The sequence below is a fragment of the Salvelinus alpinus genome, chromosome 18, assembly GCF_045679555.1.
Source record: "Salvelinus alpinus chromosome 18, SLU_Salpinus.1, whole genome shotgun sequence".
Lineage (NCBI taxonomy): Eukaryota > Metazoa > Chordata > Actinopteri > Salmoniformes > Salmonidae > Salvelinus > Salvelinus alpinus.
The window spans coordinates 38,812,408-38,884,496 of record NC_092103.1 but is presented as its reverse complement, the minus strand read 5'-3'; the positions used below and the strand labels follow the sequence as shown (position 1 = coordinate 38,884,496).

General features: G+C 43.0%; 3 protein-coding genes across 3 annotated transcripts in view; all 3 read right to left on the bottom strand.

Moving 5' to 3' along the window:
• crb2a (crumbs cell polarity complex component 2a) overlaps positions 1-8,605 on the bottom strand; it is a 31,682-nt gene extending 23,077 nt beyond the window's left edge. The window contains exon 1 of the mRNA XM_071351861.1: positions 8,378-8,605. Within this exon, the coding sequence (XP_071207962.1) occupies positions 8,378-8,444 (67 nt within the window). The 5' untranslated portion in view covers positions 8,445-8,605. The remainder of the gene's footprint in view (positions 1-8,377) is intronic.
• A 16,985-nt stretch (positions 8,606-25,590) lies between these two features.
• On the bottom strand, positions 25,591-30,504 carry cdk9 (cyclin-dependent kinase 9 (CDC2-related kinase)). Its single transcript, XM_071351256.1, has 8 exons — positions 29,487-30,504; positions 29,218-29,331; positions 28,782-28,863; positions 28,504-28,594; positions 28,153-28,319; positions 27,715-27,886; positions 27,155-27,303; positions 25,591-26,711 (listed from the first exon to the last, which is right to left on the bottom strand). Exons 1-8 carry the CDS (start codon positions 29,525-29,527, stop codon positions 26,346-26,348), a joined length of 1,182 nt encoding a protein of 393 aa, XP_071207357.1. The 5' UTR covers positions 29,528-30,504; the 3' UTR covers positions 25,591-26,345.
• Positions 30,505-36,070: 5,566 nt separating this feature from the next.
• crata (carnitine O-acetyltransferase a) lies at positions 36,071-69,932 on the bottom strand. The gene is made up of 13 exons (XM_071351860.1): positions 69,725-69,932; positions 57,168-57,455; positions 56,663-56,781; positions 52,197-52,250; positions 47,236-47,398; positions 46,704-46,878; positions 45,853-46,031; positions 45,464-45,564; positions 45,080-45,199; positions 42,956-43,078; positions 40,985-41,183; positions 37,992-38,129; positions 36,071-37,373 (listed from the first exon to the last, which is right to left on the bottom strand). The coding sequence occupies exons 1-13, from the start codon at positions 69,749-69,751 to the stop codon at positions 37,158-37,160; spliced, it is 1,902 nt and encodes a 633-aa protein (XP_071207961.1). The 5' UTR covers positions 69,752-69,932; the 3' UTR covers positions 36,071-37,157.
• Between the last annotated feature and the right edge of the window lie 2,157 nt (positions 69,933-72,089).

Below are 72,089 nucleotides of genomic sequence, written 5' to 3'. Positions count from 1 at the left end.
TTCCCTCCTCTACTCTCTCCTCTTCTCTCCTCTACTCTCACCTCTTCCCTCTCCTCTACTCTCTCCTCTTCTCTCCTCTACTCTCTCCTCTCCTCTTCTCTCCTCTACTCTCTCCTCTTCCCTCTCCTCTTTACTGTCTTCTCTTCCCTCTCCTCTTTACTCTCTCCTCTTCCCTCTCCTCTCTCCTCTTCCCTCCTCTACTCTCTCCTCTTCCCTCTCCTCTACTCTCTCCTCTTCTCTTCCCTCTCCTCTACTCTCTCCTCTTCTCTCCTCTACTCTCTCCTCTTCCCTCTCCTCTACTCTCTCCTCTTCTCTCCTCTCTCCTCTACTCTCTCCTCTACTCTCTCCTCTACTCTCTCCTCTTCTCTCTCCTCTCCCTCTCCTCTTTACTCTCTCCTCTTCCCTCTCCTCTACTCTCTCCTCTTCTCTCCCCTTTACTCTCTCCTCTTCTCTCCCCTTTACTCTCTCCTCTTCTCTCCCCTTTACTCTCTCCTCTTCCCTCCTCTACTCTCTCCTCTTCCCTCCTCTTTACTCTCTCCTCTTCCCTCCTCTACTCTCTCCTCTTCCCTCCTCTACTCTCTCCTCTTCCCTCCTCTACTCTCTCCTCTTCCCTCCTACTCTCTCCTCTTCCCTCTCCTCTACTCTCTCCTCTTCTCTCCCCTTTACTCTCTCCTCTTCTCTCCCCTTTACTCTCTCCTCTTCTCTCCCCTTTACTCTCTCCTCTTCCCTCCTCTACTCTCTCCTCTTCCCTCCTCTACTCTCTCCTCTTCTCTCCTCTACTCTCTCCTCTTCTCTCCTCTACTCTCTCCTCTTCTCTCCTCTACTCTCTCCTCTTCTCTCCTCTACTCTCTCCTCTTCTCTCCTCTACTCTCTCCTCTTCTCTCCTCTACTCTCTCTCTTCTCTCCTCTATCTCTCTCCTCTACTCTCTCCTCTTCCCTCTCCTCTACTCTCTCCTCTTCTCTCCTCTACTCTCTCCTCTTCCCTCCTCTACTCTCTCCTCTTCCCTCCTCTACTCTCTCCTCTTCCCTCTCCTCTACTCTCTCCTCTTCCCTCCTCTACTCTCTCCTCTTCCCTCTCCTCTACTCTCTCCTCTTCCCTCTCCTCTTTACTCTCTCCTCTTCCCTCTCCTCTTTACTCTCCTCTTCCCTCCCCTTCCCTCTCTCCTCTTCCCTCTCCTCTACTCTCTCCTCTTCCCTCCTCTACTCTCTCCTCTTCCCTCTCCTCTACTCTCTCCTCTTTACTCTCTCCTCTTCCCTCCTCTACTCTCTCCTCTACTCTCCTCTTCCATCTCCTCTACTCTCTCCTCTTCCCTCCTCTACTCTCTCCTCTTCCCTCCTCTACTCTCTCCTCTTCTCTCCTCTACTCTCTCCTCTTCCCTCCTCTACTCTCTCCTCTTCCCTCTCCTCTACTCTCTCCTCTTTACTCTCTCCTCTTTACTCTCTCCTCTTCCCTCCTCTACTCTCTCCTCTACTCTCCTCTTCCCTCTCATCTACTCTCTCCTCTTCCCTCCTCTACTCTCCTCTTCCCTCTCATCTACTCTCTCTTCTTCTCTCCTCTACTCTCTCCTCTTCCCTCTCCTCTACTCTCTCCACTTCCCTCTCCTCTACTCTCTCCTCTTCCCTCCCCTCTACTCTCTCCTCTTCCCTCTACTCTCTCCTCTTCCCTCCTCTACTCTCTCCTCTTCCCTCCTCTACTCTCCTCTTCCCTCTCATCTACTCTCTCCTCTTCTCTCCTCTACTCTCTCCTCTTCCCTCTCCTCTACTCTCTCCTCTCCCTCTCCTCTTTACTCTCTCCTCTTCCCTCTCCTCTTTACTCTCTCCTCTTCCCTCTCCTCTTTACTCTCTCCTCTTCCCTCTCCTCTTTACTCTCTCATCTTCCCTCCTCTACTCTCTCCTCTTCCCTCCCCTTCCCTCTCTCCTCTTCCCTCTCCTCTTCCCTCCTCTCCTCTCTCCTCTTCTCTCCCCTTTACTCTCTCCTCTTCTCTCCCCTTTACTCTCTCCTCTCTCTCCCCTTACTCTCTCCTCTTCCTCCTCTACTCTCTCCTCTCCTCCTCTACTCTCTCCTCTTCCCTCTCCTCTACTCTCTCCTCTTCTCTCCTCTACTCTCTCCTCTTCTCTCCTCTACTCTCTCCTCTTCTCTCCTCTACTCTCTCCTCTTCTCTCCTCTACTCTCTCCTCTTCTCTCCTCTACTCTCTCCTCTTCTCTCCTCTACTCTCTCCTCTTCCCTCCTCTACTCTCTCCTCTTCCCTCCCTCCTCTACTCTCTCCTCTTCCCTCTCCTCTACTCTCTCCTCTTCTCTCCTCTACTCTCTCCTCTTCCCTCCTCTACTCTCTCCTCTTCCCTCTCCTCCACTCTCTCCTCTTCCCTCTCCTCTACTCTCTCCTCTTCCCTCTCCTCTACTCTCTCCCCTTCCCTCTCCTCTACTCTCTCCTCTTCCCTCTCCTCTACTCTCTCCTCTTCCCTCCTCTACTCTCTCCTCTTCCCTCTCCTCTACTCTCTCCTCTTCCCTCTCCTCTTTACTCTCTCCTCTTCCCTCTCCTCTTTACTCTCTCCTCTTCCCTCTCCTATTTACTCTCCTCTTCCCTCCTCTTCCCTCTCTCCTCTTCCCTCTCCTCTTCCCTCCTCTACTCTCTCCTCTTCTCTCCTCTACTCTCTCCTCTTCCCTCCTCTACTCTCTCCTCTTCCCTCCTCTACTCTCTCCTCTACTCTCCTCTTCCCTCTCCTCTACTCTCTCCTCTTCCCTCTCCTCTACTCTCTCCCCTTCCCTCTCCTCTACTCTCTCCTCTTCCCTCTCCTCTACTCTCTCCTCTTCTCTCCTCTACTCTCTCCTCTCTCTCCTCACTCTCTCCTCTTCCCCTCCTCTACTCTCTCCTCTTCCCTCTCCTCTACTCTCTCCTCTTCCCTCTCCTCTACTCTCTCCCCTTCCCTCTCCTCTACTCTCTCCTCTTCCCTCTCCTCTACTCTCTCCTCTTCCCTCTCCTCTACTCTCTCCTCTTCCCTCGTCTACTCTCTCCTCTTCCCTCTCCTCTTTACTCTCTCCTCTTCCCTCTCCTCTTTACTCTCTCCTCTTCCCTCTCCTATTTACTCTCCTCTTCCCTCCTCTTCCCTCTCTCCTCTTCCCTCTCCTCTTCCCTCCTCTACTCTCTCCTCTTCTCTCCTCTACTCTCTCCTCTTCCCTCCTCTACTCTCTCCTCTTCCCTCCTCTACTCTCTCCTCTACTCTCCTCTTCCCTCTCATCTACTCTCTCCTCTTCCCTCCTCTACTCTTCCCTCTCATCTACTCTCTCCTCTTCTCTCCTCTACTCTCTCCTCTTCCCTCCCCTCTACTCTCTCCTCTTCCCTCCTTTACTCTCTCCTCTTCCCTCCTCTACTCTCCTCTTCCCTCTCATCTACTCTCTCCTCTTCCCTCCTCTACTCTCCTCTTCCCTCTCATCTACTCTCTCCTCTTCCCTACTCTACTCTCTCCTCTTCCCTCTACTCTACTCTCTCCTCTTCCCTCTCCTCTACTCTCTCCTCTTCTCTCATCTACTCTCTCCTCTTCCCTCCTCTTCCCTCCTCTACTCTCTCCTCTTCTCTCCTCTACTCTCTCCTCTTCTCTGCTCTACTCTCTCCTCTTCTCTGCTCTACTCTCTCCTCTTCTCTGCTCTACTCTCTCCTCTTCCCTCATCTACTCTCTCCTCTTCCCTCCTCTTCCCTCATCTACTCTCTCCTCTTCCCTCCTCTACTCTCTCCTCTTCTCTGCTCTACTCTCTCCTCTTCTCTGCTCTACTCTCTCCTCTTCTCTACTCTACTCTCTTCTCCTGTCCATTTCTCCCAACTCTCTACCCACTGGGCACAGATGTCAGTTCAACGTCTATTTTTTATTTTCATTTGGTTGAGTTGTCAACTAGCGTGAATTCAATGTGAAATCAACAAACAATTTCATCATTACAATGAATTTAGTTTACAAGTTCTGTGAAAAAAATGAAATTCCCTTAAGTTGGGGAATCCAATCAGTTTTCCACGTTGATTCAATAGCATGACATATAATTATTTTGTTTAAATGACGTAGAAACCACATTGATTCAACCATCTATTGTCCAGTGGGTCTCCTCACTTCAAACAGTTCAAACAGACAGTGGAGAAAGTCAACAGTGTCCAGAACAGCAGCCAGCTCTACCATGGATCTGAACCTGGCCCAGGGAGGTTGAGTGGGGGAAAGAAAGACAGGCTGTCACTGACATCTGACAGAACCCTTCCCCCTCTCTCTCTCCCTCTCCCCCTCTCTCTCTCCCTATCTCTCCCCCTCTCTCTCTCTCCCTACACCCTTTGCGTGATGTATTGTTGTCTCTACCTTCTTGCCCTTTGTGCTGTTGTCTGTGCCCAATCATGTTTGTACCATGTTTTGTGCTGCTACCATGTTGTCATGTGTTGCTGACTTGCTATGTTGTGTCTTAGGTCTCTCTTTATGTAGTGTTGTCTCTCTTTATGTAGTGTTGTCTCTCTTTATGTAGTGTTGTGTTGTCTCTCTTTATGTAGTGTTGTGTTGTCTCTCTTTATGTAGTGTAGTGGTGTCTCTCTTTATGTAGTGTAGTGGTGTCTCTCTTTATGTAGTGTTGTCTCTCTTTATGTAGTGTAGTGGTGTCTCTCTTTATGTAGTGTAGTGGTGTCTCTCTTTATGTAGTGTAGTGTTGTCTCTCTTTATGTAGTGTTGTCTCTCTTTATGTAGTGTTGTCTCTCTTTATGTAGTGTTGTCTCTCTTTATGTAGTGTTGTCTCTCTTTATGTAGTGTAGTGTTGTCTCTCTTTATGTAGTGTAGTGTTGTCTCTCTTTATGTAGTGTTGTCTCTCTTTATGTAGTGTTGTCTCTCTTTATGTAGTGTAGTGGTGTCTCTCTTTATGTAGTGTAGTGGTGTCTCTCTTTATGTAGTGTAGTGTTGTCTCTCTTTATGTAGTGTTGTCTCTCTTTATGTAGTGTTGTCTCTCTTTATGTAGTGTTGTCTCTCTTTATGTTGTGTTGTCTCTCTTTATGTTGTGTTGTCTCTCTTGTCATGATGTGTGTTTTGTCCTATATTTATATGTTTTATTTTTATTTTTATTTTTTATTTTATTCCAGCCCCCGTCCCCGCAGGAGGTGTTTTGCCTTTTGGTCGGCAGTCATTGTAAAGAAGAATTTGTTCTTAACTGACTTGCCTAGTTAAATAAAAAAAAACATAATAAATAACAATCGCTCTCTCTCCCCCTCTCTCTCTTTCCCCCTCTCTCTCTTTCCCCCTCTCTCTCTCCCCCTCTCTCTCTCCCTCTCTCTCTCCCCCTCTCTCTCTCCCTCTCTCCTCCTCTCTCTCTCTCTCCCTCTCTATCTCTCTCTCCCTCTCTCTCTCCCTCTCCCTCTCTCGCTCCCTCTCTCCCCCTCTCTCCCCCTCTCTCTCCCTCTCTATCTCTCTCTCCCTCTCCCTCTCTCGCTCCCTCTCTCCCCCTCTCTCTCCCTCTCTCTCTCTATCTCTCTCTCTCTCCCTCTCCCTCTCTCTCCCTCCTTCCGCCTCCCCCTGCTTATGTCTCTCTCCCTCTCGCTCTCTCTCTCCCTCTCTCTCTCTCCCTCTCCCTCCCTCCGTCTCCGTCTCCCCCTCCCTATCTCTATCTCCCTCTCTCTCCCTCCCTCTCCCTCCCTCCCCCTCTCCCTCTCCCTCCCTCCGTCTCCCCCTCCCTATCTCTCTCTCCCTCTCGCTCTCTCTCTTTGCGCTGGATTCAATCCGTATCGCGGAAGTACCACAGAAGATCTGTGTCAAAATGTAAAGATAATTTCCGATTGAGCCGACATATGCAGCGTTTACTGTGAATGTGGTCTCTGCAAATGCCAGAACATTTCAATTTGCCTTTAAATTTCAAACGAGCTATAACATGGATCTTCCGCAATACTTCTGCAATACGGATTGAATTCAGCCCATTCTCTCTCTCGCTGACTCTGTCTATGTTGTCACGAGCTAGGGGTCCGTGTGGGGGAGGAGCTAGGGGTCCATTTGGGGGAGGAGCTAGGGATCAGCATGGTTGAATGATTTTAAAGGGCCTGTGAGGTGATTTCTGACCACTGCCCTCTTTGTCTGGAACTGGGAATTAGAAATATCTCCTTCCACCCTCCAAAAAAAACAAACCCCCTTGGTACTGTTTACGTGAAGACGGATTTTGAGATGTGAGGTTGTTTGTTTTGTTACACCTTGACCCCTTTCCCTGGTTCCCTGTTCCCCATGAAACAAACCTATCTGAGGAGGAACCTCTGGGGCACGGAGAGATAGTAATCAGCCCGTGGACACGTGGCCTTGGCTAATTCGCAAGCGAAACACAAGGGGGTCCCACACTCTGGGTGAGTGGAACCGAGCTACAAGAGTTAGCACACTATGTAGCAACACGTTAAGCACTAACTACAATACTTTGGCAATTAATTCAGAGATTCATTCAAACGCATGATTTTGGGCTTTTCTTGAGATTGTTTGCGAACTCATATTGTGGCCATTAATTTGCTCGCCTCTCAATGGAATTTTTCATCAGTGAGCTCACTCTTGGTTAGCCTATCTCTGCATGCATGATTTGACATGGACCCTGCCTTCGTTTCTGAATTATAAACTGGTGAACTGTGAAACAGTGGACTAAACTCCCGTGCAGGTTTCAGTTTTCCTCAATTAAACTTATTTTCCTCAATGAAACTTGCAGTGCATTTCAGCATTTGTTTCAATGATACACTTTGATTTCATGGAAAGTCTTCACTCTAATCACTAATATCTTGAGCTTTGTGTCAATAATACAACGTTTTCATCAAGCGTCTGATTTTAATGAGCCCCAGATAAGATATTCATTCAACTGGGTCCCATATCATCAAAGCAAACAATGTTGCTCAAAGTGATTATCCTCAAATTCTAATATTTTTTTGAGGCCCTCCGATAATACCCTGGAAATTAGTCTGAGGGCCCGTTGTCATGGTTATGAGCAACAATGAACGCGTAGTCGCCTACCCACCCCCGCTCTTTCTGTTTCAGATTCCCTTTTCAGTTGGGGGTGTGTGGGGCAAAATTAGCATAAAGCAGCCAAGCCCCACCCTGAGAACCACTCCTGGGGTGAAATCATAAGTCTAAGCAGTTGCAAAATCAAACGTTTTGCAACTAAAATTAGAGTGTCTATTGGACAAATGCAGGTAGATCCCTCCCCGTTTCATTCCGTTTAAGAAACATTTTGGAACAGAATCGTCGTAATGAATAGACCCTGCCCCTGTACCATCGAGCAGCGTCTCTCAAAACAGGGAGACGAGGGGGAATTCTTCAGGCCACTTGTTGTAAAGAGTTGGAGGTACTAGCGTCAGTTGAAACCAAGGGAAAAAAGGGGAATTCTTTAGAACAATTATTTTGAAGAGTTAGCACTAGGGTTCCATGCAAACCAATGCCAAAGAGAGTCAAAAACCAAAGGCACGGTGGATTTGCGACAACAGGGGAACACAAAACTCAAGCGACAAGTTTAAAGACAAATCACTTTGCATCCTAAATAACTACTCAGCCACAATTTTGTTTTGATGCTCTCAAACACGGACAATGTTTGGAAACTGTAGGAAATATAATTTTGTGTTTCTTGTGATGTAGAATATCATTCATATTCGTGAAGAAATTAATTTAAAGTAGAATAGTAAAGCAACTGCATATGTCAAAACATATGAGACAAATATATTTAATTACTTTGCCATTTAGAAAATAATTAGTTAACTTTTTCTGTTGGTGCTTCTGTTTGAAATGACTTCAGAAATGTGTTGTGGGGCATTAAGATATTTACTCGCTTCCTTCAATAATCTTTCCACACAACCTGTTGCTTTCAGGAAAGGAGATTACAAGCCGCCCACAACAACTGGCAAGTGGCGCACTTGTTCCTCTAAGGGCTTACACCCCTGCCATACCTTCCCTTCACATTCAACATATTCTCCAACTTAGAGGCAATCTGTGATTGCTACCTCCATTTAAGTACTTTTAAATGAATAATATAGAACCATTGATTCTTAAAGAATAGAACTTATAAATGCCTCATGAGCTTAGTTCAATGGTGGTACCCGTTTAGAACCCAAAATATCAGCTTGTTTTACTCCAATGCTTGTAAACAATGTAAATGTAAACAAACACTGTATAGCCTCAAAACATGGTTGAGACTATCATTTTTACATCATGGATGTTCAGTCCCTGAATTCAGTTTAGTCTATGAATTTGTGAGTGGTTACATTTCTTCAGTCTCATTCCTCAGACTTCTTTGTCATTGTTTGAACTGCATATTGCCACTTTAAAGAAAGCGCTACAGGATGTCATTTTTGCACTATGATACATTTACACCCCGTCCCGTAGCGTCATGTCGATCACTTGCAATGAGAGACTTACCCCATTTGAACATCATCATGGTCAGCAGCACTGTTTTCAGATTCAAACTAATTTCCCCAAATTCCATGGTGAAACAAATGACCTGGGAGTTAAAGAAGCAAAACAATTATAAAATGTTTTCACTTTAATAGCACCCGTCTAGGTATTCTGGAGTTAGAAGAGTTAGTGAGTCTCTTGGTGTTGCCCTGCTCTGCTGTTGGCATGCTACTGACTACCCATGCTTTGTTGGTAATGAGAGCAACATTAGCCTGAAGAGACAGCCTGGTCAGAGTGAGAGAGTGTATTCAACCGGTAGGAGAGGGAGGGGGCAGGAAAACAAGGCACGGATCAGTAAACTTGGGGTGGATTCTTCTCGCACACCCCTCTTACCTCACCTTACCCCATCCCTCCTCATTATGAATAGCTACTGCGATTAACCCTATTTTTGGAAGGAGATATCAATTGCAACTGGTCATGATAACCAGTGTTAAAGTTTATTCTTTAATGTGTAACGTGATGGCACAGCTAATGCAATTTCAGTCCCTGACAGTTTTCAGTCATTGGGCATTACATTTGGAATTTAAAAAAAAGACCTAACAGACCCTTTCATTCATTCAATTCAAATTCCTAATTAACTGGAGAAGAAAAATACCACATACCAAATTGTTTAACTCCAACCTAGTCCTCGTCAGTGGTCACTCCAAATATATGAGTCTGCATGGCTAATACCATGTCACATTTCTTAATGGCCTGCGTACAATGGTACATCCAATCCAGGGGGATACATTTAGCATTTTTAGCCTGACTTGACCCTCTGGAGTTGTATTAGTAGGAGTGAATCCGGTCCAGGTTTTAGCCACTAGGTCATTCGCGGCCTCAGCAGCTTGATGGCTCCTTTGTGAACATTGGGCTTATCGCTCAGCCGTACAACACCTAGCGGGGACTACAGAGAGGAATGTTATGTGTGTAAGATTGTGACTAAATGTACATTAATATAGGTGCAATATGCAGAAATCGCAGATCCTGGTTGTTAAAATTCTAATAGTTTGCCTAATTTCAGTTTATGATGGTACAACGTAGAGAGTCATTGTACCGTCTGTGACATATCCTTTCAGTAACCAAAAATATGTTTTTTTCAGCTGTTTAAATCTGGTGTAAAAAAACCAAATCTTTTTGTACAGCAAACTGTTTCTGTGTGGTACAGCAAACTGTTTCTGTGTGGTACAGCAAACTGTTTCTGTGTGGTACAGCAATCTGTTTCTGTGTGGTACAGGAAACTGTTTCTGTGGGGTCTAGCAAACTGTTTCTGTGTGGTACAGCAATCTGTTTCTGTGTGGTACAGCAAACTGTTTCTGTGTGGTACAGCAAACTGTTTCTGTGTGGTACAGCAAACTGTTTCTGTGTGGTACAGCAAACTGTTTCTGTGTGGTACAGCAAACTGTTTCTGTGTGGTACAGCAAACTGTTTCTGTGTGGTACAGCAATCTGTTTCTGTGTGGTACAGCAATCTGTTTCTGTGTGGTACAGCAAACTGTTTCTGTGTGGTACAGGAATCTGTTTCTGTGTGGTACAGCAAACTGTTTCTGTGTGGTACAGCAAACTGTTTCTGTGTGGTACAGCAAACTGTTTCTGTGTGGTACAGCAAACTGTTTCTGTGTGGTACAGCAAACTGTTTCTGTGTGGTACAGCAAACTGTTTCTGTGTGGTACAGCAAACTGTTTCTGTGTGGTACAGCAAACTGTTTCTGTGTGGTACAGCAATCTGTTTCTGTGTGGTACAGCAAACTGTTTCTGTGGGGTACAGGAATCTGTTTCTGTGTGGTACAGCAAACTGTTTCTGTGTGTGAGTGCAGGTACTGTGTGTGAGTGCAGGCACTGTGTGTGAGTGCAGGCACTGTGTGTGAGTGCAGGTACTGTGTGTGAGTGCAGGCACTGTGTGTGAGTGCAGGTACTGTGTGTGAGTGCAGGCACTGTGTGTGAGTGCAGGCACTGTGTGTGAGTGCAGGCACTGTGTGTGAGTGCAGGTACTGTGTGTGAGTGCAGGCACTGTGTGTGAGTGCAGGCACTGTGTGTGAGTGCAGGTACTGTGTGTGAGTGCAGGCACTGTGTGTGAGTGCAGGCACTGTGTGTGAGTGCAGGCACTGTGTGTGAGTGCAGGTACTGTGTGTGAGTGCAGGTACTGTGTGTGAGTGCAGGCACTGTGTGTGAGTGCAGGTACTGTGTGTGAGTGCAGGTACTGTGTGTGAGTGCAGGTACTGTGTGTGAGTGCAGGTACTGTGTGTGAGTGCAGGCACTGTGTGTGAGTGCAGGTACTGTGTGTGAGTGCAGGCACTGTGTGTGAGTGCAGGCACTGTGTGTGAGTGCAGGCACTGTGTGTGAGTGTTTCTGTATATACTGTATGTACAGTACGCATGCGTACATGTTTGCGTGTCTGAGTGTGTGTTTGCATGTCATAGCAGAGGGCACAAGACAGACGGCAGCCAATCTTATCCAGAAAGCCTAAAGACACGGAAAAGGTCAGACTGCCCCCCTTCCTGACAGACAGACAGCCTCACATCCCTACTGTAGGCTATTTAAGGTGCTCTTCGATTTTTTTAAATTTTATTTGTACTTTTTATTTTTTCACCTTTATTTAACCAGGTAGGCCAGTTGAGAACAAATTCTCATTTACTGTGACTGTGACCTGACCAAGATAAAGCAAAGCAGTGCGACACAAACAACAACACAGAGTTACACATGGAATAAACAAACGTACAGTCAATAACATAACAGGAAAATAAATCTATATACAGTGTGTTCAAATGAGGTAAGATAAGGGAGGTAAAGCAATAAATAGGCCGTAGTGTCAAAGTAATTACAATTTAGCAATTAAACACCGAAGTGATAGATGTGCAGAAGATGAATGTGCAAGTAGAGATACTGGGGTGGAAAGGAGCAAAAAATAAATAAATAAATAACAATATGGGGATGCGGTAGTTGGATGGGCTATTTACAGATGGGCTATGTACAGATGCAGTGATCTGTGAGCTACTCTGACAGCTGATGCTTAAAGTTAGTGAGGGAGATATGAGTCTCCAGCTTCAGTGATTTTTGCAATTCGTTCTAGTCATTGGCAGCAGAGAACTGGAAGGAAAGGCGGCCAAAGGAGGAATAGGCTTTGGGGGTGATCAGTGAAATATACCTGCTGAAGCGCGTGCTACAGGTGGGTGCTGCTATGGTGACCAGTGAGCCGAGATAAGGCGGAGTTATACCTAGCAAAGACTTATAGATGACCTGGAGCAAGTGGGTTTGGCGACGAATATGAAGCGAGGGCCAGTCAACAAGAGCATACAGGTCGCAGTGGTGGGTAGTATATGGGGCTTTGGTGAAATCACTTAACATATGCTGAGGAATAGGGGGTACAGATATTGAGGAAGAGAGGGTATAGATATTGACTGAGCATACAACAGTGGTAACTTTGCTTTGGACTTGTATCTTTTAAGGGTTTTAGGTCAATTCCATCTCAACTGAAATTAGGAATTGAAAATTAATGGGAAAATGTCCTATTGTTGCAAGGGGGAGGCCTGTCTGTCTATTGCTCATCTCTTCAATCACGTACTTTATGTTATTTGATTGTTTACAATGTAATCTTTTCAGGATCCCTTTTTCGGCAGATTTCACGGGACGTCCTGGTGTTTTTCTGGATCTTGGAATGCAGCGTGTGCCGAAACATGATATGACACATGCCTGCAGCTCATCAGGGAGGAGGTTGTTTTTGGTTGTTTTCTTGAGGCATCCTTGAGAAGACAGTCTTTTATCGCAAACGGATAGCCAGGATGAATGTCTGACGGCTAAATCACAGGACCTTCGGTTACTTACTCACTCCTCCTGACCGAGATTGAAACCAAAGTGTGGTATCACTGTCAATTTAGCAAACTTCACCAACAACACGTGTGGACACACGCGCAAACTGCGATACAAAATAAGTGTCACCCTTATCACAAGAGGAATTTCCTCTTGGTCTAATGGTCAAGACGTTGGTTTGTCCCGTAGGAGACCTGGGTTTAGATCACACACAGGCCCACACAAAGGCCCACACAAAGGCCCACACACACTAGAGCTGAGCGATTACCTGAAATGTCTGTTATTTTTGGGGGGGTTTGTGAGCTCCATGGGTTTTCTGTGAGCTCAATGCACACATTGTGCAGTTTCTCTAGTGATAAATCAGATCAAGCCTGAACTGTGCGATGTAGTATTTTATTTGATTTAACCTTTATTTAACTAGGCAAGTCAGTTAAGAATAAAATCTTATTTACAATGACGGCTTACCAAATGGCAAAAGACCTCCTGCGGGGACGGGGGCTGGGATTTTTTTTTTAAACACAAAAAACCTCATAAATATAGGACAAAACACACACCACGACAAGAGAGACAAGACAACACTACTTAAAGAGAGACCTAAGACAACAACATAGCAAGGCAGCAACACATGACAACACAGCATGGTAGCAACACAACATGGTAGCAGCACACAACATGGTACAATCATTATTAAGCACAGACAACAGCACAGAGGGCAAGAAGGTAGTGACAACAATACATCACGCAAAGCAGCCACAACTGTCAGTAAGACGGTCCATGATTGAGTCGTAGGGAGTTGTAGTTTCCAACAGGCGAATATTCTACATAGTTAACCACCTAAAACTAGGTCATTAACTACAATGACCATAATCCATTGCATGCCTACTTGTCCAGTCTGTGTTTCTTTCACACCTGCTACATAAAAGAGACAGAAGAACACACAATTGAGAGAGATAGAGAGCAGTTGCTTTGTGAGGTACTGAAAATACATTATCTAAGTCAGGGTTTCCCGAACTCTGTCCTGCCCCCCTGTGTGTGTGTTTCATTTTTTCCCTAGTACTACACAGCTGATTCAAATGATCAACTCATCATCAAGCTTTGATTATTTTATTCAAATGTGTAGTGCGAGAGCAAATTTTTTTTACGTCACCCGGAGGGCAGGACAGAGTTTGGGAAACCCTGATCTAAGTGATAGTTAGTATTCAGAAGTCATAAAAGTATGCCTTATTTACTTTGAAGAACTACTAAAATAGTGATGTTGTCAGACAGCGTAGGCAGCAGCTCTATAGAGAAGAGATGATGACTGAATGAAATAATAAAGTCATCAAATTAAACCAATGTAATATACGCAACTGAAACATCCTATTAAAGTAATATGAATAAATGATGGTTAATAAGTGATACGCAGTAATGGACAGTCACTACCGTCATTTTATTAATTGTTTTATTCTGTGTTGTTACAGCATTCAACCCACATAATACATAGTGCCTTTAATGTAATTTATTTTAAATTGAAACCAAAATGTTGATAACTGATTCTTTTTTTCGAACCGACCTCAAAAAAGACAAATCGCTCACTTAGACACGCACACACTACATTCCTGTGTAGTTGAGCTGGGCGATTTTGACAAAAATTCCATATTGTGATGAATTGCCTGAATTGATGCGATAACGATAAATAGAACGATACGTTTATGACAATGTGTACCACAGTTATTTTTTATTACCCTTTAAAGTACTACTACTAGTTTGATTGTTGTAGCCACCAATTGTCGCTTTAACAATCACCCTTCACATTTCCCTAGATAATTTTTGGTTTTATCCCAGCTCTACTCTAGTATTTACACCACTACATTCATAGATAACACTCTAGGTTAAAACTGTTTATTCCATTTTTTATGAAACCTGAGAATATAAGAAGAAGATACCATGTGGCAATTTTAATCATACTGTCAAGCGCTCCCCTTTAAACTAATTTGTCCTCAGTACTTCATCAGATATGCCAAGTCAACAAGATAACAAATGGAAGAGCTATACAGAGAAGTCAAAGGGGAGTCACTCCCTCACTGTCCGGGAGTGATAACCTGAATGGTCAAAAATGGGAGGTGCCGGAATTTTATTTATTTTTATTTAACCTTTATTTAACTAGGCAAGTCAGATAAAGACAAATTCTTATTTACAATGACGGCCTACACCGGCCAAACCCGGACGACTCTGTAACAAGAGTCAATCAGGCCACAACAACATCAATACAGCTTAGGCTTCCTAGGAACAGTTCAAATCTGTTAGCCCTTTATGAAGCTTAAAGTCAAAGCCAAAAACATCTAAAGACAATGAGTCAGAGAGTCTCTTCCCCCAACAATCCCCGCATTTTTAAATAGTATGAGGGCAGATACAGTACACAAACAATGTCCTCGCCTGGATGTGACTGACTGGGTTCGAACCTGGGTCGCCTCAAGAATGTGTTTGCCCACTGAGTTAAAGCCTAGGGGTGACATATTCGTAGTGCAAAAGCAATCTGAAAAGTGAAAAATGCCGTAAACCTCATTTAAATCTCACAAAAATGTAATTAGGAGGCGATTACAGTTTACTGAGCGATACATAGTCGCCTCTTCATAACATACATTGTTGAACAATTTAGCATTTTGAAAATGTCGACCAATGCATTAGCTAGCTCAGGGAGCCAACAAAAGCCTCCAGGTTGCAAGTATTTTGGTTCAGCGAGCCGCCCCTGCTACAAAGACTCTGCAAAGGCACTTCTGAGTTCCTCTACTAATCTTGGGAGAGTAAATTAGACACTTCAAAAAATACATATCCAAACTCTTCACCTTGTTGGCTTGTGACCTTTTTGCCAGAAGAGTTTGGGGGAGAGCACTCAGAGCCGGGTAATTGGCCCGTCTTGCCAGAATGGAGAGGGGACATCTTTTATAGAGGGGAAGAGGTGGGGGTGAATTCTAGTTCAACAATTGATGAACATTATATGATGATATATATGAACTCAATGACTTGATACTCCTATTGTCTAGGAGCATTCCTAAAAAATAAACACATTTCATTCCCATTAATTAATAGTTCCTAAAAATGCAACTGGGATTGACCCAGTGATGTGTATATATAAATAATTGAATTGACTTCAACTCCGATTACCCCAACATGGTTGCCGTTCTTCCAGTGAGTTAACAGAACCATCCAGCCATCGTCTCAGTGACTGAAGTCCATACAATAGGTCACCTCAGGCGTTGTGTAATCATAAAACAGCACTTCCCTTACAGTACAGTAGAGCAGCGAGAGCTCCAAACGTTTTGGCCCAGATCTCACACCCTGGGAGCTGCCAGAACTGGGCTTTGCCTGTCTGACCACTAGGCTGTTTACGGGCTATTGACCGGCTTATGCTGATTTAATCAGAGGTGCAATAAAGCTATTCAACTGGCATCCATTTAGACGCTTTACTGGGGCCGTTAAAGGAACCGCTTCAATGAGAGCCCTCGGAGCCGTCATGGAGGAGTTGACAGACTGACGCACAGCAGTGAACATTGCGACTGTGGTATGGCTTGGTCCTGGGTGGTAACGGCAGGTTGCTATTGAATAAAGACTGTCAGAGCTCTGAAAAAGGGGTTGTTTCGTCTGTTTTATGGCATTACAGCAGTCACAAGTACGGTGGCCCCAAGGGGCTAAGTAGCTTTTCAAATTTAAAGACTGTACTCGCCCCACACGCAGAGCAAGTGCCTGATGTTTCTCTAAGCTTGATAATTCGCTTCTTCAACCTTTCTCCGAGCTTTATTGTCAGTGCTGGACATCATTGTTTCTCTGAAATGTGATTATTTTTGACAGTCAAAATCGTGTCTATGGCCGGGATTCAATCCGATCACGTATGGTAGCATGCTTGACACTACAAGGCAATTTCCGGTTGAGCCGACATTTGCAGCGTTTACTGTGAATGCGATCTCTGCGAACACGGGAACATTGCCTTTTTTAACAGGGCACTGTTGAAAAAACACGTGAGCGGATTGAATCCAGGCATACATCTTTCTGTTAATCTCTGAAGGCATCACATTTTCCGATAGGATTGCTATCACAGTGTTACTCATTGCTAAGATACAAATGGAAAACCCAGCGATGTAACAGGACAAACAGTTGTGGGAACAGTTGTTGGAACAGTTGTGGGAACAACTAGAATGTCTAGAATGTCTGCAAAGACATGCTGGAACATTTGAGAGCCCAGGCTGGCACAGACAACTCGAGTCATAGGAACTTTCTCAGAAAGATTAGCCTGGCTCCAATCTGTTTGTGCTTTGGCCAACTCCTCACTGCCTGTCGTGATCCCATTGTCATGACAATAATAGTTAGTTGAAGGCAAGCACATCCACATCTGGGACCAAGCTACTGAAGGATATCTTTAGATGGCCCTTAATCTGCATCAAATCATGACACCAATGAAGTTGTAATGGAGTGATTGAGTTGGGCCAGGGGAAACGTAGTTATATTGAGTCCGCCAGATCAGAGGCAGTAGGGATGACAACACGTTATATTGATAAGTGCGTAAATTGGACCATATTGGTGTCCTGCCTGAGCATTTAAATGTAACGAGCACTTTTGGGTGTCAGGGGAAATGTACGGGAGTTAAATTCATTAGGAATGTAGTGGAGTAAAAGTAAAAGTTGTAAAAAATATAAATTATAAAGTAAAGTACAGATATATATATATATACAAAAAGACTTAAGTAGTACATTCAAGTATTTTTAACTTAAGTACTTTACACCACTGATCCTTTTTTATGTTATCCATACCTATGTAATTCAGTGTCTATGACTGCAATGTGTGTTTTAAAAGGCTTGAACTTGAAACTTCACACTTCCTCTCTTCACTTCCTCTCTTCACTTCCTCTCTTCACTTCCTCTCTTCTCCTTCTTGCAGGCTGATTTACAGCATGCTTTATTCACTCCACTTTATAAGTGGTAAAGATGGGCTAGGTCAAGGCCAGGTCAGGGCCAGGTCAGGGCCAGGTCAAGGCCAGGTCAAGGCCACGTCACGGCCAGGTCAGGGCCAAGGCACGGCCAGGTCAGGGCCAGGTCAAGGCCACGTCACGGCCAGGTCAGGGCCACGGCACGGCCAGGTCAGGGCCAAGGCACGGCCAGGTCAGGGCCACGACACGGCCAGGTCAGGGCCAGGTCAAGGCCACGTCACGGCCAGGTCAGGGCCACGGCACGGCCAGGGCCAAGGCACGGCCAGGTCAGGGCCACGACACGGCCAGGTCAGGGCCAGGTCAAGGCCACGTCACGGCCAGGTCAGGGCCACGGCACGGCCAGGTCAGGGCCAAGGCACGGCCAGGTCTGGGCCACGACACGGCCAGGTCAGGGCCATGGTAGAGAGCACAGGGTATTAATAATATAAGACTAAGGCCTTACAAAGATCCTTCACGGTCAAAACGTTGCTAATAAAACTACAGGATAATTTAAATAGGTATTTTGGTAGCTATTAATTTCACACTTACCAGGTATTTGCTTAGAAAATTGTACCAAAGTCTTGTATTTCCGGTGGCATTTGTTGTACCCTGCAGCTGTGGACATTTGTTGGATAAACCTACAAAACCTTAGAACAACCATCATCCTAATGCGACTTGACAATATGGCTACTTATAAACCGATGTAGCCCTGTTATTATGCAATAATAGGTACAACGTTTTATTCCAATGTTTGTCGTTGCCAAATGTCGAGACCGTGAAGTCAGTTGTCATGTGTATGGTTAGCTGCCATTGCATTACACGTTGTTCATTGTGTTGTTCTTTCTGTGGACTTCATGTCAGTCTTAGTAGAGTTCTGTTGACTTCCCGCTTCTGAGAGACAATGCATTCCAAGATCACAGTATCTCTCTTTATTTGTGTGATCTCTCGGCTTGTGTCAGGCCTTCTTGACATACCAGCATCGCTCACACTCATTGGTAGGCCAAAGGCAGTTGAACTTTCTCACATCTGCCACAGCAACTTATCTGCCACAGCAACTCATACCAATAGGTCAAGGACAGGTCACCGGTAGGTGAAGGACAGCAAACCACAATATCCAGAATTAATAGCAATGTCAGGACGTAGTATCACCCCTGTCGAGGTGGATCCAGTTGAGAATGGCTGTCAACAGGTAGCTAACGTTACTCACTGGACCAGACACTTATTCATAGAACATAAGCTTGCGAATAACTATTTATTTGTAGTTTTGTGCAGACAACAAATGTAAAGTTTAGTCATGGTGTGGTGCTCAGTACCTGGGTATGCAAACTACAAGCAAGGGTAACATTTCATTGGTTGCTTTACTAAGAAGTCGAGCATAGGTAATGTAGCTAACTTAACTAGCTAGCAAACTACATTTGTTTATCTAAACCAAAATCTAGCTAGCCTTCATAATATGCTGGCTAGACATTCCAAAGCAAATAATTGTAATTAGCCAGCTGCTATCTGGCGAAGTGATTTGTAACTTTGCAAGCTAACGTTATGGTAGCTACAGCCTACAGGACTGTATCTAACTGTTAGCTAGCTAACTAACTACCACAGAGGCTAATGTTACTGGCCTATGTGTTCTATTTACAGAGTCTGATCCCATAAAGATCTGCAGTGGCATCAAGCTCAGCACCAGGAACTAGTAGTGATGGGGGAAAAATCGATAGTTACATATGGAGATATTATTTTTCATGATATGTCATATCGTTTTGACAATATCGCAATATTATTTTTGCGCTTGTTGGCTGTACCTGCACCAAAACGTTTTCCTTCATAGCTTGTTCTCCATCTTCTTTTTAAATAGGGAGCCAATTTGTTTTCAGCGTTTGAATTTCCATGACTGATCAGAACTTGTTTTCTCTGGCTCTCTGTTGTCCCTCTGCTGCAGATGTAACAGTATAACTTTAGACCGTCCCCTCGCCCCGACACGGGCGCGAACCAGGGACCCTCTGCACACATCAACAACTGACACCCACGAAGCATCGTTACCCATCGCTCCACAAAAGCCACGGCTCTTGCAGAGCAAGGGGAACCACTACTTCAAGGTCTCAAAGCGAGTGACGTAGCCGATTGAAACGCTATTAACGCGCACTACCGCTAACTAGCTAGCCATTTCACATCCGTTACACTCACCCCCCTTTCGACCTCCTCCTTTTCCGCAGCAACCAGTGATCCGGGTCAACAGCATCAATGTTACAGTATAACTTTAGACCGTCCCCTCGCCCCGACAAGGGCGCGAACCAGGGACCCTCTGCACACATCAACAACTGACACCCACGAAGCATCGTTACCCATCGCTCCACAAAAGCCGCGGCTCTTGCAGAGGAAGGGGAACCACTACTTCAAGGTCTCAAAGCGAGTGACGTAACCGATTGAAACGCTATTAGCACGCACCACCGCTAACTAGCTAGCCATTTCACATCCGTTACACAGACATATGGTGAGCAATATGTTTGGAACATCAAATCAATACAGAATCGTCAGAATCGCAATAAATATCGTATTGACACCTAAGTATTGTGATAATATCATATTGTGATGTCCCTGGCTATTTCCAGTCCTAGGTGCTAGTGTGTCATCTTTTCTAAATCTTTCCATGACTCCATAATGAGCAAATAAATATACTGGAGCTAGGCATAAACATGGTCTGTGTCTTGTTGTCATAGCTGGTGTGTTTACAAGTAGTCTAGCTACAACTTCTACTTTAGTTGTCTCTGTATTATGGAAGCCAAGTTGATCCTGTCTCAGCCTCCAATAATTATGCTGCAATAGTTTATGTGTCGGGGGGCTAGGGTCAGTCTGTTATATCTGGAATATTTATCCTGTCTTATCTGGTGTCGTGTGAATTTAAGTGTGCTCTCTCTAATTCTCTCTCTTTCTCTTCTCTCAGAGGACCTGAGCCCTAGGACCATGCCTCAGGACTACCTGGCCTGATGACTCCTTGCTGTCCCCAGTCCACCTGGTCGTGTTGCTGCTCCAGTTTCAACTGTTCTGCCTGCGGCTATGGAACCCTGACATGTTCACCGGACGTGCTACCTTGTCCCGGACCTGCTGTTTTCGACGCTCTCTCTCTACCGCACCTGCTGTCACTAACTCTGAATTTACTCCTGAGGTGCTGACATGTTGCACCCTCTACAACCACTGTGATTATTATTATTTGACCCTGCTGGTCATCTATGAAAGTTTGAACATCTTGGCCATGTACTGTTATAATCTCCACCCGGCACAGCCAGAAAAGGACTGGTCACCCCTCAGAGCCTGGTTCCTCTCTAGGTTTCTTCCTAAGTTCCTGCCTTTCCAGGTAGTTTTTCCTAGCCACCGTGCTTCTACATCTGCATTGCTTGCTGTTTGGGGTTTTAGGCAGGGTTTCTGTACAGCACTTTGTGACATCGGCTGATGTAAATAGGGCTTTATAAATACATTTGATTGATTGATTGATTGATTATGCAAAGATTGAAGTCTAAATTGGTGTCTTTTGGGGGTGGGTATTGTGTGTTAAGGTTAGTATGCATGATCTATTGACATGAGGGGAACGGGTGGATATAGTACTTTGTTTGAGTGTGTATTGATAGGGACAAAGTAGTAAAATGGTGGCTAATCACTGACTAGTGTATGTCCTACAGACTAATCCTACTGCTGCTACTGCTGACCCTGACACCAGCTTTAATAGTACAAATCCTGTTGACCCATTGGATGAAAGCTTCCAGCCAGGAACAAGCTCAAGCTCAACATCATCTGACTCGGAAGAGGAAAAGTCTGCACAGGGCTGGCAGGAGCCAAAGTGTATAGTCTATGAGTCTAAGGTCATGGAGCTCATGAAGTTCTGACAGACCAGCTGCCATTGTCCAAAACAAGATGAGGCTCACAAGCTGAAGAACATTCAGGACCCTGCCTGGAACATTCAGCCAACACAACATTCATAATCAATTTAGGCTGACGTTGTAGTAGAATATGAAATGCGTAGTATGCTCAGAACTGCATTGTGCTATAGATATTGCTAGCTGTTTTACCTATGTATATAATGGTGTTTTACATCTTTCTTTCTTTTTTTGTACAAGTGACTGACTTGTGACTAAATGATTCCAGCTGCATCTGAAACCAATAAAGTGTTGAATTTAACTTCTGGATCAATAAATTGTGATATTCAAGAGATGTATTTGGAAGTAACTAGCTACAATCTTACTGTTACAAATGATGCTGGGAGTTGGTGCATCATTTACATTTTTATTTGTTGGCAAGTAAATAAGTAGCAAATACTAAGTAGACATGGTTTGCTCTGGAGACTGAGGTGAGTTTACACAGCGGTATGCAGGAACAGTTATGGCAATGTATTACATATATACAGTAGAAGAGAAAGATACTACTAACGTCTAGAATAAATACTACAGTTCTACAAAGGGAATACTTGGATATGCTGTGTTTGGTGGGTGCAGGGTGTTCGGAGTCACTTTAATACAAAGGGTGATTGTTGTTATGGACTTTAGTTTTTGAAGTTTTTGAAGTTTCACATCTCCTCGAGTCATCAACTTATTTGTATCCAACATACTGTCCATCTTGTCAGGGATAAATTGCTTGAATGGCCCTAACAACACACGCAGGCAAGTGGATTTCATGTCCTGTACCTAGCTTATCCACACGTAAAACAAACTTCAAAAACTATCTTTAGGCAGCCTCCCGAGTGGCGCAGTGGTCTAAGACGCTGCATCGCAGAGCTAGCTGTGTCACTAGAGATCCTGGTTCGAGTCCAGAAGCTGTTGTTATGAACTTTAGTTTTTGAAGTTTTTGAAGTTTCACATCTCCTCGAGTCATCAACTTATTTGTATCCAACATACTGTCCATCTTGTCAGGGATACATTGCTTGAATGGCCCTAACAACACACGCAGGCAAGTGGATTTCATGTCCTGTACCTAGCTTATCCACACGTAAAACAAACTTCAAAAACAATCACACAGCCTCCCGAGTGGCGCAGTGGTCTAAGACGCTGCATCGCAGAGCTAGCTGTGTCACTAGAGATCCTGGTTCGAGTCCAGAAGCTGGCCACGACTGGGACACATGGGGCGGCGCAGAATTGGCCCAGCGTTGTCCGGGTTAGGGGAGGGTTTGGCCGTCAGGGATGTTCTTGTCCCATTGCTCACTAGCGACTTCTGTGGCGGGCCGGGGCGCAGTGCACGCTGACACGTTCGCCAGGTGTCGCCAGTGTTTCCTCCGACACATTGGTGTGGCTGGCTTCCGGGTTCAGCGGGCATTGGGTCAAGAAGCAGTGCGGCTTGGCTGGGTTGTGTTTCAGTGGACGCACGGCTCTCGACCTTCGCCTCTCCCGAGTCCGTACGGGAGTTGCAGCGATGAGACAAGACTGATACCACGAAATTGGGGAGAAAAAGGGATAATAAAAATTATCTATAGGCCACCAAGTGGTATTGTCTGTGAGAGAATGACAAAAACACGATTAGACTTTCATGGGCAATCATTGTGTACTGTCTGTATTCGTGCTGTATCAGCACAATGCAGAATATGACACATCTCACAGACATGGGTTAGTTAGCTAGTTACAAAACACAGGTATCTTGGTAGCTTGGTTTGTAGTGGTACTAGCAACCCTATCATGGCTGAATTAATACAAAATGATACTGTACTAAACAACGCTGCCTCACGCGAAAGGAGAGATTATATTGCTTGCTAGCTACCGACACCAAAACAAGTTATTTGTTTGTCATTTGCACTTTTGATCTAGCTGGTCTAGGCTGCCACCGCCAGTTGATCTTGGAGGTTCTGAAGAATGTGTCCAAATGAATATAAATAATCTCTGTGGCCCTAGTGCTCTCACAGCACCATAAGAGACCACAGGGTCCAGAGTAATCTCATGAAATGAGAAGTGCCAAAGCTCCTTAAAAGCATGCAAGCCACAGATACGTAACCAGCAGTATCCAACTTTTCTCTGCCGTGAACCACCAATGCTGCATTTACACAGGCAGACCAATCAGATCAGCTCAGAAAAATATGTAATGTGAAAAGATCTGATGTGATTGGTCAAAAGAACAATTAGTGGAAAAAATATCAGAATTGGCCTGCCTGTGTAGATGTAGCCTAATTAGCCCAAACCATCTTATCGTACCCTTTTGACAACATTTTCTAAGCTGACCTCATAGCTCTTTAGTTTAGAGCAGAGATGGACAACCTTGATTGGGTTGGGGGCCACAAAAAATCCGAACTCATCATGAGGGGCCACAGTGGCTCGCGGGTCTGCGTACCTACAGCCATACCCACACATGCAGTCAGAACAGGCCTTAGCCTTTGGGGGGCCCTAAGCAACATTTAGAAATCTGAGTAAGAGTAACTAACAAAATCAATGGGGAGACCACTGGTCAGTCATTCTACCATGATTACTACAAGTTAGATAGCTGGACAAAGGCTTAGATTCAATCAGATCAAGCGCTAACCGGCAATAGCCGACAACCGCATAGCTGGTGTTTTGACGGTATAAAAGGTGTAACTGCGAGCTGTGAAATCGGTGAGCGTCTGCTCCAGTGGTCATTGTCACCAAGCTACAGCTGTCCCACTCACGTAAGAAGTTCAGAACGAGAAAGTGTAATTACACTCAAATTGAAAATCATTAAACAAAATAAGGATTCATATCAACCTAACGCAGGTGTATATTACATCACACATTCCAGTGTTCCAACTTGTAACAAGGTTGCATGGGATTATTACTAATAAGAGTCGGTGCATCCAATGGCAATGTCAGCGATAGGTATAACGCCAGGAGCCATTGGCTGATTTGACAGCCCCAATGCAATAATACACCTCTGAGATTGCCTAAATAAAAACAATGAAACTGCTATGCAAGTTGTCGGTTATCGCGGGTTAACGCAGAACTGATTGAATCTAGTTCTAATTCAGCAATCTATACTGAACAGAAATATGAACGCAACATGCAACAATTTCAAATATGATGATGCCGCCCTTTGATAAGCAGTGGCAACTTTGTCAAAGGCAGGGGCGCAAAATATTTAGCTTGTCCATTCCCAGCGTGCCGCTCCAGGGTACTGTTGGAGAGATGCATCTCTGTCGTGCTCCACCAATGTTCTGTCCAAAAAATGATCTAACATAAATCATGTAGCAGATAAAGGATGAGGTATGTGTCCTTTTCTGTAGCCTACAGGCTGGACATAAAATGTATGACAATGTAATGAGACTGACACTTTTTACATCATATAGGTTTCTCTGATCAAATAGTCCGGACCAAATCTGAACCAATCATAAACGTCTATGTTTGGTTCAGATTTCATCCGGTCTGGACCAGCCTTGATTTAGCCAAAACATAGACGTCTATAAATGACTTTTAATCAACCAGAAATTAGGCTGATTTCAAAATCCAAATATACATATTTTCAACTTTCATTCAGAACTGAAAATATATCTGATTTCAACATCCGGAAAAAAACTATTTTTCAACGTCCTGGAAAAGGACTTTAAACATACCTTTCATTCAGAACCTAAATTGAACATAACTTCGTCTGGATTATTTATTTTTTTAGATGGGGGGGGGGCTGTATTTTTTGGTCCCGCCCATGGCGGCAGAGCGGCAAGGACCGGCCCTGCCAATCAGAATGAGTTTTTCCCCACAAAAGGGCTTTATTACAGACAGAAATACCCATCCGTACCCCCGCTAATTGAGTCTCTGTCAGTGACTGACATAACAGAACTGCTGATGCATAACCAAATTTCACCTTATCAATTCTACTAATTTAACTCTTAACAAGAAGTTGAGACCCAAATGGATCCGCATGCCTACAGTTCAGTTGCCCATCCCTGGACAGTTGTTCTCAGAAAAAGATTGGTAATACTTTTTTCCACAACTGTAAATAGTAGTACTGTAATGGTATACAAAATAGTTACAGGGAATCTGCCAATGCCCTTTTTTTTTTTTTTTTTTTAAACCCAAGCACATCTAGATTCTACCACATCCATCTGAGCAAGTAGGTGACAGCAATAGTAAAGTTCCACTTCAACTATTCTGAGGCCTGGAACCATTGCTTACCTGAACCCTAAGGCCAGGATTCAATCCGATCACGCTTTGTTGGCTATGCAATGTTCCCGTGTTAGCGGACTGCATTCACGGTGAATGCTGCATGTCGGCTCATTCTAAAATGACCTTTAAATGGTACATAGAGAACAAAGAGTGATCGGATTGAATCCTGGCCTAACTCGTTTGATTGGTGAAATTTTCTATAAACCACCATCATCAATGCACCTATAGGGTGGCTTTATAGTCAAATGGCTCGCTTGTCTCAATTCGTATTTAAAAAGAAATCTAGGCGGAAATATGCTTTATAAACCTGCTATAAGATTCCATGTTGCCATTCTCCATAGGGTGATGTCAGACAGGACAATAATTCCAGGACAATAAATGGCAGTGTATCAGTGAGGTTTATTAGTGTAACTATACTGACAAAGTATCGCATACACCACAAAGATACCTGGCAAAACTCATGATCGTACAATATAAAAAAGAAATGTTTTAAAATGAACAAAACAGTGAAAAAAAAGAGGAAACTATTGGTTCTAGCGATAAGAATCGCTGTCTTGATGGCTTGTGTCAATCCTTTGTGTGTGTGGTTCTTGGACGTGTTCCAACACTAGAGGTATTGTTCTCGGAGCAACCCACTGAACGCACGTCTATGCCCATGGAGTGCTGGATAGCAATCCAATAATTTGCTTCCTGTCTTTGTTGACTCTGAAAGGACCGGGCAGGTTTTGTGAGAGCTACAGCTCCATCTAGCCGTCACGTAGCTGAAGCGTAGGCCTAGTTCCTCACAAATCCTTAACACCCTATAAAACCTTTCACATCTTCCAAGACAAGGTCAAGTAAGCGTAAGAAGAAGCAAATGAGTTATTGAATTGAAATCCCACCCAATAACAACACAGTACTATCTCAACGCTTTATCAAATGTCCGAGGCAGAGGACAGACTAATGTGATAGAACATGAACAGGAGAACAATACTGCTTGAAGAAACGTCCACATTTTCCTCGTGTTGCCCCCACAATAGCCTCCACTTGGAAGAACGCTACAGTTCCCTAAGATCAGTCTTACGCCAACTGGGCCTCGCCACTTTCTGCCTTGCAACAGTCTGCCACTCGCCCTCCTCCAACTCCTTAGTCCAATCAAAACACCCGGTCAAACTCCGTCTGACTCGTCGTGGCCGGGTTCCTGTTCTGATTGGCCGGCTGCTGGGGCATGTGACCTCTCCGGCGGGGCGGGGCCAGGTACTCAAACATGGACGTGTTGTGTGTGGAGAGCATGTTCTTCAGGTCCGAGGGCATGGGGTCCGACCAGAAGAAGTCGTGGTTCAGAGCATCGTCGCTGTCCGTCCTCTGCGCCGGGTCTAAGACTAGGAGCTTGTCAATCAGGTCCAGGGCGTACGGGTCCTTGACATAGGCTTTGAGGCGGTCCTTCACTTTCCTCTTCTGGCCCTTAGGGAGCTCCATCTTCTGGTAAAGCTCGTACTTCTTGTCCACGCCTGGCCATACCTGATGGGGGAAGAGTTCAGGTTAGGAATTGAATGGTGAATGAGAATTTGTTTGTGTTAAACTGGTGGCTACACTGTGGTGTTTATTAAGTTCCTTGGACATAAAAATGTAAAATCAAAGAAATCAGCTCAGTGTCAGAAATCAAGTTATTTTAATTTGGGTAATCGGTTCAAGTATTCCCATACATAAATAGAGGAACATGTGATCGTATCCCATTGTAATAATGGAAATTATTCTGTTTTTGTCAAATACTATCTGTTTGGGATTCTTGAGCTCAATTTGCAGTGTACAAGTAATTTATAACAATGTCCCCCCCCACCCCGATCATCAGCTCAAGGAAAACTCAGCCCACGGCTGAATGTTATTGACTGTAATTGACCCTGATATGGTTTGTGTGTGGGTATGCGTCCGTGTGTGTGTTTGAGTGTGGTTTGTGTGCATACCTCTGCCGTGATAGAGCCACACAGCTGACTGATGAGTGTGAGCTGGTGCTGCTCTGTGTTGCCTTGCATGATGGGACTGCGTGTCCACATCTCCGCCATGATGCAGCCTGCACCCCACAGGTCAATGGGAGGCCCGTAGTCTCTCTCGCCTGACAAAACAATGTAGCTCTCAGTTTACATGCCATTAAATTACACATATTGCTACAAGCAAGCTCAGCATATCAATGTCTTGTAACTGTATAAATAGCCTGGGATTGTGTAAAAAAAATAGTTATTTACAGAGACAGTTACATATAGCTTTTATAGAAATGCCACCTTCTGAAAAAATGTCCTTTGCCCAGACCTCTCCTTGACTACCCCCACTTCCTTGATGTTTTCCAGAAGTAGCTAAGCTGATTCAAAATGGTCACCTAATTATCAAGTCCTTCATTAGTTAAATCAGCTGTTAGTTCTCGAATACGGCACAAAAGTGGACTGGCTGGGGGTACTGGAGGAGAGGTTTGCGCTAGGGGATTTGGGCATGTACCCCACACTATGCTCCAGACAGATGGGTTCCTTACCTAGCAGCAGCTCTGGGGGCCTGTACCAGAGTGTGACCACACGGTTGGTGTAGCGGTTGCCCTGGCTGTTTTTGGCCAGGCTGAAGGCTCGCGCCAGCCCAAAGTCTGCCAGCTTCAGCACGCCGTCTCGGGTGATGAGCACGTTGGCCGCCTTCATGTCTCTGTGTAAGATCTGAGAGGAGGATGGTGTCCACCGAGAGGCACAATGTTAAATGGCTGATTTCAACATGCAGTGCATTTGGTGAAAAGACCAGCAATGATGATACAGGTTTGTTGTATTGTACAATAGGAATCAAATTCAATCTAAAAACTTTTTACCCTTTACAAACTACAGCTTTGATCCAAACCCTACTGTGCTATCTATGATCATTAGTTTTTCCCTTTCTAGGTTACAGTGACTATGGATGGGAGTCTGTCATAAATGGACCGTAGCCTCACCTTGTTTCTGTGGATATAGTAGAGTCCGTTCAGCAGCATCTGCATCACCTTCTTGATCTCGGCCAGGGTGAATTTCACATTGGCGTTGCTTAGCAACCCTGCCAGGTCGTGCTCACAGAAGTCAAACACCAGGTAGATGCTTCCTTTGTAGCGGTTGAACTGGGTGGCTGTTTGTTGATGAGAAGATTGAGTAATTACACACACACACACACAACATTTCCTATTCACACACGCAAACACTCCACACACAAGTCTGGATTGGTAATCCAATACTGCTTTTTGACCACGAACAATATGGACGGCCCCATGCAAGCTGTAGGTTGCTACTGGGAATGCATGACTGACACTCACCTTTGGTTCGACAGATCTCTATGAGGTTGACAACGTTCTCATGTTTCAAGAGCTGCAGAATCTTGATCTCTCTCAAAGCAGTGATGGGAAACTGTGACAAAGAAGATTACTATTTGCATCCATGTATGTTTATAGTGTGCCATTGTTTACCACTAGCCTATCCAATAAAAATGATACAGTCTGACAGCATGCATCTTCTGTGTGTATAATGTTGGAATGTTGATATTAATCTCATGCAGGGCAGATAGCTAGAGACGTGGCTTTGTTGTCCCTCTTACCCCTTCTTTCTCATTCTCCATCAACACTTTCTTCAGTGCTACCTTCTTCCCAGTCTGTCTGTGTTTGGCTTTGAACACCTCCCTGGAAAGGTAAAGTATGGTAAGATGAAAATATAGAACGTGTGTCAATGACAAGAATATCAAATATGCTAAGTGTTCTTCTGAAACTGGCTAACGTGAAGTTACCTTAGTTATGTTTATATTCAGGTTATGAACTCAGAACCTAACGTCACTATCAACACAGGTGTTGATAAAACAGCATATGCAGGTATCGACAAATACATTTTAGATTGCTAAACTAGCTGGATATATTAACGTTAGATGTCTTTCAAGAAAACAAGCTACTGTAGCTAGCTTGCCGTCAGGCACGTTCTTCTTAACGTTAGCGATGTTGTTGTCGGAAACCTTTTCACTAAATAACCACTAGAAATGTTACCCAAAGGTCCCTTGGCCGATCTTGGCAAGCTTTTCATATTTAGAAAACTCATCACAGAAAGGGAATTCGACTCCGTCGTAGTATTTGGACATAATGGCGGCCTCCCGGTCAGGCCTTAGAAAAGTAAAGGGTCACGTTAGGGAAAGGTTTCGCCAGAATTACCAAATGTTACTCTAATATAAGTACACCAAATCAAGCAGAATTATATAATATATGTTCTAAACAACGTTAAATCTCACAATGGACATTAGATATGAATATATTCATACTTTTCAGCCCCGGCGGCGTTTCCTGTTTTGTCTCGCTGCATCCTTATTTGTTTCGTCGGATCCGTGCGTGCCCAGTGCGAGATGGGTAATGTAGTCGTTGTGCTTTCACAAACTTTACCAAAGAGGAAGCGAGATGGGTAATGTAGTCTTTGTGCTTTCACAAACTTTACAAAATGGAAGCGAGAGGCCCAACTCGGCGCAAAACCTGTCTCTCTCCAGCAGGTGGCGTTTTTAGTTTTCGCACACAAAGCAAGGAGTTTTTGTATGGAGGCCAATGAGTGTCTAATAGTACAGCATCTCTCTCCGTTGAATACATACAGGAAGTTGACGTTAACAACCCTTATCGGATATTTTTTAAATTATAATGAGACAACCAATCCGAAAGAAAGGATAGACAAGAACTAGACAGCCCATTTACCGCTTTGTGGACAACAACTCCTATAGAGCCCCACAGTGGATGTGTCATAATACCCATAAAACCTAGCGGTCAAACAAAGAAATGGTTCCAATTGTATTTCCACCATTCATTTTAACCCATAGGGGATTTTAGAAACACTTAAAATAAGGTCAGTTTTCCGTGTAGGCGAACCCTGGTGTGACGCATACGTTAGGTGACTTATCAATATATTCGGCTCTATTTACTCTCAGATTCGAAAATGCTAATTAGCATAAAGTAGACATCATGCAAAACTACAAATCCCAGCAAGCTGATGTCTTGGCTAACAGGTATTGTGTCAATTTAAAACTTGCATAAGTCAGTTCACAGAAATTAAAATTTAAAATAATGTAGACAATGTATTAATTACTACATTTAGCTAACAGATAGTTAATCCAGAGATTCTTACCTCGATTCTGCAGTTTCATGGCATTTGTAGTTCTTTATGATAGCTACATTAGCAGCTAATTAGCATTTTTGGGGGGTAAATACATGCGAATATAATGATAAGTCACCTTGTCCTAGAGAGATTTACATGGTTATCAAAATGTCACGCCACGGTAAGTCTACATGAAACAGCCCTTATTGTGTTTCTAAAATCCCCTATATAGGAAAAATGTATGGTAGAAAAGCAATTGGACCCATTTTACCTGTTTGACCACTAGGTTTTATGGGTATTATGACTCATTCTGTGGTACTCTATTGTTAGGGTGGAGAGACATGTATCTTGTCAGTATTTCCATTATCTTTGCTGTGATGCTGTAGTAGCTACTGTCAATGGCCGTGTTGGAGGGCATCAAAATGACTGCTGACTGACTGATCTACAAATCACCTTGCATCATAAATAATAAATCATTATTATTTGTAGATCAATCAGTCAGCTAGTGTGTAGTAGTGTAGCCAGGTTGTATTCATTACGCAGAATCTGTTGCAAACGTTTACTCCATTGTTTACTATGTTGCAAGACATAATGAATACACTCCATGGGTGTCTTGCAACGGAAACAGTTTACCGTTTAAGAACCAAACAGAGCAAACAAAACGGGGACAGACCTACCTGGATTTGTCCAATAGAAACATTCATTTTCGTTGCAAAACATTCTCTGTTTGGAGTAAACGGTCTCTGTGGTAAAAACATTTTGCAGCAGACTAAATGTTTTGAAACAGAATCAGCGTAATGAATACATCCTGTGCTTCCAAGACTACTTGTTGCACTGCAGTGCACAGTCATGTATTGTAGGCTACTATCAAAACTGTCTAACTGATTTATCTCACAATACAATCTTTCAAGTAGGTCACGGTTCATACAAGAGAACACAGTAGGCTACGCAAAAGAGACAAACTTTTAAAAAGTGCTGGTCAGAGTCTGATCCTTGCTTGATTTGAGTATGACTATTAAACAAACTTCCAACAACTCAAATGGCCTGATGGGACTATCACTGTTTACTCTCAATTTATTGACATGCAATGCTGTAATGTTGCAGTGTGGAGTGTGACTGAAATCCCTCATCAGTGACCCCAAACTGTTGATGTATGTATAGACTACTATTATGTCATTTTATTGGATGCTTGTTTGGCTTTTCAAGCACATTTGTTATTTTTGTAATGAAAAACACTAAGTTAAATAAAACATTTTTATGAAGCAATAAGCCTACTATTACTTCCGATGAAAAACAGAAACATTCTGTACTGTTTCAAACAGGCATCACCACCCACAAAGTTAAGAAAAAAAGAGCAAATATAATCTATTTGAATTAGAGTTCAGACATAGAATTAGTGCTTAGCAAATTATGTAACAAATGGCCACATTTCATGTCATGGGTCTAATGATGGGAATGACGACATGGCGGAAGTAGAAGGTAAGCCTGAACCTTAGCCGCCCTTTAAAATAAATTGTGTAACTGTTCCAGACAAATCCATAGCTCTGGTCCAGGTCAGAGCTAAGGATATGGGGCCAGATTCACAAAACCTTGAATTTTCTTAACTGCCATTTTTTTCTTAGCTATAGACTTGTGAAGAAAGTTAAGCAAACTTGATATTCTTCAAGAAGATTCTTGGAAATATTCATACGTTATTCCTTGTGTTTCTCTTTAAGCAAAAAAGTTAAGAAGAAATGTGATTCTTGAAAATAAAGTTATTGGATTACTACTTGGAAATGGCCACTGGGCCCAGTTTCACAAAACACCTCTTATACGAAAACATATGGTGGTTCGTAAGTGCAATTCCTCAAACATTTCTTTCAGGATTCATTATTTTCTTACAAACTTCTCAAATAACTTCTTAACTGTCTTAAGATGATTTTCCATAGGCAACTGAGCTAGATAGCCATCTAGCACACAAGGTCAATCATGTTAGTATATTTCTTACTGAGATTACTGGTGACAAAACATTGAACATATTTAAATCCACAATTGCTTTCATTATCTTATTGTCTCACTTCCCTGAGTTTAAGACAAGGATTTAGGAAGAAACTTACAGTGGCTTGCGAAAGTATTCACCCTCCTTGGCATTTTTCCTATTTTGTGGTCTTACAACCTCGAATTAAAATAGATTTTTGGGGGGTTTGTATCATTTGATTTGCCCAACATGTCTACCACCTTGAAGATGCAAAATATATTTTCTTGTGAAACAAACAAGAAATAAGACAAGAAAACAGAACTTGAGCGTGCATAACTATTCCCCCCCTAAAGTCAATACTTTGTAGAGCCACCTGTTGCAGCAATTACAGCTGCAAGTCTCTTGGGATATGTCTCTATAAGCTTGGCAAATCTAGCCACTGGGATTTTGTCCATTCTTCAAGGCAAAACTGCTCCAGCTCCTTCAAGTTGGATAGGTTCCGCTGGTGTACAGCAATCTTTAAGTCATACCACAGATTCTCAATTGGATTGAGGCCTGGGCTTTGACTAGGCCATTCCAAGACATTTAAATGTTTCCTCTTAAACCACTCGAGTGTTGCTTTAGCAGTATGCTTAGGGTCATTGTCCTGCTGGAAGGTGAACCTCCGTCCCAGTCTCAAATCTCTTGAAGACTGAAACAGGTTTCCCTCAAGAATTTCCCTGTATTTAGTGCCATCCATCATTTCTGACCAGTTTCCCAGTCCCTGTTGATGAAAAACACACCCACAGCATGATGCTGCCACCACCATGCTTCACTGTGGGGATGGTGTTCTCGGGGTGAAGTGAGGTGTTGGGTTTGCGCCAGACATAGCGTTTTCCTTGATGGCCAAAAAGCTAAATTTTAGTCTCATCTAACCAGAGTACCTTATTCCATATGTTTGGGGAGTCTCCCACATGCCTTTTGGCAAACACCGAACGTGTTCGCTTATTTTTTTTCTTTAAGTAATGGCTTTTTTCTGGACACTTCAGTAAAGCCCAGCTCTATGGAGTGTACGGCTAAAAGTGGTCCTATGGACAGATACTCCAACCTCCGCTGTGGAGTTTTGCAGCTCCTTCAGGGTTATCTTTGGTCTCTTGTTGCCTCTGATTAATGCCCTCCTTGCCTGGTCCGTGAGTTTTGGTGGGCGTTGTGGTGCCATATTCTTTAAATTTTTTAATAATGGATTTAATAGTGCTCTGTGAGATGTTCAAAGTTTCAGATATTTTTTATAACCCAACCCTGATCTGTACTTCTCAACAACTTTGTCCCTGACCTGTTTGGAGAGCTCCTTGGTCTTCATAGTGTCGCTTGCTTGGTGGTGCCCCTTGCTTAGTGGTGTTGTAGACTCTGGGGCCTTTCAGAACCAGTGTATATATACTGAGCTCATGTGACACTTAGTTGCACACAGGTGGGCTTTATTTAACTAATTATGTGACTTCTGAAGGTAATTGGTTGCACCAGATCTTATTTAGGGGCTTCATTGCAAAGGGGGTGAATACATATGCACGCATCACTTTTCCCTGAATTGTTTGTTACTCTTTTGAAACAAGTTGTTTTTTTCATTTCACTTCACCAATTTTGACTATTTTGTGTATGTCCATTACATGAAATCCAAATAAAAATCAATTTCAATTACAGGTTGTAATGCAGCAAAGTATGAAAAATGCCAAGAGGGGTGAATACTTTTGCAAGGCACTGTAAGAACATTTAAGAACTTTATTGAGTAGCAATATAAAGTTGGGGAAAAATGGCCCTTCAGAATACGTTTCTTCTTAAGAAGATTTTGTGAATCCGAGCCCAGGGAAAAAGTACGAAACGTTGCTATTCCTCAATAAAGTTATTGAAAATATTTTTAGTTTCTTCCTAAGAAATAAGATTCTTGAAAATAAAGTTATTGGTTTTCTTTGTGGAAATGTCCTTTACCCTAAGATAGCTTAACCCTTGTCTTAAACTCATGGAAGTGAGGGAATTAGCTAATGAAAGCAATTGAACATGTTTAATTCACTCAATACTGAAACTTTCAGATAAAGTTTGATTGGTTTAAATCCTCCCCTCCAAATTTGACCAGTAATCTCAGTAAGAAATACAGTGGGGCAAAAAAGTTTAGTCAGCCACCAATTGTGCAAGTTCTCCCACTTAAAAAGATGAGGGAGGCCTGTCATTTTCATCATTCTTCAACTATGACAGACAAAATGAGAAAAAAAAAATCCAGAAAATCACATTGTAGGATTTTTAATGAATTTATTTGCAAATTATGGTGGAAAATAAGTATTTGGTCACCTACAAACAAGCAAGATTTCTGGCTCTCACAGACCTGTAACTTCTTCTTTAAGAGGCTCCTCTGTCCTCCACTCGTTACCTGTATTAATGGCACCTGTTTGAACTTGTTATCAGTATAAAAGACACCTGTCCACAACCTCAAACAGTCACACTCCAAACTCCACTATGGCCAAGACCAAAGAGCTGTCAGGACACCAGAAACAAAATTGTAGACCTGCACCAGGCTGGGAAGACTGAATCTGCAATAGGTAAGCAGCTTGGTTTGAAGAAATCAACTGTGGGAGCAATTATTAGGAAATGGAAGACATACAAGACCACTGATAATCTCCCTCGATCTGGGGCTCCACGCAAGATCTCACCCCGTGGGGTCAAAATGATCACAAGAACGGTGAGCAAAAATCCCAGAACCACACGGGGGGACCTAGTGAATGACCTGCAGAGAGCTGGGACCAAAGTAACAAAGCCTACCATCAGTAACACACTACGCCGCCAGGGACTCAAATCCTGCAGTGCCAGACGTGTCCCCCTGCTTAAGCCAGTACATGTCCAGGCCCGTCTGAAGTTTGCTAGAGAGCATTTGGATGATCCAGAAGAAGATTGGGAGAATGTCATATAGTCAGATGAAACCAAAATATAACTTTTTGGTAAAAACTCAACTCGTCGTGTTTGGAGGACAAAGAATGCTGAGTTGCATCCAAAGAACACCATACCTACTGTGAAGCATGGGGGTGGAAACATCATGCTTTGGGGCTGTTTTTCTGCAAAGGGACCAGGACGACTGATCCATGTAAAGGAAAGAATGAATGGGGCCATGTATCGTGAGATTTTGAGTGAAAACCTCCTTCCATCAGCAAGGGCATTGAAGATGAAACGTGGCTGGGTCTTTCAGCATGACAATGATCCCAAACACACCGCCCGGGCAACAAAGGAGTGGCTTCGTAAGAAGCATTTCAAGGTCCTGGAGTGGCCTAGCCAGTCTCCAGATCTCAACCCCATAGAAAATCTTTGGAGGGAGTTGAAAGTCCGTGTTGCCCAGCAACAGCCCCAAAACATCACTGCTCTAGAGGAGATCTGCATGGAGGAATGGGCCAAAATACCAGCAACAGTGTGTGAAAACCTTGTGAAGACTTACAGAAAACGTTTGACCTCTGTCATTGCCAACAAAGGGTATATAACAAAGTATTGAGAAACTTTTGTTATTGACCAAATACTTATTTTCCACCATAGTTTGCAAATAAATTCATTAAAAATCCTACAATGTGATTTTCTGGATTCTTCCCCCTCATTTTGTCTGTCATAGTTGAAGTGTACCTATGATGAAAATTACAGGCCTCCCTCATCTTTTTAAGTGGGAGAACTTGCACAATTGGTGGCTGACTAAATACTTTTTTGCCCCACTGTATACGTTTGTTTTTGGAATTCATTTTTAAAATATAATTATACAATATATATATATATTTTTGAGTGTACATTTACCAGGCTTGAAACTTGGATGATTTTCACAAACAATTGTTTAATGTTAATCACCAGTATTAAGTACATAACCAGTGCTATTTACAGCATTCAGAACCCAGACACACACACAAGTACCTTCAAAATTGAAATGTCTGTATTTACCAGTGTTGGGGAGTAGTGAACTACAGATAGTTCAACTAGTAATTTAACTACATTTTGCAGTATTTACATATACTTATTCACAAAGTAGTTTGGATGTAGTGAACTACTTTTTCAAAGTAACTATAGTTTTATTATGGGTAACTTTAGTGTAGCTTACCTTCTTCCAGTGTGAAGTAATTGGTAGCGTGGTAAACTATATTTGAGTAGCTTCCCCAACACCGGTATTTACACAATTAGTGTAAAAAAGTTTAAAAGGAAATCCCAGAAGGCAAGGCAGGTACAAAGTTCCGGTGTCCACCTCAAACACTTTCTCTTCCAAATAACATGCACTGTATTTGCTACAATCTCAAACATACTGTTCTTAATTTAATTATACACAATTTAAACACAGCCATAATGATTCACTCTTTTTAGTGATCCACTCCTCAAACTCTATTTTGCTAACCTGTTTCCAGATCTGTTTGTGCCGTCTTGCCAACACCTATGGTCTTGTGCAGAAATAAATCTGGGACCAGGCTATTGTTTTGCCACTGGCTCATCCACAATTATGATTGCAATACAAAGAATATGATTCGATCTGTACAAGTAAACCTGAATAATTTTTTTGATGAACAATGAACGTGAATTTAATAGTCTTAATATTACAGTCAAATCTTTCAATCTATCATATAAACAACACGCCATCAAACTGATGTTGTACACCAAACCGCAACCGTAATGATGGCAACCATGTACTAGCTAAAACACCTGAATCTGGTCTGAAGCGGTATTAATCGATCTTGTATCAGTTTGTGGTGGCCTGGCCGGGCTCTGAACCAGGTCTGAGGCGAGCGGTCAATGGTGGCATAGGCCTCGGACCATCTGAAGTTGTCTTGTATCAGACAGTCTGTGTGGGCCTAAGTCTGAAGCAGTGTTCAGCCAAGCCTAGTCTGACCCTGAACTAGGTCTATCTCGGTTTGCCTCTCACAGCTTGGCCTTGGGGGTGCTCTCCAGCAGCATCCTCATGTCCAGCAAGGCCTGCTCCAGCCTCTCGGCCATGTGGGCTGCATTGGTCTCATTGCAGCTGTTGAATGCCGACACGGCAAAGTTGATGTGTTCTGCCATGGGGTTGTAGCACACGCCATAGCCGTCGGGTGCCACGGGTCCGAAGCACATCACACAGTCCGTCTTGGCTGGCACCTTTGGGGGAGGAGAAAGAAGGGGGGAGCGGGCAAGCTTACTTCTTACGGTATGAGCAGTAGCTAGACCCCCTAAGTAGCCTCAGTAGCTAGACCCCCTAAGTAGCCTCAGTAGCTAGACCCCCTAAGTAGCCTCAGTAGCTAGACCCCCTAAGTAGCCTCAGTAGCTAGACCCCCTAAGTAGCCTCAGTAGCTAGACCCTCTAAGTAGCCTAAGTAGCTAGACCCCCTAAGTAGATTCAGTAGATAGTCATTAGAAGTTAGCTACATAGGGATCTAAGCTTGCTGGTGTAGGTATAAAAATGAGCAAACCAAGATGACACTTGGCTGACCCTAAGTGTCGGCCACTGACAACATTAGTTCAATAGCTAATTGTTAAGCTTGGCTACACCTGTCCCAATCGTGCAGGGCAGACAGACACGCAAGGAAAGAGTACTTCAGTACTACGGCACAGTGTTTTATCAACCAATTACGTCAGACTAGCAGTAATTCAACCAAAATGGTTTAATAAAAAAACACTGCACTGCATTGTCATATGGTTGTTCAGCCACCATATTGTGTTGCCAGATCGGAAAACAACAATGAGCGACAATGAAAAGTCCCATAAGATAGCTATTTACCTGGCTAGTGGAAAGGTTGTAGTGGTTGGCCACAGCGTACGAGGTGTCCATGAAGATCTCAGGCATGGAGGTCAGGTCTTCGATGGCCTGCAGCTTCAGCCCCAGAAGGTGTCGGTCTATGGCCTGGCCATGGATCGCCTGGACACAGCCAAACCATAGACATACATATTTATATATAATATTCATACACATTGACGATGTGTTTAGGCTATATCATTGATCCAAACACACTGGGCAAACACACTTGACTTGTGCACTTCAAACCTTTTAATGTATTTTATTATAAGGGACTGCTAGTGTTCAGTGAATAGTGATTTTTGAGGTTGGTTTGGTTCTTTAAAAAATTAGCAAATTTTTTAATTTCGATTCGTAATTTAATATATATATATATTTTTTACATTAAATGTACTATGCGGATTGAATGCTGTAACACAGAATAAAACAATTAATAAAATGGTAGTGACTGTCCATTACTGCTAATCCCTTATTAACCATAATTTATTCACATTGAAACATCCTATTAAAGTAGTTGCGTATATTACATTGGTTTAATTTGATTACTTTATTATTTCATTCAGTCATCATCTCATCTCTATAGAGCTGCTGCCTACGCTGTCTGACAACATCACTATTTTAGTAGTTCTTCAAAGTAAATACTAACTATCAATCACTTAGATCACGTATTTTCAGGAAGAGATACCTCGAAGTAGCTGCTTTCTATACCTCTCGATCACACGTTCTCTGTGTCTGCTCCACACTACTGAGGTATAGTAATCTCCACACAGACCGGATGAGTAGGTGGGCACGCAATGGATTATGGTCATTGTAGTTAATTACCATGTTTTCTGTGCTAAACTATGTGGAATATTGGCCTCCCTACTACATTGCACAGTTCGGGCTCAATCTTATTTATCTCTAGAGAAACTACCGTGCAATGTGCGCATTGAGCTCACAAAAAAAAAAAATATATATATTTATTAAACCGACGTTTGTCAATTAGATGTTTAAAAAAACTAAAACTAACTACAGTAACTAACTATCGGTTAATCGCTCAGCACTAGTGAGTGCAGTACTCTGTCACTGATGAAGGTTGAGTAAATAGGGTGCCATAGGGTTGGGATCAATTCCATTACAATTCTCCTCAGTGCTTTTCAATTAGGAACATTTGGAATATGGTTTAATTTCTGAATTGACTTGTTGGATTCAAACTTCTAACTTGTAATATCTACTGAGTAGATCGAAATCTACTGAGTGAGAAAGTTTCCATTCTGTCAGAACATGTTATGGTTAAATCTCATGTATCCTATGGAGAGAAGGGCAACGGTCTGGTTTCAGTCAACAGATAAGGTAGGACAGCCGTGGATTAGGCAGGAGTGAGGAATGTGGGCCGAGGTCAGGTCAGATGCAGGGAGAAGGAACAGTCCTATGACATACACACATAGGAGGCAGGGCAATGACTACACCGAGGAGAGGCACCACTGATCCTCAACCCTGGAGCTCCACAGGGGTGCGTGCTCAGTCCCCTCCTGTACTTCCTGTTAATCCCACGACTGCATGGCCAGGCACAATTCCAACACCATCATTAAGTTTGCAGATGACACAACAGTGGTAGGCGTGATAACCGACAACAACGAGACAGCCTATAGGGAGGAGGTCAGAGACCTGGCCGGTGGTGCCAGAATAACAACCTATCCCTCAACGTAACCAAGACTAAGGAGATGATTGTGGACTACAGACGAAGGAGGACTGAGCACGCCCCCATTCTCAACGACAGGGCTGTAGTGGAGCAGGTTGAGAGCTTCAAGTTCCTTGGTGTCCACATCAACAACAAAACTAGAATGGTCCAAACACACCAAGACAGTCGTGAAGAGGGCACGACAAAGCCTATTCCCCCCCCAGGAAACTAAAAAGGTTTGGCATGGGTCCTCAGATCCTCAAAAGGTTCTACAGCTGCAACATCGAGAGCATCCTGATGGGTTGCATCACTGCCTGGTACGGAAATTGCTCGGCCTCCGACCGCAAGGCACTACAGATGGTGGTGTGTACGGCCCAGTACATCACTGGGACTAAGCTGCCTGCCATCCAGGACCTCTACACCAGGCGGTGTCAGAGGAAGGTCCTAAAAAATGTCAAAGACCCCAGCCACCCCAGTCATAGACTGTTCTCTCTACTACCGCATGGCAAGCGGTACCGGAGTGCCAAGTCTAGGACAAAAAGGCTTCTCAACAGTTTTTACCCCCATGCCATAAGACTCCTGAACAGGTAATCAAATGGCTACCCTGACTATTTGCATTGTGTGCCCCCCCCAACCCCTCTTTTACACTGCTGCTACTCTCTGTTTATCATATATGCATAGTCACTTTAACTATACATTCATGTACATACCTACCTCAATTGGCTCGACCAACCAGTGCCCCCGCACATTGGCTAACCGGTCTATCTGCATTGTGTCCCGCCACCCACCACCCGCCAACCCCTCTTTTACGCTACTGCTACTCTCTGTTTATCATATATGCATAGTCACTTTAACCATACCTTCATGTACATACTACCTCAATCAGCCCGACTAACCGGTGCCTGTATATAGCCTCGCTACTGTTATTTTTCACTGTCTTTTTACTGTTGTTTTTATTTCTTTACTTACCTATTGTTCACTTAATACCTTTTTTGCACTGTTGGTTAGAGCCTGTAGGTAAGCATTTCACTGTAAGGTCTACACCTGTTGTATTCGGTGCACGTGACAAATAAACTTTGATTTGATAGATGTGCAAGGAGTTGACTCCGCCCAGTAGAGGGTATACATATGTACTTGTGTAAACATGTCATTGTCTTATGCAGCTGTGTGACCCAGTGGGTGAATAAACTTGGTTTGAGCTTTATTAGTCGTCCGTGAGTTTTTGTTTGTCAGTCAGACCGGAATCGAAATGGAATTGACCCCAAGCCTGTTGTGTGGGTATCTATCCTTTCTATTAGACTGTGCAGCACTCACTCACCATGTCAGTGTATGCCCGGTGGGCTTTCACAGCCTTCTCCAGTAGGGTCACTTTTTCTATATTCTGTTTGGCTGGGTCGTCCATGGCCTTGACGAAATTAGCAGAGTCGATGGAGCAGGAGCGGATGGTGTCGGTGCGACCCAGCTTGAACATACGCAGAGACGCGCTCTCATAGGTGGCACAGCACCGCTGATACATCCTGAGAGAAAGAGATCCCAGTTATATTGCATTGGTACAGTTTAAGGCTGGTAGGAGTTAGGTTAGAAAATATTTTGCTCTCTGGTGCCCTCAACTGGTCATTGCCAAACAATGCAGGCCTAAAAAATCCCTGTTAAATCAAATGTTATTTGTCACATGCGCCAAATACAACAGGTGTAGACCTTAGTGAAATGCTTACTTACAAGCCCTTAACCAACAATGCAGTTTAAAAAAAATTAAAAAATAAATAAGAATAACAAATAATTAAAGGGGTATCATCTCATGCAAGACCAAGGGAGTAATCTATCTCATCACATGAAAAGCCTACGTAGGACAAACAAAAAGACAATTAAAAAACAATGCATAGCTGAACCCCACTGCTCAATCAGGTGTAAGAACATTGACTATCCAGTAGCAGCTCACTGTGTTGAAGCTAACCATCCCATCTCCTCCCTCAAGTACACAGGCATTGAGCATGTTGCTCTACTAAGGAGAGGAGGTAACATCGAGATCCTACTACTACAAAAGGAGGCTTACTGGATATCCTATCTAATAACATTGCCATCTAGTGGTCTGAATATTGACATTTGATCTCAGGCCTTTCTTATGAACAATTCTCTATTTTATGAGCAAGTCTTAGAAATTGATGTATTCTTTCTACAGCTTATTAGCATAAACCTAAAATGTTCCCCCTGTTGATGATGCTTATTATGCATTACGGTTGAACCAAAAGATTACATGTAAACAAATATAAATGATATAGGAAATTTAATTAAACAATAATGTATGTTGATGCTAATATTATGTACCATACTCAATTATGTTTCCATATGATAACAATAGCCTAATATATTTAATATTGCACAAACTATTGTTTAACAGTTTCACGCAATTCATTCTAATTAACATTCTAATTAACTCATTATGACACACCCCTCACTATTGTCATTGGTTGCACTGTTTGTCGTCATAACCTGGTTCAAGTATTCATGACATTACCCTGAAGAAGGCACAGTGATGCCGAAACGTTTGTGATTTACCCAATAAATTACTGGGAGTTTATATAGAGTGTGCGACTCTATTTCTATAGTTTATTCGCCGTTAGTCAGCACCTCCACACAAAATTATTTTTCTGGGTGTGCGCCAGCTCATATTTTTATTAAACAATGCAGTCATGACATAGGTCTTGTATCCTTGTTGAAAACCAGTGTATCCTTGTTGAAAACCAGGATTCACTAAATGTGAAGCCTGGGGAAGTTCATGGTAGAAAGTTAGCTAAATAGGGGTGGGAACCTGCTGTAAATCAAAGGTGCTTACTAGATTAGCGTCGTATGTGCAACAGTGTGTGAGGATGGCCGGGAAATCACTGATTAAATCACAAAATATGTTGATCAATGTTGATTGTGTGTGTAGAACACACTTTTGGCAAAACACAATTCAGCTTTTCCTCCAGGGTTTCTTCCATTTCCTGCACTGTTGTAAACTAGCATACTGAACAACTCCGCAAAATGTGTCCTACCCAGTCTAAAAACAGTGATGATAACATAACACGTAGCACCAGCAGTGAGCACCAACGGCATGTGGGAGAGGGTTCTTGAAATGTAACATCCAATAAAACAAGAGTTCCATTCAAACCATTTTGACTAAGACACAATTCTCTAAAAGTCGAAGGGAGGCGTGACAATGTGGTTTTGGAGGTGTGGCTACAGGAGACTATTTGCAGTGTAACTGAAATAAGAACGGAAACATAATTAGCATAGTGCGTATCCTCACCTGTAGTAGGCCAGCTGTAGTCCCATCTGGATGAAGGCATCGGGGCTCATCTTGTGGGTCTTGGGGACGTTCTTGCCAAAGTGGGAGAAAACAATGACTTTGACATCCAGGTCATGAACCATTCTGGGGGGTAGATGTCACAACGCAGAATATTACAGAGAAGGCCTATACAAATATATTAATTCATAATTGAATACATCCAAACTATTTTTCTGAAATATATCCATAGGCCTGTATAATATTTAACTAAGGTCTGGAAAATAAGACTGGCTGATTCAGGTGTGTTAGCGCTGGGCTAGAAAAAAAGTCGGGACCCCCTGTAGCCCTCCAGGACCAAAGCATGTATGTAGCAGAGGAGGCTGGTGGGTGGAGCTATAGAAGGATGGGCTCCTTGTAATGGCTAGAATGGTATTAATGGAACAGAGTCAAACGTGCGGTTTCCATATGTTTGATTACAGTGAGCCATTACTGTGAGCCCCCATCCTCCTATATCTCCCCCCACCAGCATCCTCTGGTATGTAGCATGTAGCTAGCTCTCACACATAGAACACACCTTTCTATGTACTGTATATACAGTTGAAGTCGGAAGTGTACATACACTGAGGTTGGAGTCATGAAAACTCGTTTTTCAACCACTCCACAAATTTCTTGTTAACAAACTAGTTTTGGCAAGTCGGTTAGTACATCTACTTTGTGCATGACACAAGTAATTTTCCCAACAATTATTTACAGACAGATTATTTCACTTATAATTCACAGCATCACAATTCCAGTGGGTCAGAAGTTCACATACACTAAGTTGACTGTGCCTTTTAACAGCTCGGAAAATTGCAGAACATTATGTGCTTCTTTGCTTGACATCAGAAAAAATCTAAAGAAATCAGCCAAGACCTCAGTAAAAAAAATTGTAGACCTCCACAAGTCTGGCTCATCCTTGGGAGCAATTTCCAAACGCCTGAAGGTACCACGTTCATCTGTACAAACAATAGTACGCAAGTATAAACACCATGGGACCACGCAGCTGTCATACCGCTCAGGAAGGAGATGCGTTCTGTCTCCTAGAGATGAATGTATTTTGGTGCAAAAAGTGCAAATCAATCCCAGAACAACAGCAAAGGACCTTGTGAAGATTCTGGAGGAAACATGTACAAAAAGTATCTATATCCACAGTAAAACGAGTCCAATATCGACATAACCTGAAAGGCCGCTCGGCAAGGAAGAGGCCACTGCTCCAAAACCGCCATAAAAAAAAAGCCAGACTACAGTTTGCAACTGCACATGGGGACAAAGATCGTACTTTTTGGGAAAATGTTCTCTGGTCTGATGAAACAAAAATAGAACTGTTTGGCCATAATGACCATCGTTATGTTTGGAGGAGAAAGGGGGATGCTTGCAAGCCGAAGACCATCCCAACCGTGAAGCACTGGGGTGGCAGCATCATGTTGTGGGGGTGCTTTGCTGCAGGAAGATCTGGTGCACTTCACAAAAAAGATGGCATCATGAGGTAGGAAAATTATGTGGATATATTGACTAAACATCTCAAGACATCAGTCAGGAAGTTAAAGCTTGGTCGCAAATGGGTCTTTCAAATGGACAATGACCCCAAGCATACATCCAAAGTTGTGGCAAAATGCTTAAGGACAACAAAGTCAGGGTATTGGAGTGGCCATCACAAAGCCCTGACCTCAATCCTATAGAACATTTGTGGGCAGAACTGAAAAAGCGTTGTTCGAGCAAGGAGGCCTACAAACCTGACTCAGTTACAGCAGCTCTGTCAGGAGGAATGGGCCAAAATTCAACCAACTTATTGTGGGAAGCTTGTGGAAGGCTATCAAAAACGTTTGACCCAAGTTAAACAATTTAAAAGGCAATGCTACCAAATACTAATTGAGTGTATGTAAACTTCTGACCCACTAGGAATGTGATGAAAGAAATAAATGCTGAAATAAATCACTACTATTATTCTGACATTTCACATTCTTAAAATAAAGTGGTGATACTAACTGACCTAAGAGAGGGAATTTTTAGTCTGATTAAATGTCAGGAATTGTGAAAAACTGAGTTTAAATGTATTTGGCTAAGGTGTATGTAAACTTCCGACTTCAACTGTATCTACACTCTCACATGTTCATGTTCTGCTTGGCCTTCTCGATGTCCTTCTTGATCTCTGGCGTGATGTTAAAGCGTAGTTTCTGAGGCATCGGCAGGGGGACCATGGGGGTACGCACCATCTCAGACTTCTTCCTGGTAGATCACAAACATGACAGAAAACCCTCAGGTCATGGTACTTGTTAAGGGAATTAGACCTGCAGACACGATGGCGCAGATCAACATTTCCCACAAATCTTCCATTGACGTCAATAAATTATTTTACATGTCTGAAGTAGAGTTGGCCAAAGATTGACAGAAGAAGATCTCTACACAAAGCCAGCACGACAGGGATGAGCGAGTGATTGAAGAGACCGTGTTTTGTAAATGAATGAGATAACCCAACAGTGGTGTACTTACGTGTACTCGACGACGTGGTCAATCAAGGACACGATAGGCGGGCCTTCAGCAGGGGCGTGCTCATACATCAGACCACATGACCCGTCCTCTCCAATGATAAACTGGAAACGGGAAAGTCAGGAACACTTGACAACACAGACTCAGTGATTTCAGTCAAATAAGTTCAGTGTTTAAAAAATAAAATGCAGTACCAGTCAAAAGTTTGGATACACCTACTCATTCCAGGGTTTTTCTTTATTTTTTTTACTATTTTCTACTTCAAGAAGGGGAAGATACATACAGTGTGTTTGTGTGTGTGTGTGTATTCTGTGTGAGTTAATGTGCGTGTTGCCACTGTTCCAGCGACTGCCCCCACCGTGGAGCATCGGTGAGTGTGTGTGTAGCGTCACCTGCAAAGTCTTGTCGAACCAGCGGTTGCCACTGTTCCAGCGACTGCCCCCACCGTGGAGCATCTGGACAGCAGCTCGGCTGCGGTACAGCTCGTCTGAGACGCAGGGCATGGGAGCATCCAGACACACTGTGAAGATGCTCTTCTGGATGGCCCGCACAGAGTCTTTGTTCGTCTTATCTAAGTGGAGAAAAGGACGACACCAACCTACTTGTTATTCACACTTACCCAAACCCAGTTGTAAACACAGTTCTAATCTAATTTGACTCCAGTTCTAAACCACTTCTCACCTCTGACCCAGTTCTTCCACATCAGCACAGTTGAAGTGAATGGATTCAAAGAGAGGAAACCACTATATTGAGACAGCCCCTTTCCCTGTGATGGGTTCTGACTTCTAAACTTGAAAAATGTAAATATCCTTATTCATGTCACTGAGGGAGAGAGGGGAATGTAGAATGTTTACATTCTGTCAGAACATGATCATGTTAGACATCAGATATCCTATGGAAAGGGGAACGGGCCACAGTCTGGTACAAGTCAACAGGAAAGCCGTGAGTTGGGGAGGATTGAGGAATATGGGCCGAGGTCACGTCGAATGAAGAACAGATCTCACTAAAGTCCTGTCTAGCAACAGAGGTGTATTGGCTGTCCAGATGTGTAAGGAGGAGACTCAGCATAGGAGGAAGGTTTAAATACCAGTGCTTGTGTAAATAAGTCTTTGTCTGTTCAGCTGTCTGACCCATTGGGTGAATAAACTTGGTTTGAGCTTGTCTTAGTTGTCCATTAGGTGCTGACAAACTGAGTAAAAACTAACAGCTGCATTTGCACCACCTCATCTACTTGTTTTCTCACCCTTGATGAGGTTGTTGTAGGCCTTGCCCCAGCTGTTGCGTTGGTTAGAGGTGAGGATGCCGATGGGCTCCTTGTTGGTCTGCAGGGACGAGCTCCAAATCTTCTCCAGTTGCATGTACAACTGGTCTACCGTCAGCGGGGTGCCATCACTGTTGTACACGTCCAGGACAAAGAACTGATGGAGGAGAGACAGGAGAGAGAGCGAGACAAAGTATGTATTCACAATTAACTTGTAGACAGAAGAAAATGCTCAACCTGGGTCATGAGCCAAACGGTCTGAAACAGGGTGAGACTACTTGGCCTTGTACAATAAAAAAATGCTCAGTTTTCAGATGCATGTTTCCTGTAGCGTACAATAATAACCACCCCACTGATTTGGCAAGGTGTACAGTAGCTGTGATGTCTAAACAATCAACTGCATCGGAGTTAAAGAGTGTGCAGATGAATTATTTTCTTTGTAATGACACCTTGACAAAGCGTGAAATAAACACCTTTGGACTACACTAAATTCCATAGGTCTTTCTTGGTTTACCTGGAAGTTGTGCACCACAGTGATGTGAGTGGGAGGCCTGGAGCGATGGGCGTGGTTGACCGAGTCCCTCTTCAGGCCGGGGACGCGACATGAGGACAGGACCTGATAGTACTGGTTCATACACAACTGCTTCCCACCCAGGTACTCCACTGGTAACGTCTCACTGTGGACCGAGCAATGAGAGGTGGATGGTCAAACATACATTTACGGACTCATTGAAGTTCTTCAACTATTAAGAGAGAAGTTTTCTTGAACATTCAGTCATAAGGCTTACATAATGATTCCATAATTATGACAAACGGTAACGACAACTGATGTCAACTTGTGGCAATAAACTTAAAGATTAACTATGCAGGAATCGCTCCGCCATTTCCTGGTTGCTAAAATTTGAATAGTTCACCTAATTTCAGTTTATGTGACAAAACAAGCAAGTATAGTATAGAGAATCATTGTACCATCTAAACCGCTGTGAAATATATTTTTGTTATTGTATTTTCAGCTGGTGTACAAAACCCAAAGTAAAATATTTAAAATAGGAAGCATAGAAATAGAGCACATGGAACAGATCTACTGCTTCTAAGACTTGCTGTCAATGAGATAGAAATGTGAGTTAGAGACCTGTCAATGTGATTGTTTTTCTTAGGTCGCCCAAAAAGTTACATATTGCAGCTTTAACAGTGATTAAACTGTGATCTCTAAGTAAAGCTAGATAAAGCCGTCTGCTGCCAACCAGACATATCTCAAGTGTGTGTGCGCTGTTTATTTGAGACTAAATTGATTTTATTGATGTATTATATTAAGTTAAAATAAAAGTGTTCAATCAGTATTGTTGTAATTGTCATTATTACAAATATACGTTCTAATTATATATATAAATATAAAAATCGTCCGATTAATCGTTATCTGCTTTTTTTGGTCCTCCAATCGGTTTCGGCGTTTGAAAAATCATAATCAGTCGACCTCTATTTTGAACACTCAGTGTATATTATAAAACAGTGAGGCTGAATCAGATCATTTTTATTATATATATCTGTATAATATATTTGGCTATATCCGATTAATCAGTCGACCTCTAGTTCAAAACATTAAGAACACTATCCTAATTTCGAGTTGCACCCCCTTTTGCTCTCAGAACAGCTTCAATTCGTTGGGGCAATTCGTTGGGTCAAAAGCGTTCCACAGCGATGCAGGCCCATGTTGACTCCAATGCTTCCCACAGTTATGTTAAGTTGGCTGGATGTCCTTTGGGTGGTGGACCAGAATTTATACACACAGGAAACTGTGAAAAACCCAGCAGCATTGCAGCTCGACACAAACTGGTGAGCCTGGCACCTACTACCATACCCCATTCAGAGGCAGTTCAATCTTTTGTCTTGCTCATTCACCCTCTGAATGGCACGCATACACAATCCATGTCTCCATTGTCTCAAGGCTTACTTTTTTATTTATTTAACTTGTCCCCCCCCCCCTTCATCTACACTGATTGAAGTGGATTTAACAAGTGACATCAATAAGGGATCATAGACTGACCAGGTGAAAGCTATGTCATGGGAAGAGGGGTTCATAATGTTTTGCATTGTCAGCGTATAGGCACTATCAATGCTAAATTTCAAACACTAACTTCTTAGCATTTGTGGCAGAACTTCAATGCAAGTTAATGGTATTTATTTTTAAAAATTTTTGTAATCCATGTCCAAATCATATACAAGTAACTTAATTGAGCCAGAAATGTTAAGTAAGCATTTGAAACAGTGACCAGCTAAATAAAACCAAAGCTTAGATTGCTGTCATGCCTTACATACCGTGCCTTCGGAAAGTATTCAAACCCCTTTACTTTTTCAAAATGTTACGCTGCAGGCTTATTCTAAAATATATTTAAAAAAAGAAAATCCTCAGCAATCTACACACAATACTCCATAATGGCAAAGTGAAAATAGTTTTGAAATTTTACCAAATGTATTCAAATAGAAAACAGAAATACCTTATTTACAAAAGTATTCAGACCCTTTGCTATGAGACTCGAAATTGAACTCAGGTGCATCCTGGTTCCATTGATCATCCTTGAGATGTTTCTACAACTTGACTGGAGTCCACCTATGGTAAATTCAATTGATTGGACATGATTTGGAAGGGCACACACAACTGTCAAGAAAAAGTCCCACAGTTGACAGTGCACGTCACAACAAAAACCAAGCCATGAGGTCTAAAGAATTGTCCGTAGAGCTCAATGACAGGATTGTGTCGAGGCACAGATCTGGGAAAGGGTACCAAAACACTTCTGCAGCATTGAAGGTCCCCAAGAACACAGTGCCCTCCATCATTCTTAAAATGGAAGAAGTTTGGAACCACCAAGACTCTTCCTAGAGCTGGCTGCCCGGCCAAACTGAGCAATCAGGGGAGAAGGGCCTTGGTCAGGGAGGTGACCAAGAACCCGATGGCCACTGACAGAGCTCTAGAGTTCCTCTGTGGAGATGGGACAACCATCTCTACAGCACTCCACCAATCAGGCCTTTATGCTAGAGTGGCCATACAGAAGCCACTCCCGCATGGAGTTTGCCAAAATGCACCCAAAGCCTCTCAGGCCATGAGAAACAAGATTCTCTGGTCTGATGAAACCAAGATTTAACTCTTTGGCATGAATGCCAAGCGTCACATCTAGCAGAAACCTGGCACCATCCCTACGGTGAAGCATGGTGGTGGCAGCATCATGCTGTAGAGATGTTTTTCAGCGGCAGGGACTGGGAGACTAGTCAGGATCAAGGGAAAGATGAATGGAGCAAAGTACAGAGAGATCCTTGATTAAAACCTGCTCCAGAGCGCTCAGGACCTCACACTGGGGCGAAGGTTCACCTTCCAACAGGACAACGACCCCTAGCATACAGCCAAGACAATGCAGGAGTGGCTTCGGGACAAGTCTCTGAATGTGCTTGAGTGGCCCAGCCAGAGCCCGGACTTAAACCCGATCGAACATCTCTGGAGACCTGAAAACATCGACACTCTTCATCCAACCTGACAGAGCTTGAGAGGATCTGCAGAGAAGAATGTGAGAAAGTCCCCAAATACAGGTTTGCCAAGCTTGTAGTCTCATACCCAAGATGACACAATGCTGTTGTCGCTGACAAAAGATGCTTTCAGGGCCTGAATACTTATATAAATTTTATATTTTTTTATATAAATTAGCAAACATTTCTAAAAACCTGTTTTTACTTTGTTATTATGGATTATTGTGTGTAGATTGATCAGGGGGAAAAAAACATTTAAATACATTTTAGAATAAGGTTGCTACGTAACAAAATGCGGAAAATACAAAGGTTCTGAATACTTTCCGAAGGCACTGTATATACAGTACCAGTCAAAAGTTTGGACACACCTACTCATTCCAGTGATTTTTAAAAACTTTAGTATTTTCTACATTGTAGAATAACAGTGTGGACATCAAAACTATGAAATAACATATGGAATCATGTAACCCAAAAAAGTGTTAAACAAATCAAAATATATTTTATATTTGAGAGATTCTTCAAAGTAGCCACCCTTTGCCTTGATGACAGCTTTGCAAACTCTTGCACATTCTCTCAACCAGCTTCATGAGGTAGTCACCTGGAATGCACTTCAATTAACAGGTGTGTCTTGTTAAACAGTTAATTTGTGTAATTTCTTTCCTTCTTAATGCGTTCGAGCCAATCACTTGTGTTGTGACAAGGTAGGGGTGGTATACAGAAGATAGCCCTATTTGGTAAAATACCAAGTCCATATTAGAACAGCTCAATTAAGCAAAGAAAAATGACAGTCCATCATTACTTTAAGACATGAAGGTCAGTCAATCCGGAAAATGTCAAGAACTTTGAAAGTTTCTTCAAATGCAGTTACAAAAACCATCAAGCGCTATGATGAAACTAGCTCTCATGAGGACCGCCACAGGAAAGGAAGACCCAGAGTTACCGCCACAGGAAAGGAAGACCCAGAGTTACCTCTGCTGCAGAGGATAAGTTCATTAAAGTTTCCAGCCTCAAAAATTGCAGCCCAAATAAATGCTTCAGAGTTCAAGTAACAGACACATCTCAATATCAACTGTTCAGAGGACACTGTGTGAATCAGGCCTTCATGGTTGAATTGCTGCAAAGAAACCACTACTAAAGGACACCAATAAGAGACTTGCTCGGGCCAAGAAACACAAGCAATGTACATTAGACCAGTGGAAATCTGTATTTTGGTATGGTGAGTCCAAATGTTTAATTTTTGGTTCCAACGCAGTGTCTTTGTGAGACGCAGAGTAGGTGAATGGATGATCTCTGCATGTATGGTTCCCACCATGAAGCATGGTTTGCGCTTAGTGGGACTATCATTTATTTTTCAACAGGACAATGGCCCAACACACCTCCTGGTTGTGTAAGGGTTATTTGAGAAAGAAGGAGCGTGATGGAGTGCTGGCCTCCACAATCACCCGACCTCAACCCAATTGAGATGGTTTGGGATGAGTTGGACCGCAGAGCGAAGGAAAAGCAGCCAACAAGTGCACAGTATATGTTGGAACTCCTTCAAGATGATTGGAAAAGCATTCCAGGTGAAGCTGGTTGAGAGAATGCCAAGAGTGTGCAAAGCTGTCATCAAGGCAAAGGGTGGCTACTTTGAAGAATCTCAAATACAATATTTTGATTTGTTTAACACTTTTTTGGTTACTACATGATTCCATATGTTTTTTCATAGTTTAATGTCTTCACTATTATTCTACAATGTAGAAAATAGTACAAATAAAGTTTTCCAAACTTTTGACTGGTACTGTATGTATGTATGTATAAATAAAATAGTTCCTATATATAATCAGGGTTAGCAGGATTAGGGGCAGGAAATCAGATTCTGGTACAATCTGAGTCAATTTGACATGGTTCTTTCCTTGCATTGAATTTTGCTCTCTGATTAAATCGTGTCGTTAAGACAAGACGAGGAGCACTGGCACTCACTTGTCAATCATTGTCTTGAAGTCCAAAACGCCAGCGATCAGCTTGGCAGCAAACCTGGGTGGAGAGATTTGAGCAAGATGATGTTATTAACAAGTTCAAATCAAACTTTATTTGTCATATGCTCCGAATATAACAAGTGTAGACTTTACCGTGAAATGCTTACTTACAAGCCCTTAACCAACAGTGCAGTTCAAGAAGAAAGTATTTACCAAGTAGGCTAAAATAAAAAGTAATAATAAAAAGTAACACAATAAGAATAACGAGGCTATATACAGGGGGCACCGGTACCGAGTCAGTGTGCAGGGGTACAGGCTAGTTGAGGTAATCTGCAAATGTAGGTGGGGGCGAAGTGACTATGCATAGGTAACAAATAAACATCGAGAAGCAGCAGTGTACAAGAGGGGAGGGGGGGGGGGGCAATGCAAATTGTTCAGTGGCGATTTTTATGAATTGTTCAGCAGTCTAATGGCTTGGAGTAGAAGCTGTTGAGGATCCTTTTGGTCCTAGACTTGGCACTCTGGTACCGCTTGCCGTGTGGTAGCAGAAAAAAATAGTCTATAACTTGGGTGACTGGAGTCTCTGACAATTTTATGGGCTTTCCTCTGACAATGCCTACTATATAGGTCCTGGATGGCAGGAAGCTTGGCCCCAGTGATGTACTGGGCCGTTCGCACTACCCTCTGTAGCGCCTTACAGTCAGATGCCGAGCAGTTGATGTTTGGTCAATGCATTTGACTGAATAGGTACGAAATATGCTTCTAAAAATGCTATGGATAATTAATTGCTTGTTATTTTAATTCTCAAACACTATTCTAGGACACTTGGGGCATAAGAAACAAAATGCGCAAAAATAGTTTGATGGATCTTTTGAATCGGACCTTATTGCTTTTATCTTAATAAAATAAGATAAAAGCTGACGTAAGAAAGGTATTGAAAAGTTCAGGAAAACATCAGGGATGATCATCAAACAATCTTTGTGAATGATCGTTTGTGGAGAATCAATTCATTTCCCTCAGTTATTCTGTGCAGATTCATCACTCACAGCTTGCATAATATGCACAAAACAGAAGACACGTACGTGTTCCTGAGAATCCTAGCTTTCAGGAAAGGTATTAGCTCCAACAATTGTAAATCTAGAGCCGAATTCATAGTTAAGAAAATGATTTAAAGATGCGCCAGAAAAAGCTTTTACAGCTCCGTTAGTCCCAGCCACAGATATCAAAGGCTACTCAGGTAACCACGGTTCCATGAACTGAGCAGCAAATTCAGCTGACTGAGTAAAACAACGCATTCATTCGGGTTATTGCTGCGAGCCAACAATTAAATTGGCGAGAGATGCGCAATGACTATGCCTGGACTAAATCATAAAAAATATTGCAAGTGTGATATTCTGAACAGTGCACAACATAATTGCAGTGAGATATAATACCATAAAAACCCTTATAAACTAGAAGAAATTACATAAAAGTTAGGCCCGACAAAATTGATTCACTGTTTAATGGATTTTCTCCCCAGAAAAGTGAGGTGAATGGGAAAAAAATTAAAATACATTAAGTGGATAAGGAAAAACAGTAGGTTAGCACATTGTCCTAGGCTCTTGTGCAGGCTCTAGGACTAATGTGAGCTTCAAGAGTTATATTATTCCATGTGAAAACTTACACTATTTGTCTTTTAAAAAATGCAGATGTTACAATGTTGTTATAACCATGAGAAATTAAACACAAATATGGGAAATATAACTTGACAGTTTCTTTATTCCTGAGAGAAAACAAAGTGCAATCCAATCTCAGAATGTAATGTTATGTATAGAGTAAGAGAAGACCATTTAACATTTTTTTCTAATTCAAGAATAAATGACAAATAATAGTAATCAAATTAAGATGTATAATAATGAGTTCATTACCTGAACGCATATCTATAGCCTATAGGCGTTAACAAAATATTCACACAAATATGATGAGGCCTCTCATAGACTAGGCCTTGTAGAAAGAGGGTCAATCAAGTTAGGTCTGCTAAATTAATGTAGCATTGCTAAAAAATACATAAATCCAGCCATAGAGTACGTATAGCCAACCATCAAAATATTTTTGTTTCGTTTATAACATGCACAATTAGAAGCATCAATCTATATTGATCAGGCGTGACTAAATTCCAGCCCAGTAACTTTGCTCACCACATCTTCCTTTGATTGTCTCGTCTGGCTGTCACGAAAAGCCCCCACCTTGGAGACAGTCGATCACATCATTGTGGAGCTGCTGAAGTGTGTGCGTGCCACTGGCCATGTACTTTGCTGGACCTGCTAGCTGTTCTCGGCAGCGAATCACTTCAAACAAATTCAGTCTTGGTGTACCGGAAAAATGTAAGTGATGGATCGCAAATCACCATGCAGCTGACACACTCGATTTCATCAAACATTTTGACTTCAATTTGGTTGCTCAAAATACTACCAGCTTGCACTGCGTCTATGCTGATCAATGTCCTGATCTCTGGCCAGTCAATTGGTTAAATGACATTATTGTTTAGTCTATTAATAGTTTCTAAATTATGCAATAACCATGAATTTGACCGACTGTTTGTTTATAATGAGGGACATCCCACATTTAACCTGGACACATAAATAGTAGGAATTTGCACTGGCTTCAGTCATGACGGTGTGAGCGTGTGCGTTTCACTGTCCAATCCAAGGCTTGAACATGATCTGAGGCTGTTTGGTCTCTTGTGCATCAACTTGGGAAAGCCTCAAGGGAGAGCGGACAGTGCATTATAAACAAAGCGCTGCATATATTGCCCAAAAATAACAGGGGTGTGGAGAAAAGTAAGGCGGGGCATCCGTTAAACAGTGATTCAACTTTGTCCGGCCTAATACATTTGATAAAACCCCCCAGGGGATTATTAGCGTGATCAATGAGGTGAAAACAACATGGTCTTAGCTCAGACAACAAGCCATTTCTCTGCCATGTCAATAGGCCATCTAAATCCTTTATACATGTAACCTATGTCAACAGGGACTCATGTGCTGCAGTGCTTACTTCAGCGATCCGCTACTGCACTTTTATTTATATATATTTTCAGAGAGAGAGCGAGAGAGGGGTTGGGGGGGGGTGCAGTCTGAAGGGTAGTGTGTACAAAGGTCTTATGAATCTCAACTGACCCCATAGTGAAATGTCACCCAATTGGCAATATTGTACTGGAAAGGTGAATGGTAGCTTGAGTTCACATTAGCAGGTGAATGACACAGGGCCCCGGTTTTGTGTCATGGTGACATGTCTGTTACATGAAATTACACACTCGAGTGATATGTGAGTAGAAATGGTGTTAGAGAATGTGTAAAGGTTGTAACACAGGAGTAATGACTAGCAATGACTGCTAACACTAATACACGACAGCAGTGCAAGAGAGGACTGTATTTACATGACAGTAAGAGTGCGTTCGTTAATTCACTCTGGCTATCTACTCCGATTTCAGAGCACTCTCGTCTGTGTGTGCCAGAGTGCAGAATAACTGATGAATTTACGTAAGCTCAACACCAGTTGAATATGGCCGGTGTCATTAAACATTGGCAAAAAAGCGTAATTAAATTGTTGCCAGCAGCACAGATAATCAGCAACGCTCTAGATAACAAGAAAACAGCCTAACCAGCTCTCTCATTTGTGTCTGGCAGTAGCTTGCAAGCCAGCCAACGTTAGCCAGTTAGCTTGGGTGCTTGACTGCCGTTGTGAGGCCAGAACGCTAGGATCAACCCTACTCCTCAACCAGAGCATCCAGTGTGCGCTCTGAACGCTCTGAGAGCGAAACGCTCTGAATTTACGAAAGGACAATCTGACAACGCTCTGAATTTACGAATGCCCAGAGGGCACTCTGTAAATTCACTTTGGAGTGTCAAACGCACAATACTTTAGCTAAGTTACCTAAAGTATAGCTGCAGGAGACAGCATAAACACAACATAGTAATTGCTAGATTGTGACTACTGATAGATCAAATCAAATTTTATTAGTCACATGCGCCGAATACAACAGGTGTAGACCTTACAGTGAAATCCTTACTTACGAGCCCCTAACCGACAGTGCAGTTTAAAAAAAATACGGATAAGAATAAGAGATAAAAGTAACAAGTAATTAAAGAGGAGCAGTAAAAAATAACAATGTATAGAGGGGGTTGCCGGTACAGAGTCAATGTGCGGGGGCACCGGTTAGTTGAGGTAGTATGTACATGTAGGTAGAGTTAATTAAAGTGACTATGCATAGATGACAAAAGAGAGTAGCAGTGGTGTGGAGAGGGTGGGGCAATGTGAATAGTCTGGGTAGCCATTTGACTAGATACAGTACATACAAGGATTCTGTAACAAAGGTGTTTCTAATGGTAAACATGGTAACGATGTAGCGGTAGTGGTGAGGAATTTGTACAAAGCTGAGTGTTATGTTTGTCCCTACTGGCGTCTATGTGGGGAGGGCTTGGTTCATCTCACCTCATCTGTCCCTGGCGGTCGCTGAACTGCAGGCGGGGTAAGAGCACCCCGGGACTAGAGTGGACCACTACGGGCATCCGGTAGTCCAGATAGGCTGTAGTCAGCCACCAGTCTGACAGCTGGGGAGAGACGGAGAGAGAGAGAGAAAGAATGGCCAAATGAAGAGATGCATTACAAAAAATACAAAATAAGAATGAACCATTCTCAACTTTGCCCTTGACACGTTTTTATTGTAATCTGGTCTTGTCTAAAGAATGTTCCCGTTTAATAACAATGTATCTCTGTTCAGTTTGTGGAATTAATCCATGGTACAGGTTTCTAATCATAGATAAGTGGCATTAAATTTTATTTTAACAATAGCAGTCTCTGACACTATAACCATAGGCCACTTGTACAACAACACCTAATTGCTAGCATTGCCTTTGAGTAGGGCTGGGCGATATGGCCAAACTATCATATCACTGGATTTTAATACAGGGTTAGGGTTTGATTTCAGCCAACTCACCCAGTTCTCAGTCTTGCGGGCCCTACTCTCCAGGCCCTTCTGCAGCCTCTCCCCCACCCCCCCAGCCTTCTGGAACTCTGCCAACAGCTCCTTGGTGTGGCTCAACTCCTCCTCATCCACGATGGGCTCCAGGATGGCCAGGTAGCGCTCGCACGTCTGCTGGAGGGCGGGCACTGGGAGCTTGGGGAGGCCCTCCTGGTGGCTCAGGTAGCGCCCGGGGATGCGTGTGGGCGCCACAGGCCTAACCAGGCGGCCACAAGGTTTCACCTTGTACCATAGGTCCTTAGCCTGGGAAATAAAGAGGTAGGGGAAATACTGGTCAGAGCCTGAGGATCAATTACTGTAATGTAGTTAGTTATATTGTATTCTGTAGCCATGCAGACATGAAAACACGTTCTCTTTAGCCTGTAATACTGTATAACTAGTAGCTAGGTATTCTGCAGTAATTACATGTTGACTACCAAAGTTGGTATCAAAGAATTTAGCTCTGCGAAGACGATATGACTACCTACTGGTTGCCATAGGCAATATCCATTGGCTAATACACTCCCCAACAAACCAATGAAGGAAAGAATGGTGAAAGGTGAAGAGAAAGTGATATGAAAAAAATAAAATTGTGACACGGTCACATGACATGTCAGAGCTGTCAGAGACATTCAACATATAAAAACAGCAAATTGCGAAAGGCTAGCTATAGCCAAGAATTAGGTAAACAAATTAATTTGCCAAATAAAATTGTTGCTGTGCTGTCAGATAGGGGTTGAAGCTATTTTTGCATGAATCCAACCAACTGTTATTGGTTCATGGATCTTGTCTGTTTAATCTATGGTAATTACATTTGTATATATATATTTTTTGGTCATATGTGACCTGTTACAGAAAGATGGGATTATGACTAGGGTTGCAAAAGGTCGGAAAATTTCCATGGGAAATAAAGCCCGGGAATAGTGGGAATTTTTCATCAAAAAACGTTAGCTTATAACAGTGAACTTATATTTTGGTTAAACTATCCCCAATTCAATGGAATTGCAGCCCTCCGCATGCACAGTGCATTCTTCTATCACATGTACAGCTGATTCTCTAGATCTTGCACACTAATGAGATGCTATTGAGCCCACACTACTACACTGTCTGAGCCAAGGACTACATGCTTTCTGGTAAGTTTTGATTACAATACTGGGTGGGGTGAACATACTTCATATGACATATAGTTGAAGTCGGAAGTTTAGGTTGGAGTCATTAAAACTCATTTTTCAACCACTCCACAAATTTCTTGTTAACGAACTATAGTTTTGGCAAGTCGGTTAGGACATCTACTTTGTGCATGACACAATTTTTCCAACAATTGTTTACAGACAGATTATTTCACTGTATCACAATTCCAGTGGTTCAGAGGTTTACATACACTAAGTTGACTGTGCCTTTAAACAGCTTGGAAAATTCCAGAAAATTATGTCATGGCTTTAGAAGCTTCTGATAGACTAATTGACATAATTTGAGTCAATTGGGGGTGTACCTGTGGATGTATTTCAAGGCATACCTTCAAACTCAGTGCCTCTTTGCTTGACATCATGGGGAAATCAAAAGAAATCAGCCAAGACCTCAGGAAAAAAAATTGTAGACCTCCACAAGTCTGGTTCCTCCTTGGGAGCAATTTCCAAAACGCCTGAACGTACCACGTTCATCTGTACAAACTTAAGTACGCAAGTATAAACACCATGGGATAACACGGCCGTCATACCACTCAGGAAGGAGACGCGTTCTGTCTCCTAGAGTTGAATGTATTTTGGTGCAAAAAGTACAAATCAATCCCAGAACAACAGCAAAGGACCTTGTGAAGATACTGGAGGAAACAGGTACAAAAGTATCTATATCTACAGTAAAACGAGTCCTAAATCGACATAACCTGAAAGGCCGCTCAGCAAGGAAGAGGCCACTGCTCCAAAACCGCCATAAAAAAAGCCAGACTACGATTTGCAACTGCACATGGGGACAAAGATCATAGTTTTTGGAGAAATGTCCTCTGGTCTGATGAACCAAAAATAGAACTGTTTGGCCATAATGACCATCGTTATGTTTGGAGGATAAAGGGTGAGTCTTGCAAGCCGAAGAACACCATCCCAACCGTGAAGCACTGGGGGTAGCAGCATCATGTTGTGGGGGTGCTTTGCTGCAGGAGGGCTGGTGCCCTTCACAAAACAGATGGCAACATCAGTCAGGAAGTTAAAAACTTCTTACGGCTGAGATCCCGTTAACGGGATCAACTTGACAACAGCAAGAGAAAGTGCAGGGCGCCAAATTCAAACAGAAATCTCATAATTAAAATTCCTCAAACATACAAGTATTTTACACCAATTTAAAGATAAACTTGTTGTTAATCCCACCACAGTGTCCGATTTCAAAAAGGCTTTACGACGAAAGCACACCATCTGATTATGTTAGGTCCGTACCTAGTCACAGAAAAACACAGCCATTTTTCCAGCCAAAGAGAGGAGTCACAAAAAGCAGAAATAGAGATAAAATGAATCCCTAACCTTTGATGATCTTCATGAGATGACACTCATAGGACTTCATGTTACACAATACATGCATGTATTGTTCGATAAAGTTCATATTTATATCCAAAAATCTTAGTTTACATTGGTGCGTTATGTTTAGTAATGTTTTGCCCCCAAAACATCCGGTGATTTTGTAGAGAGCCACATCAATTTACAGAAATACTCATAATAAACATTGATAAAAGATACAAGTGTTTTACATGGAACTTAAGATACATTTCTCTTGAATGCATCCGCTGTGTCAGATTTTTTTATATATTTTTTTAAATACGGAATTACAGACACAAAAACAAGCCATACAGGTACCCGCCATGTTGTGGAGTCAACAGAAGTCAGAAATAGAATTATAAATATTCACTTACCTTTGATGATCTTCATCAGAATGCACTCCCAGGAATCACAGTTCCACAATAAATGTTTGTTTTGTTCGATAAGTCCATAATTTATGTCCAAATCCCTCCTTTTTGTTCACGCGTTTAGTTCCAAAATCCAAACTCGACGCGCAGGCCAGATGAAAAGTCAAAAAATTCATTACAGTTCGTAGAAACATGTCAAACGATGTATAGAATCAATCTTTAGGATGCTTTTAACATAAATCTTCAATAATGTTTCAACCGGAGAATTCCTTTGTCTGTAGAAATGCAATGGAACGCAGCTAACTCTCACGGGTGCACGCCTGAGTGAGCTTGTGGCACTCTGCCAGACCCCTGACTCAATCAGCTCTTATTCCCCCCTCCTTCACAGTAGAAGCATCAAACAAGGTTCTAAAGAATGTTTACATCTAGTGGAAGCCTTAGGAAGTGCAATATGACCCCATAGACACTGTATATTGGATAGGCAAACCTACAAACCTCAGATTTCCCACTTCCTGGTTGGATTTTTTCTCAGGTTTTCGCCTGCCATATGAGTTCTGTTATACTCACAGACATCATTCAAACAGTTTTAGGAACTTCAGAGTGTTTTCTATCCAAATCTACTAGTAATATGCATATCTTAGCTTCTGGGCCTGAGTTGAGGGCAGTTTACTCTGGGCACCTTATTCATCCAAGCTACTCAATACTGCCCCCAGGCATAAGAAGTTAAAGCTTGGTTGCAAATGAGTCTTCCAAATGGACAATGACACCAAGCATACTTCAAAAGTTGTGGCAAAATGGCTTTAAGGACAACAAAGTCAAGGTATTGGAGTGGCCATCACAAAGGAGGCCTACAAACCTGACTCAGTTACACCAGCTCTGTCAGGAGGAATGGGCCAACATTCACTCAACCTCACATCCCACCCATTGGCTGTGCTGCTCATGATTGAATCTGTTCCTCAAGGACATCATGGCACTGAAACCAATGGATACACTCTACAAGAGAGCCAAAGAAATGGTTAGGTATGTGAAGGGTCATCAAGTTATAGCAGCAATCTACCTCACCAAGCAAAGTGAGAAGAATAAGAGCATCACATTGAAGCTGCCCAGCAACACCTGTTGGGGTGGTGTTGTCATCATGTTTGACAGTCTCCTGGAGGGGAAGGATTCTCCAAGAAATGGCCATATCACAGACTGCCGATATGGACAGCCCCATCAAAAGGATCCTCCTGGATGATGCATTTTGGGAGAGAGTGGTAAACACTTATTCCACCTCAGGAGACTGAAAAGATATGGCATGGGTCCCCAGATCCTCAAAAAGTTCTACAGCTGCACCATCGAGAGCATCCTGACCAGTTGCATCACCGCCTGGTATGGCAACTGCTCGGCATCCAACCGTAAGGCGCTACAGAGGGTAGTGTGTACGGCCCAGTACATCACTGGGGCCAAGCTTCCTGCCATCCAGGACCTATATATAGTAGGCGGTGTCAGAGGAAGGCTCCAAAAATGGTCAAAGACTTCAGCCACCCAAGTCATAGACTGTTCTCTCTGCTACCGCACGGCAAGCAAAGCAGTACTGGAGCGCCAAGTCTAGGTTAAAAAGGCTCCTTAACAGCTTCTACCGCCAAGCCATAAGACTGCTGAACAATTAATCAAATGGCCACCCGGACTATTTACATAGACCCCCCTTCCTTCCACTTGTTTTGTACACTGCTGCTACTCGCTGTTTATTATCTGTGCAGTCACTTTAAATCAAATCAGATGTATTTATATAGCCCTTCTTACATCAGCTGATATCTCAAAGTGCTGTACAGAAACCCAGCCTAAAACCCCAAACAGCAAGCAATGCAGGTGTAGAAGCACAGTGGCTAGGAAAAACTCCCTAGAAAGGCCAAAACCTAGGAAGAAACCTAGAGAGGAACCAGGCTATGAGGGGTGGCCAGTCCTCTTCTGGCTGTGCCGGGTGGAGATTATAACAGAACATGGCCAAGATGTTCAAATGTTCATAAATTACCAGCATGGTCAAATAATAATAATCACAGTAGTTGTCGAGGGTGCAGCAAGTCAGCACCTCAGGAGTAAATGTCAGTTGGCTTTTCATAGCCGATCATTAAGAGTATCTCTACTGCTCCTGCAGTCTCTAGAGAGTTGAAAACAGCAGGTCTGGGACAGGTAGCAGGTACCCCGACCTACATGTACAAATTACCTCGACTAACTTGTACCCCCGTACATTGACTGGGTACCGGTACCCCCTGTATATAGCCTCATTGTTATTTTATTGTTACTTTAGTTTATTTAGTAAATATTTTCTTAACTCCATTTCTTGAACTGCATTGTTGGTTAAGGGCTTGTAAGTAAGCATTTCACAGTAAGGTCCAGTTGTACTCAGCGCATGTGACAAATAAAATGTGATTTGAAATGACAGAGTGAAAAGGAGAATAGCGTTTCCCAAAACTTGGTTCCCGGGACCCACGTTTTGTTTGTCCTAGCACTACACAGCTGATTTAAATAATCACCAAGCTTTGATTATTTGAATCAGCTATCTAGTGCAAACACAAAACGTGCACCCCTTGGGGTCCCAGGACCGAGTTTGGGAAATACTGCTGTACAGAATAAACATATTCCAAAACATGCATCCTGTTTGCAACAAGACACTAAAGGAATACTGCAATAAATGTGGCAAAGCGACAACTTTTTGTCCTGAATATAGTGTTATGTTTGCGGAAAATCCAACACAACACATTACTCCATATTTTCAGGCATAGTGGTGGCTGCATCATGTTACGGGTATGCTTGTAATCATTAAGGACTGGGGAGTTTTTTAGCATGAAAATAAATGGAATGGCGCTAAGCACAGGCAAAATCCTAGATAAAAACCTAGTTCAGTCTGCTTTCCATCAGATACTGGGAGATTAATTAAATGTAAATGAATTCACATTTCATCAGGACAATAACCTACAACACAAGGCCAAATCTACACTGGAGTTGCTTACCAAGAATACAGTGAATGTTCCTGAGTGGCCGAGTTACAGTTTTGACTTAAATCTACTTGAAAATCTATGGCAAGACCTGAAAATGCTTGTCCAGCAATGATCAACAACCAAATTGACAGATCCTGAAGAATTTTGAAAACAAGAAAAAAATGGGCAAATGTTGTATAATCCAGGTGTGGAACGCTCTTAGAGACTTACCCAGAGACCTCACGGCTGCAATCGCTGCCAATGGTGGGTGCATCTACAAAGTATTGACTCAGGGTTGTGAATACTTATTTAAAATCAGATATTTATGTATTTCATGTTCAATAAATTTGCAAAAATGTTTAAAAACACGTTTTCACTTTGTCATTGTGGGGTAGTGTGTGTAGATGGGTGAGAAAAAAAATATTTAAACAATTTTGAATTAAGGCCTTAACACAGAAAAATGTGGAATAAATCAAGTGGTATAAATAATTTTTGAATGCACTGTACTTGGTTAAAACTTCAATAGCTTCCACCCCATATGACTTTCATGAATATAACCAACTAATATTGATTCGGGGACTTCTTCCCTCTAATCCACGGCAATTACTTTTGGCCATTTTTGTATAGATTTTATACATTTCAATTTACTTTTTCCTTTCGGAAAAGCTGACCACGACTCCATTTTGTTGCTTCCAGCCTACAAACAGAAACTAAAACAAGAAGCTCCCGCGCTCAGGTCTGTTCAACGCTGGTCCGACCAATCGGATTCCACGCTTCAAGACTGCTCCGATCACGTGGATTGGGATATGTTCCGCATTGCGTCCAACAACAACATTGACGAATACGCTGATTCGGTGAGCGAGTTCATTAGAAAATGGATCGGCGACATTATACCCACAGCAACGATTAAAACATTCCCACACCAAAAACCGTGGATTGATGGCAGCATTCGCGCGAAACTGAAAGCGCGAACCACTGCTGTTAACCAGGGCAAGGTGACCGGAAACATGACCGAATACAAACAGTGTAGCTATTCCCTCCGCAAGGCCATCAAACAATTGCCAGTATAAAGACAAAGTAGTCACAATTCAACAGCTCAGACAAGAGGTATGTGGCAGGGTCTACAGCCAATCACGGATTACAAAAAGAAAACCAGCCCCGTGGCGGACCAGGATGTCTTGCTCCCAGACAGACTAAATAACTTTTTTGCTCGCTTTGAGGACAATACAGCGCCACTGACACGGCCCGCTACCAAAACCTGCGGGCTCTCCTTCACTGCAGCCAAGGTGAGTAAAACATTTAAACGTGTTAACCCTCGCAAGGCTGCAGGCCCAGACGGCATTCCCAGCCGCGTCCTCAGAGCATACGCAGACCAGCTGGCTGGTGTGTTTACGGACATATTCAATCAATCCTTATCCCAGTCTGCTGTTCCCACATGCTTCAAGAGGGCCACCATTGTTCCTGTTCCCAAGAAAGCTAAGGTAACTGAGCTAAACGACTACCGCCCCGTAGCACTCACTTCCATCATCATGAAGTGCTTTGAGAGACTAGTCAAGGACCATATCACCTCCACCCTACCTGACACCCTAGACCCACTCCAATTTGCTTACCGACCCAATAGGTCCACAGACGACGCAATCGCAACCACACTGCACAAACCCATCTGGACAAGAGGAATACCTATGTGAGAATGCTGTTCATCGACTACAGCTCAGCATTTAACACCATAGACCCTGGGTCTCGACCCCGCCCTGTGCAACTGGGTACTGGACTTCCTGACGGGCCGCCCCCAGGTGGTGAGGGTAGGTAACAACATCTCCACCCCGCTGATCCTCAACACTGGGGCCCCACAAGGGTGCGTTCTGAGCCCTCTCCTGTACTCCCTGTTCACCCACGACTGCGTGGCCATGCACGCCTCCAACTCAATCATCGGACGACACTACAGTAATAGGCTTGATTACCAACAACGAGGAGACGGCCTACAGGGAGGAGGTGAGGGCCCTCGGAGTGTGGTGTCAGGAAAATAACCTCACACTCAACGTCAACAAAACAAATGAGATGATTGTGGACTTCAGGAAACAGCAGAGGGAGCACCCCCCTATCCACATCGACGGGACAGTAGTGGAGAGGGTAGTAAGTTTTAAGTTCCTCGGCGTACACATCACGGACAAACTGAATTGGTCCACCCACACAGACAGCGTTGTGAAGAAGGCGCAGCAGCGCCTCTTCAACCTCAGGAGGCTGAAGAAATTCGGCTTGTCACCAAAAGCACTCACAAACTTCTACAGATGCACAATCGAGACATCCTGTCGGGCTGTATCACCGCCTGGTACGGCAACTGCTCCGCCCACAACCGTAAGGCTCTCCAGAGGGTAGTGAGGTCTGCACAACACATCACCGGGGGCAAACTACCTGCCCTCCAGGACACTTACACCACCCGATGTCACAGGAAGGCCATAAAGATCATCAAGGACAACAACCACCCGAGCCACTGCCTGTTCACCCCGCTATCATCCAGAAGGCGAGGTCAGTACAGGTGCATCAAAGCAGGGACCGAGAGACTGAAAAACAGCTTCTGTCTCAAGGCCATCAGACTGTTAAACAGCCACCACTAACATTTAGTGGCTGCTGCCAACATACTGACTCAACTCCAGCCGCTTTAATAATGGGAATTGATGGAAATGTAAGTAAAAATGTATCACTAGCCACTTTAAACAATGCCACTTAATATAATGTTTACATACCCTACATTACTCATCTCATTTGTATATGTATATACTGTACTCTATATCATCTACTGCATCTTGCCATCTTTATGTAATACATGTATCACTAGCCACTTTAAACTATGCCACTTTGTTTATATACCCTACATTACTCATCTCATACAGTGGGGAGAACAAGTATTTGATACACTGCCGATTTTGCAGGTTTTCCTACTTACAAAGCATGTAGAGGTCTGTAATTTTTATCATAGGTACACTTCAACTGTGAGAGACGGAATCTAAAACAAAAATCCAGAAAATCACATTGTATGATTTTTAAATAATTAATTTGCATTTTATTGCATGACATAAGTATTTGATCACCTACCAACCAGTAAGAATTCCGTCTCTCACAGACCTGTTAGTTTTTCTTTAAGAAGCCCTCCTGTTCTCCACTCATTACCTGTATTAACTGCACCTGTTTGAACTCGTTACCTGTATGAAAGACACCTGTCCACACACTCAATCAAACAGATTCCAACCTCTCCACAATGGCCAAGACCAGAAAGCTGTGTAAGGACATCAGGGATAAAATTGTAGACCTGCACAAGGCTGGGATGGGCTACAGGACAATAGGCAAGCAGCTTGGTGAGAAGGAAACAACTGTTGGCGCAATTATTCGAAAATGGAAGAAGTTCAAGATGACGGTCAATCACCCTCGGTCTGGGGCTCCATGCAAGATTTCACCTCGTGGGGCATCAATGATCATGAGGAAGGTGAGGGATCAGCCCAGAACTACACGGCAGGACCTGGTCAATGACCTGAAGAGAGCTGGGACCACAGTCTCAAAGAAAACCATTAGTAACACACTACGCCGTCATGGATTAAAATCCTGCAGCGCACGCAAGGTCCCCCTGCTTAAGCCAGTGCATGTCCAGGCCTGTCTGAAGTTTGCCAATGACCATCTGGATGATCCAGAGGAGGAATGGGAGAAGGTCATGTGGTCTGATGAGACAAAAATAGAGCTTTTTGGTCTAACTCCACTCGCCGTGTTTGGAGGAAGAAGAAGTATGAGTACAACCCCAAGAACACCATCCCAACCGTGAAGCATGGAGGTGGAAACATCATTCTTTGGGGATGCTTTTCTGCAAAGGGGACAGGACGACTGCACCGTATTGAGGGGAGGATGGATGGGGCCATGTATCGCGAGATCTTGGCCAACAACCTCCTTCCCTCAGTAAGAGCATTGAAGATGGGTCGTGGCTGGGTCTTCCAGCATGACAACGACACGAAGCACACAGCCATGGCAACTAAGGAGTGGCTCCGTAAGAAGCATCTCAAGGTCCTGGAGTGGCCTAGCCAGTCTCCAGACCTGAACCCAATAGAAAATCTTTGGAGGGAGCTGAAAGTCCGTATTGCCCAGCGACAGCCCCGAAACCTGAAGGATCTGGAGAAGATCTGTAGGGAGGAGTGGGCCAAAATCCCTGCTGCAGTGTGTGCAAACCTAGTCAAGAACTACAGGAAACGTATGATCTCTGTAATTGCAAACAAAGGTTTCTGTACCAAATATTAAGTACTGCTTTTCTGATGTATCAAATACTTATGTCATGCAATAAAATGCAAATTAATTACTTAAAAATCATACAATGTGATTTTCTGGATTTTTGTTTTAGATTCCGTCTCTCACAGTTGAAGTGTACCTATGATAAAAATTACAGACCTCTACATGCTTTGTAAGTAGGAAAACCTGCAAAATCGGCAGTGTATCAAATACTTGTTCTCCCCACTGTATGTATATACTGTACTCTATACCATCTACTGCATCTTGCCTATGCCATTCTGTACCATCACTCATATATCTTTATGTACATATTCTTTATCCCTTTACACTTATGTGTGTATACGGTAGTAGTTGTGGAATTGTTAGGTTAGATTACTCGTTGGTTATTACTGCATTGTCGGAACTAGAAGCACAAGCATTTCGCTACATTCGCATTAACATCTGCTAACCATGTGTATGTGACAAATAAAATTTGATTTGATTTGATTTAAGGGGCGCTCAGAGTCTGGGCAAGGGCAGCCAGACTCGGACAGGGGCAGGACCCCCTACCCTTAATGTTTGGACTTAGTCTCTGATGCTGTGACGGAGCGTGGCCACCAGATGCATGGCTGGACTTTACCTGCTGAGCGGTTTACCAGGTGCAGAGGACGGGTTTGGATCACCAGGTGCCTGTGGTTCCTGGCAGCGGAGCTATAAAGGTCTGAGTGGCGGGGTTGGTTAAGTGCGGGTGCCCTGGTTTGCGAGGTTCTGGAGGTGGGTTAGCCCTGGCCAGGACGCTGTGATGGGTGATGCCCAGGGAGAGGGATGTTGCCTGGGTAGGGAGAGTAGGGAGTAAGTCTGGAGGCCTGGAGGTCCTGGGAGTAAGCTGGACCTCTCCCAAATGTCCCTGGTGGCAGAGAGCTGGCTGGACTGAGTGGTGGCCCCTGGTGGCCGCAGGTCGGTCCCCTCTCCCTGGGTCGGCCTCAGCCCTCCTTGGCCCTCTCCCAAATGTCACAGGGGCAGGGGGCTGGCTGGACTGAGTGGCGGCACCTGGAGGCCGCAGGTTGGTCCCCTCTCCCTGGGTCGGCCTCAGCCCTTCCTGGCCCTCTCCCAAATGTCCCAGGGGGAGGGGGCTGGCTGGATGGAGTGGGGCCATCTGGAACCCCAGCAATCCCTGGCCCTCCAGACCTCTATCGCTCAATAAAGGGCTGATAAAGGGCGGGAGTAACTATGACCCTAGATAGCCCTTAGATAGCCAAATGGTGACACACTGCTCTGAAACAGCCAGTGGAGCAAAAGCTGGACTGTAATTGTTTCATTAATTCAAGTCATATGGTGGAAGTAATTGAAGGAGTTATGTCATGTAAATACAATTAACATAGATTTTTTTTTTTATTAAGCCAAAAAGCCCAAAAGTAATTGGCGTGGATTGGCGGGAATAGGTCCCTCAACCAATAGCGGTTGGTTGTATTCATGAAAGTCATATGGGGTGGACGCTATTGAAGTTATGCAAGTTCAATTTAAATGAATTGAAAATGGCCAAATTCAAAAAATACAAAAGCATTTGCCTTGCATTGTATTGACGAGGTCCCTGAACCAATAACAGTTGGTTGAATTCATGCAAGTGATATGGGGTGGAAGCTATTGAAGTTAAAAACATGTTTTTAAATGTATTCATTGAAGAACAGCTAAAGTTATTTTTATAAATACTAAAGTAATTGCGAGGTCTCTGAACTAATCACGGTTGTTTGTATTCATGTAAGTCCTATGAGGTGGAAGCATTTCTCTGTAAAGAGAATTTAAAAAAAATGATCAAGTAAAATAACAAAAAAACAATCGCAAAACAATTTGCAGTGGATTCGAGAGAAGTCTCTGAACAATGTCAAATTGATTTGAGAGCGATATTTTACGTGGTTGTGAAGCTATAGACATGTTTTATTAACACGCAAAAAGTAGGCGTTGCAGTGTTAAGACGTCCGCCTTAACCGTCAGCGGAGGAGAGCAACGGTTTAGCTACATTTTGACTCCAAAAACAAAATACGAAACCGAAGTGCAAAAACAAGGGGTGTTCCTTGTTCGCTATAGTCAGCTGATTCAGAATGTCATTTATACCATTCTTGCACATTTAGTTTAATTGGTATTAACGAGGAAAGTCTGAATATGTCATAATTTTAACTACACCGCAGCAACGATATCAATAAGGCAAATCTCCAGCTTGACTTTGCCCCGACCAGTTAACGTGTTACACATTGCTTGACACACACAGCGAGGTTGTAATTGCGTAACATTAGCTAGCTAACTACAGTTACTTGACTCAATGCCCATTGTTTTCGATATATAACTAGAGAACACACCCCACGAACACTTGTTTTTCTTTGCTAAACCGTTTTGCGGGCTAAAAGGGGAGCTATTCTAGCTAACATTGTTGATTGTGTACTCACCATCGTCCTGGCTAAAATGCTCAGCATTCTGGATGATTCGGAAAGATCCGCCCACAAATGCCCGGTGCTCAAAGTACAGGAATGAATCGGTTTCTCATTCCCAGCTGAACTCCAATGAACAGACCACAAAGCGTATTCAAGGGCGAATAGTTACTTCAGGAACACCCTTCAAAACAACAACCGTGCCATCGTTAAAACAGCTACGCCAAAGATAGTACTAGCTAGCGCAGTTACAGCTTCACTACGTTGACACCTTTTGGTAACATGATCTCCTCGCCGGTCCCAGTTCCGTTCACCAGGGGCGATAGCAAGTTTTTTTTATTTTGCTCTTTTCATTTTGTGAAAGCAAGGAAGAGCTGCTTTCTCTCGCTGGCATTGGCAGCGTGGTTAGCTAAACTTTTGTGAAATAATCAGATTTATAATTATAAACTAGATCTCGTTCTTTAGCTCTTAAAGGGTAAAGGGTTTACTTTACTATTCAAAGCATAACGTCAACGTTAAATTTAGTAAAGTAATTGGTGTAATTACTTTGATAGAATACAACTTTATTACTTTGGATTGTGGCGCAGTTAGATCACAAAAATATCTAAACTGCAGTTGTTGCCTGTGAAAAGTTTAAGACAGAAATAGGACAAAGAACATGGGAAGAAAAAGCAGGATAATGTGGGCAACACTGTTAGGAACGCAAAGCTACTCTGAATCGTTCATGCTGTCGGTTTCAGATAAATAGATGCACGATTTACTTTTGTAAAATGTTCAATGTAAATTAAGTTATATTTTAGTTGAATGATGATGTCAGTCAGTCTCCTAACCTGTTACGTTAATTCTCATAGCCTATACACTGAGTGTATAAAACATTAGAAGCGCCTTCCTAATATTGAGTTACACCCCCATTTGCCCTCAAAACAGCCTCATTTAGTCTGGGCATGGACTCTACAAGGTGTCTAAAGCGTTCCACAGGGTTGCCGGCCCATGTTGACTCCAATGCTTCCCACAGTTGTGTCAAATTGGCTGGATGTCCTTTGGGTGGTGGACCATTGATACACATGGGGAACTGTTAAGCGTAAAAAACCGAGCAGCGTTGTAGTTCTTGACACACAAACCGGGTGCCTGGCACCTACTACCCACCATACCCCGTTTTGTCTTGCCCATTCACCCTCTGAATGGCACACAATCATGTCTCAAGGCTTAAACATCCTAATTTAACCTGTCTTCTCCCCATCATCTACAATGATTGAAGTGGATTTAAAAGGTGACATCAATAAGAGATCATAGATTTCACTTGGATTCACCTGGTCAGTCTATAGCTAGGTTTCCATCCATTTGGCGAAATATTTTCATGCGAAGGTTGTAAAATCCGCATAAAGAAAATATGCGCTTTTTCCAACCAGTGGTGTTTCCACCAAACTGACTTGTTGCAGATAAAAATCAGTGCGTGATGTCCTAGTGCACACAATACTTACTTTTTCGCTCAAATTCAATGTGTTTCCATAGCATTTTAAATTCTTGTTTTTGCGTGAAATAGCAAATGTGCCTACTCAGGTCTTGCCAAGTGCGCTCTAGCCAACGGCTTGTAGATACAGTGCGGGTAGTCTAGAGTACATTATGAGATTATTATGGGTAAGAGTGACAATATTTGTATTTGTCAAGCATCGATCATCATGTCATGGAATACGCATCAAGATCACCGTGCACTTTCACCACCCTGTGAAGTTCATAATACCTTATTATTTAATATGTTAATAAACTGTTTCCCAAATCGTAGTGGGAGGACCACGCACCATGTCATGGCGTGACTCCAAGTTTACTTCGATATGATGGTTGTTTTATCAATATTTGTGCATAAAGGCATTTCCACCGCCATTTCTCGCGTAATACATTTTACCAACACAAAAAAAGACCCCACCATGTCGAACTAATCTGTCGGCATTTATACAATTGTACCGTAACGTGTTGTTTTCTTCAAAGCTGTAGTGATTTGTTTTATTATGACATTACTTCACTCGCATAAAAACTGGATGGAAACGTGGTTTATGCTCCCGAGTGGCGCAGATCAGACGTTGTGCAGATCAAAACACTAAGTGACAACACTGCCCCCATGCTGCGGAAGGAATGATACGGCGTGTCTCAATTTTCATGTAGTAAAAAAAATATATCGAATGCCGGAGCGTACTACAAAGAGCCGCCTATTTTGTGACGAAAAACGACATTACAACACTTCGAATCTTGCGTCTGCATCAAATATGCGTTAATAAGAACTGCGCCCTGGAAATCTCTGACTTCCGAGTTCAGTTCGTTCAAGACAATTAGGAACTCGGTGAAAACGAGCTCCGACTGGGAAGAATAGTTTTGAATGGTCATCGAA

Coding starts and splice junctions, on each gene's coding strand:
- crata (XM_071351860.1), bottom strand. CDS start 69,751: ATGCTGAGCATTTTAGCCAGGACGATG. Junction 56,782..57,167: donor CCCGCAAGACTGAGAACTGG/GTGAGTTGGCTG, acceptor GTCTCTCCCCAG/CTGTCAGACTGGTGGCTGAC. Junction 45,200..45,463: donor GACCACGTCGTCGAGTACAC/GTAAGTACACCA, acceptor GTGATCTACCAG/GAAGAAGTCTGAGATGGTGC.
- cdk9 (XM_071351256.1), bottom strand. CDS start 29,527: ATGCAGCGAGACAAAACAGGAAACGCCGCCGGGGCTGAAAA. Junction 27,304..27,714: donor GCCCCCAGAGCTGCTGCTAG/GTAAGGAACCCA, acceptor TTGTTTTGTCAG/GCGAGAGAGACTACGGGCCT. Junction 26,712..27,154: donor GTGGCTCTATCACGGCAGAG/GTATGCACACAA, acceptor TTCCCCCATCAG/GTATGGCCAGGCGTGGACAA.